The sequence below is a fragment of the Pygocentrus nattereri genome, chromosome 3 (assembly GCF_015220715.1).
Source record: "Pygocentrus nattereri isolate fPygNat1 chromosome 3, fPygNat1.pri, whole genome shotgun sequence".
In the NCBI taxonomy this organism is placed as follows: Eukaryota; Metazoa; Chordata; class Actinopteri; order Characiformes; family Serrasalmidae; genus Pygocentrus; species Pygocentrus nattereri.
In genome coordinates, this window is record NC_051213.1 from 44,134,801 (window position 1) to 44,206,889 (window position 72,089).

General features: G+C 40.8%; 1 protein-coding gene across 1 annotated transcript; it reads left to right on the forward strand.

Annotated features, from left to right (window-relative positions):
* Positions 1-25,637: 25,637 nt before the first annotated feature.
* LOC108429909 (sperm acrosome membrane-associated protein 6) lies at positions 25,638-44,803 on the forward strand. Its single transcript, XM_017701986.2, has 9 exons — positions 25,638-26,661; positions 26,976-27,062; positions 28,938-29,009; positions 30,134-30,157; positions 31,042-31,119; positions 35,045-35,145; positions 40,085-40,241; positions 42,915-43,098; positions 44,707-44,803. The coding sequence occupies exons 1-9, from the start codon at positions 26,448-26,450 to the stop codon at positions 44,801-44,803; spliced, it is 1,014 nt and encodes a 337-aa protein (XP_017557475.1). The 5' UTR covers positions 25,638-26,447.
* Positions 44,804-72,089: the final 27,286 nt, after the last annotated feature.

The window sequence follows — 72,089 nt, forward strand, 5'->3', positions numbered from 1 at the left end:
CCCTTTAAAATCTCACCATATATTAAGAGGTTCAAACATGACGGTGGATGCTTGCTGACTACATGAATACAACTACACTAAGTGACTGAGTGAATGTTAATAGACATATTTGCATTCATTTGCATGGGAGCGTTGGGCCAGCAGATGCGTCTATATGTGAAGTGGGCGTGAGATGTGTGTGTACATGAAAATCAATATGAGTTGAAGCTGGGCAGGCCTGTATGTGTGTGTGTGAGTGAATGTGAGAGGTCTCAGAGGAGTCATGGTGTTGCTGAATGGGCAATTGCACAGAGAGCAGACAGACAGTGGTGTGTGAATCGCAAGGTTTGCAGAGACGGACCTGGGAAGAGAGCCAACATACAGCCTCTATACAGCACCTCTCATGCTCATATCGCTTTATTTCCACACTCATTCGACTTCATTATGGACAGTTATAGTAGATTTACATAGGGATGTTTAAAGCACCAGGAACCTAAATTCACATTTTCTTTTCTTAAATAGGTTGATCTTACTTGTAAAATGAAATTATTTATATTAAAAATTTAATTTCTACATGTGAAAAATTATTTTTTACTAGTATAAATTTAAATCTTACTAGTCAAAATGATTTTTACTACTGATAACTCATGAGTTTCCCTATCCATTTTAATGGTGGGAAACATTTTTACTAGTAAGAAAGAAATTTTTACTAGTGAGAATTTAAATTTCACATTTCACTTGATATCAAGAGTTAAATATTTACTAGTAATATATATTGTTTAGATTAGATTTTTCAATTAGAACTATTAGAAGTTCTAATTGAATAATTATTACTATTAGAAAAAATATACTTCAATTAAAAGTAAAAATATAGTTTTTACATGTGAAATTTTAAGTTATTACTTGTGAAAATGAAATTCTCACAAGAAGAAACTTAAATTTTTTTATTTTTTGTTACAGTGCATGCTGGGGACTGCAGTACAGCACATTGTGAACCGAGCTAATCTTAACAGAAAATTAAATTACCTTTGCGGGCCGGAAAGGATTGTGTCTCGACACAAAATGTAGACCCAACTCTCTAAATGTAGACACTTAACCCAAGACCTGGGTCGTAACACTGAGAGGTGCTGGCTTGGAAGATTTGAAAGCCAGGCCCCCCTAAAATTTCTCATCATTGCAAAATGTAAGAGTGGCATGCGCAATGCTGCTGTTTTCTTGTATCCCCATGACTTGAATAAATAAAAGAGACTGATATAGCTTTCCTTAGATCATCACAAATTAAAGGCGGCAGCGTTTTATCATCTTGGCAATGTTCACATGGCTTCGTTTGTGCAAAAAGGCATGGAAAGCTGCTTTTCTCCAACTATGATATGTAAACACAGCGCTCCTTAGAGTTATACCACGTTGTTAAAAAGATGGTGCTTCAAAGGCTCTTTAGTAAAGACAATGGTTCTGTCTAGAACCATGAACAATCAGATCATCTTTGGCATGCTTAAAAGGTTCTTTACATGATGAAATGGTTCTTCAGATTGATGGAGAATGTGTTGTGTATGGTTCTCTAGCACCAAAAACGTTCTGCCAATATTCAAAAAGGTTTTATATAAAACCATAATACATTCTCCATCAATCAGAAGGATGATATCACCATGCAAAAAAGAGTGTTCTTTGAGTGTTTATGGTTCTAGAACCATTGTCTTTACTAAAGAAACCTTAAAGACATATCTTTTTAACAGTGCGGCATAACTCTAAGGAGCAGGCTAATGCTGCCTAATATCTTTAGTTGGAGAAAAGCAGCTTTCCTTGCCTTTTTGCACAAACAAAGAAAAAGACAAAAACATTAAGGCGGTGATAATATGCTGCTGCCTTAAATTTGTGATGATCTAAGGAGAGCTTTATCAGCTGAACCACTATCTTTACTAAAGAACCCTTGAAGAACAATCTACGTTCTTCTTCAAGGGCTTTTAGTAAAGACAGCAGTGTTGTTGGTTGTTATATAAACTAACATTAGTAAAATGTGAGGTAAGCAATCGTGTATTTCATTTTTAAAAATGTTTCTCTCTGGTTATGATAGTAGTTGTTTATTTAGCTATAATGAAGTTGCCTAGTTTGTAGTGGTCATCCTGACTATAGCAATGTTTCTGGGCTTGCGCTTGCTGTGGTGCCCCAACCTATTACCCCACCCCATCAAATTCTGGCTATGTCACAGGCCAAGATACAGTATGTTTGGTGTCTGAAGTTTGCTACTTTAGTTTTGCATTGGAGCTACAAAACTACATTAGCTAACAAGCAATCGAAGCTTACAGCCATTGGCATTGTGTAAACTGTATGACTTAAGCATACTTAACTCATGTTAAAGGTGGAGTCTGGAGAATGATTGTTGACATTTGAACTCATCATCAAAACAAATACACTCTTCCCTTCAGTGCTCATTCAGTAGCTCTGCCCCTTTAAATTCAGGGATGCATATTGCCAAAACTTGTTTTTTTAAGTCTTCGTGTCCACAAAACCCTTAGCAACTGTTGTACCAACAAATACCATGATATGATGTTTGAGTGAACAACCACAGAGCAAGTAATGTTAGATAGGTTATGAAATAGCAAACTGTAGCTACAATTGTTGCTACAAAGCCACCAGTTACTAGACAAAACAATTATTGGTTCGGTGAAACAGCAAAAATAAGTGAGTATTGTCCCCCTTTCAAGCAGAAACAGAGCAACCTCCTCAACCCTTTTCAAGCCATTCAACTTTCGATGAAGGGGAAGTTTTTTCCTGTTCCACCTTAAATGGTGCAGCAGTTACATTTAGGTGACAAATGGTTGAACTGTAAAATGTGATTATGGAGCTTCAGCCTTGTGAAAGTTGGGAGGTCTTGCCTGATCTCAGTCTGTGTTCTTCAGATTTTCTTCTCTTTGGCTGTTTCTCTGCCATCTTCTCCTTCTTGACGCTGTGTGGAGTTCAGCACATAGCCCCTCCCATTCTCCCTGTCCTGTGCACGAGCAGGAATGCCCTCTGTCGCTGATTGGCTGTAATAGTGTTGTGTAATTCAAACCACTTTTGTTTCTCAGAGTCAGGGCTGTGTATGAACACCTGATTTTTTCCAGTAAGCACACAAAAACAGAGAGCAAGCGACCTCTAAGTAATCTTAAATGAACTTGCTTGTGTAGTTTCCGACACTGTAAGACATATTGCTATCGAAAGAAAGCCATATTGAAGCCTGAATTTTGTTGTCTGGACATGTATTTATATATTACAGCCACATTAGCTACATTAGCCTCATCACTAAGTTTTAGACATCATAAAAGTCCCAGCTAATTTTATTACAAGAGTGGGTGTGGCTTCATTCTGTGCTCATAACATCATTAATCTACTATATCTTTACATAGAAAAGAGTTACTTTCTGCTATATTAATCTTTAGAATGCCATATATATCACCTTTAATGTAAAGAAATGATTTGGGAGGATTCATCGTAGTCCATTCATCATGGATTTTTACATAATATAAAAGACAGCTGCCATGTTCAAATGGTGTAGAAAAATAAAAAATGAATTAAAGAGGATGACAATGCTATTATAATTTAATGTGCAAAGTATTCTACTTCTTTTTAAAGCAATAAGCACTCAAGGCTGTGAATTACAATGATTTGGTCCTGCTTCGTGATGTGGGAATTCTATAGTAACACACTGTCTCTTGTGGTTTACTGCTTTAAAATATTCAAATGCATGCATTAAAACCATGAGCTCAGTTAAGCCAGAGTACAACATGTATCATTTATTATCACAGTTATTGTCACCAAATGTGCATCATATCTGCCCTTCACTTTTATCTGTATAACTAACATTTACATCTTTTAGCTTGATGTCAAATATGTCAGTGTGAGCGATTAAGAGCACCAGAACTAAGATTTAACAGTGTTTGTGTTTACATGAACTCAATAATCTGATCATAATCTGACTTTTCATCATTTTTTGACTTTAGCTCAGTAGTCAGATATCAGTGAGTGTAAACTCTTCTAGCGGATTTCTCAGCGTGCGCATGTGCAAAAACAGACGGCGGTACCAGAAATAAGCAAGCAGCGTTGCTGCAAGACATAGTAAAACAATTGTAAAGAGCCGCTGAAACCAACTACATGCTTGACTAAATGAAGGATCTAAACATTCTTTATTTTGATATATTTCAAATGTTTCAATATGATATAGAGATGATGTTTGTTTATATTTTCAAATAAGTGGCGCAAAAAGGCGTTTTCAAAAAGAAGCTGCTGCATTAAGTTTGAATTTACGCTGTGTTTACGTCGCGTCTTCTTCTGTGAGTTTATTGGCTGGTTGCAACGCAGAAATCTGATTACTGTCTGACTCATGTAGACCTGGAGTTTCGCATCATCTGATTACTCAAGTGCATGTGAACATGTTGATCAGCTTACTGTCAAAATCTGATTTCTGCCGTTATTATAAATGCCCTCACTGTATCATTTTCTGTTTTGCTGACTGAATTACAGATAGAAATGTACCCAAAAAGTTCCCACACTGAAAGCTGTTTTATTGTAGTTTTGCATTGACATTTTGGCCTAAAACTTTTTTCATGGTGGAGAGGTACATTTTAAAGCAATATAATTGCTTATATGTAAGAAAATGTATTTTTTTTTACATATTTTTCACCATTTTCAACATTAATTATAAACACTTGTGTAGGTTCACTGGTCATTTTGGATGGTAAATAAATGGCTATATTTGCACTGTAGACATTGTGATGTCTGGGTCCTATCACCACTGTAAAGAGATTACTAAGTTTTTTACAATGCAACCTCACATCAGTCCACTCTGAAGTATTCGTTTACATCTCATCAATTGAATTATGCAGCATTGAATTGGAATCTGTCAGGCGATTGTTAAGATTTCTAAATTGAGTAGTTCGACTTTGTAGCCCTTCATAGACATCTGAGCCACAGACTTACGCAGAAATTTTGGAAAATGGGTGGAATTCCTCTTTAAAGGAGAGAGGGTCTGTTTTTTTCTGTTTACGTTTGTGTGGGCATGATAAGCTCTGTAAGTCTGCATGTCAGCGTCACGATGACGATAAAAGAAAATATATTACCAACACAGCATGAATTTTTCAGTGACTTAAAGTGGGTGGCTTCACCGGAGAAGGAGGTCAAACTTTGGAGCTGTGTCTGTGTGTGTGTGTGTGTGTGTGTGTGTGTGTGTGTGAGAGAAACTTCCATAGAAGCAGACTACACAGAGAGACTGCACTTTTCTGTGCCACCACTAGAGGGCAACAACACCATAGAAATGTTGAGGCCTTGAGGCTTTCTTTACTCCTTAAATTAGGGATGCGTCGATTTTGTCTCCTGACACCGATTACAATACCTGAACTCAGGTTATCGGCTGATGCCAAGGAAGATCGAATAATTGCTTTCAATTAAAATATTTCAATTTAAAATATTTACACCTCATATTATTTACTGTTGAGTTCATTTCAAAACATGATATGACTGTTTGGCCCTAAGGGCTCATATATGGGGCCACACTGTAATTTCTCCTTTTCATAACTGTATGACCTCTGATAATAGTTTTTTTTATCCATATTTAATCTTTATTAGCATGTTTACAAATAGAAACAATAGTAGGTCTAGGGCTCAAGAGGTTAAATGCTGGTAATCAAGGATTTAGAAAAATGAGGTGCATTGAACAAGTATTGCACATTCAAACATGTTCTAATATAGTCTGATCAGCGTAACAATCTCAGGTATCATTTTGCAAAATGCCTGCTTCATTCAGTTCCTGACATGTAAACAAAGTCATTCAGAGTGGTGTGATTTTAAATTCGTTGTGCAGAAGCTTACAGTGGTGGTGAATGGAACCAGAAGTCACTATGGCTACAACTCAAATACGGCCATTTTATTTACTCTCCAGAACCACCAGTGAACCTGCACGTGTCTTCTACAGTGGTGTTTAATTCTAAAAAAAAGCTTACTTTGGCATCTCTTCTGCCTTTTAATGACCTGGGCATACCTCCTGCCAAAAATGTATTAAAAAATACAAACGTTTTAGGCCAAACCTTACACCAAAACACTGTCTCAGGCATCAGGCAGAGGATTTGTAACCATTTCATGTAATAACTTTCTGCGATGTAGCTTTAAACTGTTTAAACACAGATGTCTGACGTCTGGTTCCTATCACCACCACTGTAAACAATTCTGACTCACTAGGTTTCTGTAGAACAGATCATTTCACATCAAAGTACTCTGAATGACTGTGTTTTCATCTTTTAATTATGCAGAAATGTTGACAAATCAATGGAATTTCCCTTTAATGTCTCAAAATCATGGAATAATCTGACATTTTAACTGTAAAGAATCTAAAAGTATTTGCTGACAGAGCTGATGTAAAGCACAACAAAAGCAGAACATTTGTTTTGCATTGCTTCCTTAATCGGTTCTTTTATTTTGACACACTGCAGCATTTTCTCCTTAAACCAACAAGTCTGTAAGGTGATCATTCATAATTATATGATGTATGTAAAGCATTCAGTTTCATCAGCACCTTAAATGGCCAGGGCCATAGATATACATACCTAGATGCCCTGTTGGGTCCAGCCAGGCACATCAACGGCGCCACCATTTTGGGCCGGTCAACATCACTACTGGACTGCATTCAGTACCATTACAGAGCGGCAGTTTAAGAAAGAAAAATCAAAAATATATTATTTCAAGAATATTGCTCAGAAAGTGGAATAGGATTATATAACAGAGGGAACGCAGTGATCCAGGCTCATGTTTGTGTGATGTTTATGTGTAGATGTGGCCGTGTAGTTGGTGATGTGATTGTTTTTCCTCTGGTTTTATATTAAGTTTATTTTATTAATAGTCTATTCAAGGGGTCTTAACTTTATGAAGTAGTTATTTATTTACTTTGATGGTTAATGTTTAGCTGGGTAAGTTATAGCATTCCTTAATCTGCGTAGATATTCATAGTAGATAAACGTCAGCACCTTCTTACACGAAGCTGAAGTCAGCTTCTTATTTGCCAGCTTCTTGTTTGAATTTTCCCATTCCACCTGAAATGGTGCATCAGCCAGCTTCTTGTTTGAATTTTCCTGTTCCATCTTAAATGGTGCAGCTTCAGCCTACTGACTTTTCATCCTGGTCCTTCAACTGAACGTAAAATCATGTGAATTGTGATGGAACATGAAAATAAGGTGAATGCAGTTTCAAGTTTTGATCACAGATGTCCAGTGAGATCAACAGTGGCTGCATGTTCCAACCTTGAACTGTAGCTTTCCACTTTGCTGTTGCTTTTGTTAGTTTACAAGTTGTTGATTTATCTGTACTTCTCCCACAAGCGTCCTGCCAATGTTACTGATATTACTGTTCTTGTTGACATCGGCTCTGTGTTTCACTTTTAAGTTCTACAGACTCAATGTAGTTTGGTGATTGTAATGTACGCTGCAAGTGCAAGTGGATTTTCAAGATCCACAATGACAAAAATGCAATGTAAGAGAGATAAAAAATAAAATAAAAACAACAAAAAGAGAAACACAACAAAAAAGGAGCTACAAAGAACAAACAGTGCCAAACAAAGAACAAGATAAATATTAGGGTTAAAAATACTGAGGACAATGAACATGAAATACCTGGACACAGTTATAGGGCAGGGCTACAGACAAGACACAGGTGAGGGGCACAACCAAAAGGGAGGAGCAGGAAAACAAAACCACATAATTGGAGACATAAAAAAAGGTAAACAAGATGTGACAGACAAAGACAGGGCAAATCATATCACAGTGATGAGCAAATTCATGGCATTGCAGTTGCGACTTTTGGCAAGAGATGCTCAGAAGAAGTTGCCATCTAAAAGCTGCAGTTGAATGAGATGCTCAAAGTCACATAGCAGCTGGGTTTCAAGGTGGAACTACGGATGGTCCAAGAAGTCAAACTAGGAAAAAGCGTCGCTAAAATCACTAAAAAAATCGCTTAAATGTTTGTGGAGTTAATAATTTTGCACATTAACATTTAATAACTTCTCAACCATGACACCATTACTTTTTCAGACTACAGATGAAACAGATAATTATTTATGATGAGAATTATTATTCTGGTCATCATGTTTTTAGGAATTATTATGCCTGTTGTGCCTAAAATCATCAGTCAAAAGCAAACTCTTCATCAAACTGTCATCAGCAACACAGGAACAGTGTTATTTATTTGGAAATATTTGGAATTTAAGACTCGGACAGCCGTGAGACGGCTCAACTTGCATGGCTTTAGGCAGGCTGTTCAAAATGTCATGGAAGCAGATGGACAACCAGGGACCTCGAGACAACTAGGCCAGACAGTGACCCTCTCGGATGGACTGGCTCCTGGAGACTGAAGAAAAAAAGGTTTGTGTGTTGCGGTGTGAGGTAGTTGGTTGTATGGTTTCGCATAATAAACAGCCCGGAGATAACTGTACAACCTTCTAGCTTTCCCCGCGGCAGCACCCAAACGTCCTTCGCAACGGACCGCACCACTGAGATGCAAAGAGCGAGATGAAGAGAAAAACATCTTTATGGACATCTTGAATGAAGACCTTGACCCTCTTTGGGTCCCTGTGTACTAGCAGCTAGTAAAACAGCATGGAGTGAAATACTGACTTCCAGTGATAGAATTGCTTAGCCAGGAGGTAAAAAATTCTAAAATATGATGTCCGTATGCTGGTGTGAGTCACCACGTGAAGCTTGAAATAGTAATTTAAAAGTCAAAGGCATCTGGTTGGATTTTGGGGAGGTTTCTGGACTGCGTCAAAAGTCTTCATGTATTAATGTAACACGCACATCCTTAAAAAGAAGGTTAGTGTTTAGGTTTTAAATCCAAAATTAACATTATATTGATTAAGACATGAAGACAGTGATAGATAATACAATCATCAGATTCATCCACTCGAGGAAGGGGTCAGAAAAACAATTGGGGCTGTATTACAGAAAATTCTTAAGTCTGAGATCTGCTTTGTTGTCATGGCAACTTCAGTTAAGACTGAATTTAGGAAAGAACCAATTCAGAACAACACTTCTTAAGTCTATAATCTTATCCTATTCCAGATAAGAAAACTGTATTACAAAAACATCCCAAGTTGCCAAAATATCCTAAATATTGTCTTAACTTTAAGATAAACTCTTCTTCTGTTTTAATCAACTGTTTCTATTGTTTTATGCAGGTATAATGTTTGGAAATGAAACTGAAAGTGGGGAGCAGCGACACTGATAAAAAGCAAGAAGAAGAAGCACGGATACAATATTCTTAACTCAGCTTTATTTGATGTTTTTTACCTTAGTAACGGTTGCTAACGTTAGTTGTCTGGCTAACTATCTTGATTACGTGTTCATGTTTCAGCTGTGCATGTATGGTTGGTTGCTAGATACCAGACATGACAGTTGACTGTCGACTTCAATTGAGAAAGTTAAGATTTCCTAACTTGAGATAAGAAAAGATGCTGGAAGATAAGATTTTTAAATTAAGATAAGATTTGCTTCTGTAATACGAATTTGTGAAAGATCTTATCTTGACCTGTCAGATCTTAAGTTAAGACAGAAAGCTAAGAATTTTCTGTAATATGGCCCCTGATGAATACAAAGCGTTCTTTCACAAGTTACATGCCATTACACATTTCCACCAGAGAGGTCGCCAAATCTCTAAAACTTACATAGTGTAGCTTCAAGCAACTTTTAAGTTTATGGAACACAGAAATATGATTCAAGGAACTATTCATATGGTAGTGGAATACAAAATATTAAACAAGATTTATTTATGCTTGAGAAATTTTTACTTACCTCTTTTTGGGGATTTTTACCTTTACCCAATTTTTCCACCCTACTTTAATTCCCCTCTAGCACATGATGCTACTGACCTAGGAGGGTGAAGGCTAGCACATTCAACCACTTGAAGCGCTAATGGATCTTTGAACAGCCACTAATTATTGGACAGCTGAACCCATTGGGAGGACAACATTAACTGACAGTTCTATTTTGTCAGCTAACAGACACGCACATCATCTAATATCACATGGAGTGATGGGGGAGAGGGAACGCCATCCTGCCAACCCAGAAGGTGCCTTGGATACCTGGTGACAGATGGCTGTGGCATCACCAGGTACGGAACTCATGATCTCCTGACAATGGTTGATATTGCTTAGCTGGGTTATTGCTTAGGCTGTGCCACTTGGAAACTTAGTGCTTGCTTTTGAATAATTGGCCTTAACATTTTTAAAACCATGAAGTTGAATCCTTGGAGTGAAGCACTTACAAAGAGAAGAAGCTTGTTCACTCAAGTGCCTGCTATTAGACCTTTCCAGACTATGGACAATTTGAGCATTTCAGTCGCAAGGTCAAGAGCAGAATTCAGCTTTTCATTAAAGAACACAGCTCAAATTGTTTGTGAATGTGACAGCACCAATGATTAACTGCTAACCATGCTTTGTGTCATTTTTAATGAGACCTGATAGCTGGCATTATGTAGTGTCTAACTAACCTGAAATCAAATTATTGCCAAACATGCTTTAAATATAATTTTAATCTTTAAAAGTGTCTCAGCACTTCTAGAAACCAATTCTGAACAGTGGACCCTTCGCAGTCAGGGGTGAGGTGTCAGAACATATGATGAAAAGATTAGAACCCATCACATCCAGGGAGGGGTCTCAGAACACATGATGAAGAGATTAAAACCCACCACAGATATCCAACAAAAATGAAGACTAAAGGCAAAATCAGTCATTCCAGGTTTTTTCCTAACTAAAATAACTGAATACAAACCAGAGAATTTTGTGCAAAGTGTTGTCTATTGTCTGTTGAAATAAAACTGCTCCAATTTAAACATTTCAGCAAGATACACAGATCAGACATACCATTATGACCACCTCCTTGTTTCTACGCTCATTGTCCATCAGCTCCACTTACTGTATAGCTGCACTTTGTAGTTCTACAGTTACAGACTGTAGTCCATCTGTTTCTCTGGTACTCTGTTACCCCCCTTTTACCCTGTTCTTCAGTGGTCAGGACCCCCATGGACCCTCAGAGCAGGTACTATTTGGGTGGTGGATCATTATCAGCACTGCAGTAACACTGACATGGTGGTGGTGTGTTAGTGGGTGTTGTGCCTGTATGAGTGGATCAGACACAGCAGTGCTGCTGGAGTTTTTAAAGACCTCAGTGTCATAGCTGGACTGAGATTTGTCCACCAACCAAAAGTATCCAGTTGGAAGCATCCTGTGACCACTGATGAAGGACTAGAGGATGATTAGCTCATACTGTACAGCAAGAGATGTCATCTCTCTCTTTACATCTACAGGATGAATGGACAACACAGGTGTGTCTAATAGAAGGGACAGTGAATGGACTCAGTGTTTAAAAATGAGCATAGAAACAAGGAGGTGGTCATAATGTTATGTCTGATTGGTGTATGTACAGACATGCACATTCAGAGTCTTTATTAAACTTCAGCAACACTTTGAGGTGAGAATCAGGCCTGAATAATCTCTGCACTGCTGCAGAGCTGCTGCAGCTCCACAGAAGAGCTAGATTTTTGGAGTTAACGCATAACTGCTAATTCACCAGCCTTTTACGCTGAAGATTACGTGCAGACTGTTCATCACACAGCAACGCAGAGAATGAAACGAACCGATAATTTGGAGATGAATGGACTTTGAATACATGAAGTTACATTTATAAATCACTGGTTTCCTGGATACACTTAATCTGCAGCAACTCGCGAAACTGATGTCAGCTTCTCATTCTTCAGCTTCTCATTCTAATTCTCCCGCTCCGCCTTAAATGGCACAGTAGTACAATCTGGCACCGCAGGCACCATTTAAGTGGGAATGGGACAATTCATACAAGAAGCTGGAGGATGAGAAGTGACTTCAACCTTGTAAAAAGTCAAACATTGAGAGACATTTTACAAGAAAGTCGCGGAAAAGCTTCCTGAGATGCAAGAAAAGTGGCTACAGCTGAGCTAAAGGGTAAAGCAGAGCAAAGTAAGTCTGCGTTTGTCTTTATATTTTTGGCCTGTACTACAACATCAGAACACACTGAGACATAGTTACAGCCAAGATGGTAAAATGGACAGAAAATGTGCCTCCCAAGGTTGTTTCATTACTGCTGAAAGGACAAAATGGCTTTTCTTAACATTTCGGTTGTGACCCCTGAGTTAAGCCTGCTAGTAAGGGGTGATCAGCGCGTGGGCCGAGCACGTGGCTGTTTGCTCGAGCTGTCCATGGCTCAGACAGCTGCCCAGTGAACGGGCGTGCTGTGCTATATGGGTCATGTTTTGCTCAGATTGACTGAAGCCTGTAGCGAAATTGTTGCAAAAATTTTCGCTATAGCTACACAAAAATTTGTAGGCACTACAGCTACTAGCTACATTTCATAAAACTGTAGCGCCAACAGCTACTAGCTATTAATTTTTGTAGCTAACTACCAAAAGTAGTTGGCTGCTTCGCTACTTCCCCATCCCTGCATGTGACAAAGAGATTAGAACCCATCACAGTCAGGGGGAGGTTACAGAACATGAAGAGATTAGGACCCATCACAGTCAGCAAATGGTTTCAGAACATATGACGAAGAGTTTAGAACCCATCACAATCAGGGAGGGGTATCAGAACACATTATGCAGTGATTAACACCACTCACAGTCAGGGAGGGGTCTCAGAACATATAATGCAGTGATTACAACCTATCACACTCATCAAGAAGTTTTAGAACACATGATGCAGTAGTTAGACCTCAACACAGTCAGGGAAAGGTCTCAGAACATATAATGCAGTGATTAGAACCCATCACAGTCAGGGAAAGGTCTCAGAACATATAATGCAGTGATTAGAACCCATCACAATCAGGGAGAGGTCTCAGAATGCATAATGCAGTGATTAGAACCCACTACATCCAGGGAAAGGAGAAGTCTCAGAACATATACTGCAGTGATTAGAACCCATCACAGTTAAGGGGAGGTTTTAGAACACACTACAACCAGTGAGAGGTTTCTGAACATATGATGCAGTGATTAAAACCAATCATATTCAGGAGGTCTCAGAACATATGATGCAGTCATATGGACCACTGACAGTCAGGGGGAGGTCTCACAACATGTGATGTGGTGTTTAGGACCAATCATAGTCAAGGGGAGGTCTCAGAACACATGATGCAAGGATTAGAACCAATGGCAGTCAGGTGAGATCTCAGAACAAATGATGCTGTGATTATGGACAGTTACAGTCAGAATGAATTATTATAGATGATCATAGAATGAATTAAATCAATGTGAGACAGGTTAAGACTGCACACAGGATAGTCTAGCACCTGCACTCTCACATTACTTAGTGCTGGTCTCTTGACATAAGGATGGATGCCCTTGAAAAAGACATCGTCTAGAAGGCAGCATTTGTTACTCCTAAGTGTTTATATCTTTCAGCGCTAATGGTGCCTTCATGATGTGCAAGTTACTCATGCCATAGGCACTAATTAATACAACCCTGTACCATGAAGAACCTGGCTTTTGAACTTTATGCTGGAAACAATCTGGATGGTTCTTTTTTTCATGAAACGTTTGATGATACTATGCACATTTGTCAGTGAATAGCTAAAATCCTTGCCATTGTTCATTGATGAACATTGCCCTTAAAGTGTCAGATTATGCATTGGCACATTTAGTGGCAAAGTGGCATGCCTCGACCCATCCATCTATTATAAATTAATTTTGAGTCAATAGTTTATTGTTCTTTTGTAAGTGTAAGAAAAACGGCAAGGTTTTGTGCATGTTAATCAATGGTTTGATGCAACAGATAGAGATTAGGTAGAAAAATGCTAGCATACTCCATTCAGGCTTATTATTTCATAACTACTATGAGTTACGCTTACATTGACAACTGTTTAAATAGCTTCTTGTGCCTCCATTTATTCTTCATTAACCTGCAATTATTATAATCTACTAGCTCCTGTCTTGACGCCCCCAAATTTTACACAGAGCTTAGATTCTTTTGGGAAGAATCTAAGGATTCTTCAATGCAATGAAATCTAGAGGATGAAAATTATGATTATTATTATTGCATGGTTCAGCCGCTGTTATGATAACATGTCACCAGAGTGCTTTCCGAAGAACGGACAGTCAGAGGTCAGGTTTGATTTGAAAGGTCAGAATTGCATGCGTGTTTCGGTCAATTTTTAATTCATAATTGTACACCTCTCATCTATTTGCATGTATATTTGTGTGTCTCATCTCGGCATCTTGTCTCTTGCACCCCCTCACCTCTTTCTGCACCCCCCCGCCCTCCAGTGTCCGCCACATGCGTCTCCCCCAGTGTGTCTGGCTAGTGGCTCAGACAGCCAGCATCCGCATTGCGTTGCAGCTCTTTCTCCCCCTCTCACTCTCCCTCTCTTTCTCTCTGCCTTGTCTCCCTCTCTCTCTCTCTATTTTACTCTCTATCTCTTCTTCTCCTGCTCTCTCTTTTCTCCTTAGGGGGGGGAAAGCGCATACATCAGCACACTGCTGATCCTACACTTGGTTTAGTTTTTTTTTTCTAGTTCACACATACACACCGCTATGCTGAGTATCGTGGGGTTGTTTCGTGGTCAAATGTTTTGTGCAATCAGGATTTTGCACCCAGTCCATAAGCCAAGCAATTCAACCACTTAAATTTTATTATTCAGGTAGAAATTTTAACAAAACATTCCAGCATTTTTTAAACTTATTCTCTAATTTATCTTTAAAACACAATATTCAGTGTTTTTACCATATGTTTTTTTTTTTTTTTTGGTAATTATACTAATTCCAAATTTGGGGAATTTGGGGAAGGATCATGTTTACCACTGGGTTATATCACCTTTTCTGTACTCTATGTAATAATTGTTTGGGCCAGTTTTGCAAGATCTGTTTTACTTCTACTATGCAACAGAATGGGGCCTTTATTACCATATTTTGCTCCTCATAATGTGCCAAATCTTTTCAATGTTAAACAGGACTGGACTGCACACAGGCCAGTCTGGCACCCAACCTATAGGATTATGCTGTCATTGTGTTGCAACACTTGCAAAATGCATTGGTATTGTTGAAATGAGCATGGATGTTCTTGAAAAAGACGTTGTCTAAAAGACAGCATATGTCGCTCCAAAACGTGTATTTATCTTTCAGCATTAGCCTTCTTTAATGCAAACTGGCTGCCCTATTCGTAGGTTACAGAAGTAACAAAACTTTGGGCCCACCGGTGGGTCCTCACCATTTAAAGGGTTTATGGTGCCTTCACAGATGTGCAAGTTATTCAGGCCATGGACATAATACTATACTGTGAAGGACCTGGCTTTTGAACTTTACACTGGTAACAATTTGGATGGTTGTATTTTCTTCCTGAATCTTTTGATATTACAATGCGCGATTGAGGGTGAACAGCTGAAATACTTCTATTGCTTGTTGAGAAAGATAATATGAACTAAAATGTATGCATAGTTATGAGAGTGACAAATGGAAATCTGGACCCACCTTTTGGAGCTTAGAGTTTAAGGGGTTAATGAACTTGCCACAGATCACATGACCTGGCTCCCATTTGGTGCTTCCTACCTTCCAAAACTTGTCTTTGCATCATTCTTTGTTGTTCAAATGAATGATTCAAGCACACCATGCAAGCATTACATGCATTCTAAGGCTACAAACATCAACTGTGATTTGTGTATTAAAAAGTAAGTGGGGAACCTATCTGTTCATTTTTATTTTTACTTAAAAAATCATCAGGCTTAGTGCAAATATCATAGTAATCATAGTAATACTATCAGTAACTGTGTCATAACTGGACCACAGTTTAAATGTGTTTCAGTCAGGTTTTGTAAGAGAAGTCAATGTCAATCCACAAAGACTGTCATTAATGTCATTAAATTGAATGTCAGCTACATGAGCCATGTAGCCTCACGGAAAATCTAGACATATCTTAGCTGATTGACTGAGAACATTCTTGTGGAACCTTGTTGATAGCTACTAAACAAGGTTTTCTTGTGACAGTAATGACATATTGTAGTCCATTGTTAAGCACAGCTTCACATCATTCTTTAAGGGCCTTCAGATTTCCCTTATCTTCCACTATGAGTATCATGTCATCTGCATATCAAGTTATTCATATTTCTTACACTAGTCTTAAATCCTTGATACTTCTTCTGTGGTCCTGCATCTCTCATTATATGTTCCAAATGCAGGTTGAACAAGAATGGTGACAGTGGGCATCCCTGTCTTGCTCCTTTGCCAAAGTAGAACTAGTCTTTTTGTCCATTTTTTGTCATGCTCAGCACCAAAGAACTGTTTTATATGGCAAGGACGACAGTCTGCAGAGCCTTGGGAGAGTTGAAGAGAAAGAAATAGCGAGAAAAAGAGAGAGGCAGCTATTAGCAACACTGTATGTTAAAGGCTTAAACTAGGCCCATTAAATATTCCCTCTGCATGCCCGGAACGCTCTTAACTCTAAAACAAGCGTTTCCAATAATCTATAGCTTTTCTTTCATGTTGTTTCTCACTGCTGTCTGGATGTCTTTATTCCAGCAGGTCCTGATGCCGTGACCTAGCAGGCAGTTTTGGTTCTGGAACAAAAGAATTTCACCACCATTACTTGCTTACAAAACCACACAGGGTCATTCTTTTTTCCTCCTTCACATGATTGAGGGTCTGCAGATTCTTACCCAACAATGTGTCTGTCTTTGTCTCCATTTTCTTTCTTTCTGAGAGCGAACCCCCCCCCCTTCACTGTACCGCTGTGTGATAAATCATGCTGAAACAAGTACACCTCTGTCGGCTGGCTTACTGTAGCACGATGTGCTAATGAGGCTGCGAGACGACTCTGTATCACCATCCTTGGATTTTGTCTGTGGTTCGTATGGTAACACTCTGTATACCCCCTTCCCAAATTTGTTCACTGCAACGGTGAACCATGACTGCTCTTTTTAGATTCTGAAAGTCATTTCTCAGTCATTCTGATTTATTGTCACATATCCTTTGACATTGGTTTCCCCTAAAAAATATTAAGAAGCCCATTTGCAGTTCTCCATTCCCTAGTAGTAGCTCCAGCGCTGATAATTACACTTGCTTGATAGAATTTCAGACATACAGTACTGTGAAAAGTCCACTCATCATTCATTTCATTATTATTAAAGAGGAGAATCAAACGCCCCTCGGACTGTTAAAAGCAGAAAATGCAACCAACTTCTGAGGCTGAACTTTGGAGGCATGGAAAAACACCCCTGCATATTTCTTTGTAAAACTGAAAGCAAGCCTCCCAACAAATAGAAGCTGGAATTCTGGCAAACAGTGGACACAGTTAATATTGAAAATGTTGTGATTGCATTTAGTTGTTGGGGTGTAATTTCTGTTTCTGTTAAATACATGTTTCTGCTTTTTCCTAATTCTGAAAAATGAATAACTTGTACTTAATGGACGTTTTAGCTGGGAAAAAAAATGAAGGGCAGTCTCTGACTTTTGCGCTATATGCTTTCATGCTGTCCAGTATTAATATTCAGAATTGTTTCCTTTTTTTAAACCACAAAAATTCCAGCCTAAAATACATCTCATCAGCAAAGGTTCATCCTTTGCTCCTTAATGATCTCATAATTCTGAGGATCCATTTACATTCAGTGGAGATATGTGCATAGAGCAAAATATATCAGGGCGCAGTAGTGTTCTTTTTTGGGAAAAGGTGAAATCCAGCTTAGACCTGGAGTGGCTAATACCATTATCCATCCATCCATCCATTTTCAAGCCGCTTCTCCGTCAGGGTCGTGGGGGGATGCTGGAGCCTATCCCAGCAGTCTTCGGGCGGAAGGCAGGACACACCCTGGACAGGTCGCCAGTCCATCGCAGGGCAGACAGACAAACACAGACAGCCACTCACACCTAGGAGCAATTTAGCATGTCCAATTGGCCTGACTACATGTCTTTAGACTGTGGGAGGAAACCGGAGAACCCGGAGGAAACCCACGCAGACACGGGGAGAACATGCAAACTCCACACAGAGAGGACCCTGGCCGCCCGGCCGGGGAATCAAACCCAGGCCCTCCTCGCTGTGAGGCGACAGCGCTACCCACCACGCCACCGTGCCGCCGCTAATACCATTATATTACATTTTAATAACAATAATTACTGCATTGCTTATCCCTAGATATTTAAAGGCTTTTTTGCCAAGTTGCTAACTGGTGGTCAGCTTCCATTCATTGCTAGCAACATAAGTATTGGCTGATCTATTCCTGTAATTAACTTTAGTTTCCTGTTTGTAGGGGACCTAAAGCATTGAAGAAGTACAAGGATGAGTACTACAATGACTCAATCAAAGTAATTTGATGACCGAAGGTTGTCACGTCTGTGAACCTAGTTTTCTTTGGGTACTAACCATTACAACAATGTCACCACCATCTTCAAAAAAATACATTTTAGGCGAAAATCCTGTCTCAAATCTATCGTGCAACGGTGCCTCAGGCATCAGGCAATGTACTAATGACCATTTCATCTAATAACTCTCAGTGAGGCGGCTTTCAGAGGCTTAGAGGGGCTGGTTCTCAGTGTGGACAACCGCTCTGAATGACTCACTTGTGTCTTGTTTAATTTTGCTGCCTTCTTGAAAAATCTGTATTTCCTATTTATTTCCATAGTCCGTGCTGTGTATATTATGCTTGTCCCCAATTCCCTAGAAATGGAACTCATGGAAAATTGCCACATAGCTTAACCCCTTAAAATCCCATGCTTATTATATGCAAAGGCTTAGTGTTTGCTATGGTGTAGTGGTTAACACCTCAGCCTTCTATGTTGTAGACTGGGATTCAGTCCTCTGCCTGGGCAAGCACCCTACACTATACTGATAAGAGTTCTTGGGCTAAACTCCTAACACTACCTTGGCGTACCTGTGTAAAATGATCAAATTGTAAGTTGCTCAGGATAAGAGCATCTGCCAAATGCCGTAAATGTAAATATAATTATTCAGAAACTACAAAGACTTTAGAGCAAACTGGTTGAGCTATTCTTAGGTTGTAGAAGTGTGTAGCAAAACATTGGGTCCAACAGTGGGCCCCGGCCATTTAGGTTAAAGGAAAGGAACTAAAAGGAATGCTAACTTTGTTAACAATGAGTGGTAGGGGCTTCCAAATAGCATGACGTCATTTGCATAATTTACTAATTAGCGGCAGCTACATTCCACTCCTTTTGTCTGAACTGTTCTATTGACTACTATAGAGAAGAGTTGGAGTGCAGAATGTTTAGGTGTACATTACACTTGTATTCATACAGCGGTGTACACACGTTGCTCATTTCATCTCACAGGGGCAGCTGGCTTAGAGAGAGTGCGCGCGTGAGAGAGAGAGAGAGAGAGAGAGAGAGAGAGAGAGAGAGAGAGAGATTGATTAAGAGATGACTGCCTCGAACACGAGTGATATTTTCCTGCGCTTCATCTCTCGTCGGCTTCGGAAACCCTCCCCCTACATTTCCCTCGCCGTCTTACTCTCTCCTCTCTTCTCTTCTAGTCTTCTGCCCCCTCCCTGCTCCCTCTGTCTCGCACACGTTTTCTCTCTGCTCCAGACACACACACATACAGGGGCGTGCAAACACACAGACTGCAAAAGAAGGGGTGGTGGGGGGAGTAACAGAGATGTGATGCCTGGAAAAAAAATGTGAGCGAGAGAGGGGAAGAGAGAGAGAGAGAGAGAGAGATGGGGAGAAGACTGCGAGAGGGGTGAGATAAGGGGAGAGAGAGCGAGAGAGAGAGAGAGAGACTAGACTGGTTAGCAAAAGGCAGAAATGTGCATGCACTCCTGGGCTAGCATGTCTAGCACATGACAGCACACGCTGGCACGCTTTTGCCACCGTAGAGCATAGCAGGATGGCCGTGGGGAGGTAAGTCGAGCATATGTGGATGTATTATGACCGTCTAAGCGCTACTGGCTCGTCTAAATGTCTGTCTGGTCGTCTGTCTGCTAGCCAGTCTGTCTGTTTGTCTGCCTGTCATTCTGTCTGCATATTTGGACTTGTGGTCACCAAGCTAGATAGGGACTAATTGGGTAACATAAGGAGCAAAGCAACTCACATTTTACCCTCAAAAGCGCTCAGCGGCAAGGCTGGGTTTTTTTTTCTTCCACTTCGCCTTTGTCTTGTAAGGCGTAACTTTAAAGGGAGCGGAAGGTTTTTGTCTTTTATCACACCATTTTCAGCCTGTCCCATGCTTTGAAATAGTTGCTTTAAGCTCAAGATTCTGGAGTGCGTATTATTATTATTACACTTATATTACATTGTAATATCATGTATGTGACTTTGTATTAATACGTTTGTCACTCAGCTAAGGAACGCCTGGTTTCCTACTCGGGGTCTACATGCCAATGCTACAGCTGACTGCTGCATCCCTGTTGCCTTCCTCAGACTTGTTCTTCACCCATTTGCCTTTATGAGGTGCGCCATGAGCTGATAAGATGAAGTTTCGCCGTGGACGGAAGAGGTGCGTATACACGCATGTTATTGTATAACGTTGTTATTGTATAAAGTCCAGTTGGTTGCTTTTGACCAGTTCTGGATGCAAGTCTGGCTTCATTGGGCAAGAACCTGGACCTGGCGATGGTGAGACGAATTGCTCTGCATGCACCTTCGTTTTTATGACTTACTCTGGAACAATAGAACTGTTTGGCCTACGTCTACTGCAGAGCTATTTATAATTCATCAATGTTGTGTTGTTTGGGAATTTTTTCGCCTCCATCCTGGTAAAGTATTCAACGCGCCGTGACCATCCTGCAGCGTAAACGTGACCACTGTCTGTATAGGCTGCTGTCGCATAGCCACTTCCACACTTTTGTATTAACCGAAGATGTCCACTTTCAGATAACCCAGACATATCATCACTGGGGCGATGCCTTGAGCTGGTATCCAGTGAGAAGGTCCTGAAAAAGAAAAGGGTGAATGAGTCTCTTGGAGTCTTGACTGTAGCAGCTGTCTACCAACAGAGGGCTCCATTCTCTTTCTACTACTCAATTTCACTTAATGTTTGCAAATTAGGCAGCAAGTGTTGCAAATTGTATTGTCCTTCTTGTATTGCATTGTCCTTCAGTGTTAAAAAATATACGATGTTTTAAAATATCCGTTCACTTGGAAAGCCCACCTGCTGTTTATGTTGTATGAATGTTTGAATCACTGACCATATACTGCTCTTTCTTCTCTGTTTTATGCGCACAGGTTTCAGTCTTTCGAGAACGTGACCCCCTCCCTTAGGAGCAAGTGGTAGGTACTCCATCTTGGCTTGTCACCTGAATGACATTATGTTCCCTGTCCATGGTGCTGATTCAGGTGCATCTTGCCTATTTCTGTGCATTGCTATAAGGTCACTTTTATACCATGTCTGCCCCCGCCAAATGAGATGTCATTGGGTGTTTCACGGGAGAACGCTCATCCGCTTTGTCCCAGAAGTCAGCGAAAGCGGCCGTGATTTCCAGAGCTAAAGCAGCTTAAAGCAGAACAGGGTTTTCATAAAGCTGGTGCTGGAGCCAGGCAAGGGGCGATATGCCTCTTACAGCCTCTGCAACGGCATAACCATATTGCAGTAAAAAATCCATCGACAGCCCATGGTTTTTATTATGACTGACACAACACGGTTCGGTGCAAACTTAATCCAAAGCTGCAGTTTTTTTCCCTGTTATATGAGTGGAGATGTGGATTAATGCCTTGGCGGCTTGTGTACGAAGTCTGAGGGAAAACTCGCACCACCCTAATTTGTGCAGTGCAATGCAGCAAGAAGGTTTTTTCAGGTGTGGCCAAGGCAAGATTGTTGAATTGTTGCTGGGGAACAGAAGAGAAACTTTTTATTGAAATAAGGAGCATGTTGTATGTCGGCAAATATACAGTACGTAAGTCATCCTACAAGGTCCTGAACAAAATCATTGGCAAATGTAACAAAACCTTTTGCAAATTGTTGCTGCTTTTGGCTTATAAGGTCAAGCCATTGAAAAACCTTTCCAGATCGATTTTTTGGAAGAAGAGAAGGTGTTTTAAAAACTCTCACACTCTTCCCAGTGTGTCTCCCTGTCCCTGAGACCCTTAACCTGTGAGGTCAACCAAGGTCACAGGTGAGGTCCTCAGGAACAGGGCTGCACGCGATTGCATCAACAAATACAGATATTTTAAACCACTGGACATGATCTGACATGTGATTAACTGATTTTAGCCATGGTGGAAAAACTACACAACTTTTTTATTCACGTTTAAACCCTGTCCGAATCCAAATGTCCAAGAGATTCAACTGTTGTATACAGGTTGAGACTGTAACATTGGAATCCATGACAAATATGATTAGTGTTACCATCCGATGCCTTCTATTCTATTATATAGGCTCTCATGGTGTGCAGTACACTATGGCAATTGTCTGCAGACATGAATTAATGGTGCTTTAAAGGAGAAGCATTGAAACAGGCAATCCTGTTGCCATGGTCACCCTAGGGAGCACACCCTACCAGCTGGCTTTGTCTCCTAACCAATGAAATGGTTCAATCAGAAGACAGCTAAGGGTGGTGACCCCGTGGCACAATCATCTACAAAATGGTATCCTCATTCTAAAGTTATTGTAACTTGAAAATGCTCCAGATGTCAACTCAAAGTGGACGATTACATTGGTCAACACAAAGATAACCCCATATGTGAGGATGAGAAGAATATCTCTCTGTGATACTGTCTTGTGGTCAATTGCTTTTAAGGTTCTTGAGTACAATTAAAATCTTATTCCAGCAACTGCTGTTTTCTTCATTTGTCCCTCTCAGAATTACACAACAGAACCCAACAATTGCACTTTACACCCTACCAGACAATGTCTTATAAATGTTATCATTAAATCATATTATTATGAGATCCTATACTTATTATGATCTATTAATTATGTCATAATAAGTATATGAACGGTATGTCCTATTAGTAAGTCTTATGAAATGAAATTATTTGGAACATTACAAATCCGATTGGCATTACTAGTAATCCTCAAAACCCAGAATGCCAAAATGAATCTTTCCAGTACACACGATGAGAATTAACCTTGCCATAAATGTCTACAGATATGTGGCTCTGTCCAGCAAAGTTTCACCCTATTGTCAAGAGGTCACTAGTTCAAATCCAGCCAATGACAGCCACAGTCACGGGTCCAAGAGATCCTTACTGATTATGCTGCTCCCTGGGTGTGAAGGATGCCCTTGTTTATTCTAGCTCATGAGTAAAAGTATGGTGGCTGTCTTCACATGACTTGAAGAGGCATGTGCAAGATCTCACCCTCCCAGCTTAGTAGCATTACAATACGGGGAGCCCTATCTAATGGGTAGAACTCAGCAGCGACTAAACTGGGACAAAATTGGGTACTAATCCAGACCCAAATCTCAAATACCCTTTCTGCTTATCCTTCCACTACCAACCATTGTCAAAAGAGTTATATATGTACAGGGATAAACTGTTGTAGGGTGAATTGGTGGGTGTAAATGTCTTTATGCTTGTGACATCATAACTATGATGAATTAAAAATGGACCACTTTCCAGCATAGTTTCCATATTAGTTGCCAAAACAGTCGTGTTGCTGTGAGAACCATGTTTGGTTTTCTATGGAACCTTTCACTAAATGGTTCCTTACACCGAGAATGAGTGGTTAAGCGTAAAGGACCTTTTTAATATTTAATGAATCACCATGTAATGTAAAAGTTCTAAAGGTTTTCCACAGAACTGTATAGTGGAACTAAACTCCTTTATGAATGAAACTGCATTTTCAAAATTCTGAACAAATAATACATAAATAAAAGATTTAAAAGGAACCTCTGGCTCTTACTGAATCATCCATTTCCCAGGCTACCGATGCCCACCCCGTCACCCCCTCTTGGTCTCCCATTCGTGGAAAATTTTGCTGAATGTGCAGCTTGGGCCAGAGGCTGCTGCAGTGCTACCTGTCATGCCAGAGTAGCCCCAACTGATGGACGGACGGGTGGAAGGACGGACGAACGTGCTCTCTGTCTGCGCTCCGGCGGGCCCCGCCGCAGGCTCCTGCACACTATTGATTGGCTTGTCTTTGAGGAGACAGATGAATGCATTAGTACCCAAGTCGCTCCCTGCCACTGGAAATATATTAACTTGGCGTATTAGGCACCCTGTCTCGTTTCTATGGCGACGTGCAGAGGGAGAGAGCTGGAGGAGGGGATGGGGGGATACAGGAGGACGACGGGAGGGGGGGAGGTTGGGGGATATGGGATGCGATGAAGCTGTGGGCTCCATCAGTAGTCCTTCTCACTCACTCTTCCTCTCTCTCTCTCCCACACAGGCACGTACTGGTTGGCTTTCCATTGTCTCACAATTTTCCGGTCTATACAGTTCAATACCTTATATTTGTCTCCTATGGAGGGCACTCACATTTACCCTTTTTTTGACTCATTATTACATTGTGTCATTGCTTTTTTCATCTACACCATATCAATGCTTCTTTTGTCTATCATCTTTTTCTTTTATTTCACTCGACTGAGATATTTGTGAAATAAACCCCTGCCTTTTTGACTGTATGGCATTTTTTTTGTCTCCCCCAGCCAGTCCACAAGTGCAAATACACTGTCCACTTCATTTGCCCAACCCAACCATCCCTCCACCCTTTGCTCTGCAGAAAAGCAGCAGAAAAGTGGTGCATAGTGGGAGAGGGTTGAGAGACAATGGATTAAAGGGGAGGTTAATAGAGAAAGGGAGAACGAATAAGGATCAGCATGAACTTGGCTTTAGAATCTTGGATGCCAATGGCTGGTGTACAAAAAGTTGGTATACCTTCTGATGTGCTTTGGCGCCTATACCGATTTAGACATGCCTAATCAAGCATATGTCCGGTAATGCTTTCTGAATACGATGCTCAGCCTCTTGCACTCCATTTAGTGGCAGGGCCCCTAAAGGCTAATGCAAAGCCCACTCCCACCCCAGATACATATGACCCCCTAGATACAACCTCAGATTAGTACCTATCCATTCCAAAATATATGTAAAATGCCTGTCTATCATTTTTAATGGTCTTCTTCCATCATCTACAGTTTTTGTGATTCTTTCACTCTGAACTGGCAGAGAATTTTTTGACTTTTTCTGCTGTGTTGTTCAGTTTGATTTGAGTTGGGTGGGACTACATTTGGCATAGGTGACATCAGACCTGCCAAGGCTTCAATCAGAGTTAGCAATAAGTATACATCAGCCACTCATGTTTCTCTTCCTCAAATAAAGTGGCCAAACAAAGTCCCAGCCATAACTCCCGGCAGGTAGGTTATTTATTATTTATTAAGCTTTTCTTATTTTGTTTACAGTGCTTGTAAGGAAAGTTTATTACATCATCTTTGTAGCTAGACCCTGCTTTGTACTTGTTAGTCACCTGTTGCAGTACCCTATTGTGACTGATTAGCTTAATTTAAAAAGCACATCGCTAGTGGTCCACCATAAACCCCTGAATGGCCAGGACCCACTGACAGGCCCAAAGTGTTATTACACACTTCTAGAATAGCTCAGCCAGTTTACAGTATATGTAGTTACAGTATAATAAGACCTAGAGTATACTAAGCCTGGAATTTTAAGGGGTTAACTGTAGGAATAAAATAATACATGGACTTTGTGTTACATTAGCTATCAGCTCAAACGTTTTGATACAATGGGAGAAACAGGAAGCGGCCAGGGCCCCTCAGCTCTGACTCGAGTAATGTCATGAGGTGCATTCCAGTCACCCTATTATGCACAGGCTATTCAGACAACCATAGGGACTGAAAAATCTCCACTGGGAGGGAACTTCAAACTGCATAGGGAGTATTGAACAATAGTTACCACTTTGCGGGAAGCTACAGGACAGTTTACCCACCATCTTTGCATATCTTTTAAATGACACTGTACACACTTAAAAAAGATGATTCTTCAAAGGTTCTTCAGGAAACTTTTGTTCTTTTTGAACACTCAAAGAACCCCTTTGCATGAATACATGATTATTTGCCTCGTGAAAGGGTTTTTCAGATTGCAGATTGCAGTAGATGTTTCAATGTAGAACCTTATTGAAAAGGGTTTTAGACAGGACCAAAAGGGTTCTGTTATTGTTATAATGTCAAGTTTGTAACAATAGAAGAACCCTTTTTGGTGGTATCTAGAACCATATACACCACATTCTCCATCGATCTGTAGAACCATTTTACAAGGAAAAGAACTATTAAATCATGCAAAGGGTTCTTTCAGTGTTCATGGTTCAGAACCTTGGAAGAACTATCATTTGTAAGAGCGTAGGACGTTCTGAATGAAGGTGTTTATCAACTGCGTTTCCTGGGTTCAAGTGTGCAGGGAATGTAACAGTACTGATAGGAAACCTGCACAATGGAATGCAGCTGTGGTTGAGTTGAGTTGTGACATCATATATTCTGCAGTTGCGATGCAACGACTCCAAAACGTTCCAAGAAGTTCAGAAAAGGCACACAGTGTCCACAAAAAGAGGAACAATGTCTGGATTTCTAACTAAGCTGATACTTGTAGGCTCATTTGTTCACGCAGGTTTAAGTTGCTACCATTGCTTTATAGATACAGAAGACAGCATGCGACTGTGTTGGGGTCACATTCTCACTGAATACAACATTCGCAATGTAGACTCCTGCTTCAAAATGCTGGATAGGATGTTCAATAACAACCAGAACGTGATTGAAGCAGCGAAAGTGGGTAAGAGGCCCAGTCCTTTCAGTTTTTTGTAGCAAGGCAAAGGTAACGTTAAGAGCTTTAGTTTGAACGTGCACTTTCACTTGGCACAGACAAAACCTAGTAAACCCTAGTGAATCTAGGCTTATTACATACTAAGGCTCATTACTCAGTAACTATAAGTGCAAACTGGCTGAGCTATTCTTAGGTTAAAGAAGTGTTTAATGAAACTTTGGGCCCGTCGGTGGACCCTGGCCATTTAAGGGGCTAATGAGACATCGTCATCTCCCTGTCTCTGTCCTCATGTCTGTCCCTGCTTGTGCTTGCTTGTTTTTCAGGCAGAGGCTATGACTCAGTGCTGAGGAAGATCATGATGGCTGAAATCATGCCCATCGTAGAGGAATTTGACCAGGCGATGAATAACGGTACCATACACCTCGAAACGCCTCTTCTTCCATTTTGCTTTACTATTTCACACTCATAGCTCATTCAAATGTGCAGCGAAATTCTGTTGGAAGTGCAGATTCTGACCTTCTGAATATCTGTTCAGTGTGGAAGTTGATACCATACTGATCTGAGCACATTCTTGATCTGAATTTGTCTATTTTTTGTAATATTTTACCTCGGGACAAACAGAGATGCAGAATGTTGATAGACAATGTGAATCGCAAAATGTAAGTTATAATGTAATCAATGATCAAATAATCAAATATATTGCAAAACACCTCTAAAAACCACAAGGCAACAGTGAGTGTTAACAGTATGATTATATTACAGTAACACTAAGAATATCTCTTTTATATCATAATATTGATCATAATGATACAATTAGTATTAATTGTATTATAAAAAAGTATTGCTTTAGTCATAATGGATAGTATCAAGCAATATTTTGCATAGTAGTAAACGTAATTCCAACTTGAGTAACACATGAGATTTATTGTGTTACTCAAGTTGTAATTATATTTATTGCCATCCACAATGCTAATATTATTTTGAACACAAAAAGAGGATGTGTCTCAGACTCTCTGTTCAAGTCATTAAGATTTCAGTCTCCATTCTAGAGAAACCTAAAAACAGTGGTGGTGATAGGAACTAGGAAGAGTTTAATGCCTCCCACATGGAAAGTAATTGCTTTGAGTATAAAGCCAGATGCCTGAAACATTGTTTTACATTAGTTTTGAGATCATTTTGGCTTGAGGCATATATTTTTTCAAAGCAAAGGAAACATGCAAGGTGTTCTGAGGTTAAATGGTCCCCAAAAGAAAACATATTTCTTTGGGTTTACCTCTATTTTACCTTTTTCGAGATTACATATGAAAACTAATGGCATTGCACATAGTATGACTTCTGGATCCAATCACCAGCACTGTAAAGAAAATAAGAAAACAACTGTGTTTCCACAGTTAACCATTTCACATTAAATGACTTTTACATCTCAATAACCACATTTCCATGCGGCCTAATAATCCATTTATAATCCAACTAATAGCTCAATCGGAATAGAAAATGTCCATGTGTACACCTTAGTCAGAATAGACTAGCATATATTATTTGAAATATATACCCAGTTGAATGAGGTGAGTAATCCTGTAAACACTAATAATAACCATGTAAATTCCTGTATCTGATTACATTCCCTATCAGACAGTTTAAGTACATTAATACGCGTCATAGTGAGAGTTTATAACATGCAGAGGAGACAAAGTTTATGCTCCGCTCTTTAAAAGACGGTGGCGTGAAGGACGTTTTTCTGAGTCTGACATCATTTAAAGCAATTAAAAGCGCAAGCGCTGCTCACTGTTGCTCGTTTCACTCCGACTGGACGTGATGCTCATTGTCATGGTAACATCTACACTAAGTGATTCTCTACGCATACGCGTAATTTTGGATTGGATTACTTGTAGTGTACATGTGAACAGAGAGTTCTATCAGATGGTAGTTGTGTGCATATAAACACCTCAGTCTTAATCCATAATTGCAATGTATTCAATTGGATTGGCAAAAATCTTCGCATGTAAACACAATCAATGACTAAAAATTCTTCTAAACGGAAAGGTCTTAAGTTAAACAAATGAAGAACAGATAAAACGGATATTCCTATGAGATTCTTATCTAAATAAAGCACCTTGTCATCCTGTGATACTTGAGCATGATATTTTAAAGCAATTTTCCTGCATACAGTACATCTATTTGTGAAAGTGCGCGGCAGGTCAGAGGAAAACAGTCAATAAATGTAGGTCTTGACTGCAATTGAGATAAATAGCTGTATCCTCCTCCTTTCTACTCATCTCTTTCAGAAACGGAGTATGAAGACAGGCTACAGGCAGCTGCAGACAAGTTCATCACAATAGCCTCTGGGCTGCCCAGGGGTGAGTTCCCTATTTCTCTTTAATTTTTATCCGTAGCAGTTTCGGCACTGTGAAGCTGAAACATTATGACCATTCATAGATGCAAATAATGTTGACTGGCAGGGCTTGTGGGGTGTTCCTGTTCAGCAGGAGTAAGTAACTACTGACAGTGGTCCAAAGAGGGACAAACCACAAATAGGGCATTGGGTGCCCAAGGCTCGTAGATTCAATGTCCCCTGAGGAGGGACAAGCCACAAATCGGGTATTGGGTGAGCAAGGCTCATAGACGCAACATCCCCCAAAGAGGGAAAAACCATTGACTGGGTTTTGGGTGCCCAAGGTTCATACAATGAAGGCTATCCCCAGAGCCCCAGACCAGACAGAGTGCCCATGCTGACCCTGTCCACCATCAAAAGAGCCTACGATGAGCATGCGAGCCGGATGCCCTGTGGAAAGAAGACAAGCCAGTGGAGGGAGTGTGATGCTCTAAACAATCTTCTGCAGGGAAACTCTGGGTGCAGGAATTTACGACAGATGCCACCCACCTAGATATTGACTAGATACACTCCTACATTGCTATGGGATTCCCTGATGGCCTCTTTTAGCAGGATAATACACCCTACCACACTGCACACATTGTTCAAGAATGGCATGAAGAACATGCAAGGAGTGTGAGATGTTTTCCTGGCCTCCAAATTCCCCAGGTCCCAAACTGATTGTGTATCTATGGGATGTGATGGAACAACAAGTCCAATCTGTGGTGGCTCCACGTTGCAGCTTGCAGGACTTAAGGGTTCTCCTGCTCATATCTTGCCTGATACCAGAGAGCACCTTCAAAGGTCTTGTAAAGTCCATGCCCCAGCAGATCAGAGGACCAACAGCATGTTAGGCAGATGGTCATAAAGTTTTGGCTCATTGCTTTATATTTGAAACTTCTTCTTTTCTCCCTCATATTCCTCTTACCTGCTTTATCGTACATGCTCCAGGTTTGTTAAGCCTCAGACGGCCCTAAGGCAAACCTTCCCATAGCTTAAGCTTTTTCAAATGAGCGCTATTCTTTCAGCCTTAACTAAAATCATGTTCGTGTCGCTCTCTTTAATCCTTGCCCACTCATCTTTTTTTCTCTTCTCATCCTATTTTCACAGCGTCTGGATGTTTTCCCCCCTGCGGTAAGTGTCTCTGCTATCATTCTGCTATGACATAACATCTTCTTATGAACTCTGGCTAACATCCTATAATGCTGCCTTTTTATAAATCGGTTCACAACATTTCTGAGTCCTGACGCCTATAAAAAATGTAGGTTGAGGGTCGTGACCCACGCCATCTCATCTGTCCCTGAAAAACAAACTTCCACACATTTCTCAGCAGATGTGTATTTCATAGCATTGGAAGATTATCCAGTCGTTTACTTACTCATTTTAAACATGCATGGCTCAACTTGGTCTGAAGTTTTTTAGAGAAACTCTTGATTAAGGAATCACTCGGAAATCAGAACAGGCCAGAGGTCAGAAGCACAACCGATGTTCCAGAATGTTCCTCTGTTATGTTGCATGCATTTATACATTTCCACCAGAGAGAACCAAATCCCACAAACTTACATGGTGTAGTTTTTGTTTTTCCAGCCCTCTTTTCTTTTCTCGTCTTTTCTTTTACTGGTCACCCCTCTACAAAGGTGTGACAAAGGGTTGCTGTTTGCCACAGCCTTAGGTAGAGGAGTCCATAGGTGTGCTAGGTTGGGCCTAATCGGCCCGACGATTTCTGGGAACTGGAGTTATGGCACCTTGCTGCCGTCGCCCTCTGCTGGCAGCCAGCAGCGCAGGCTGGACCCTTGCAGTAGCTCCAATGTAGAACACTACCTACATTATTGCAGATTATTAGCTATGATTGAATGATAGTTATTAATATGAAAAGTGATTATAACAAAAACGATCCTGCAGGATATTTAGGAAGGTTAAGAACCCCTGCTCAACACTATAAAACTGGTTGTGTTTTTTAGCATGCTCACAAATGTAATCCTTCCAAATCAATCCCCATTTGTCTCTACTCTATGCAGGTTTTCAGGCTCTTGGTGCTGTCTACAATTGCATGTCCTGTCAGTATGACACCTGCGAATTCCCACTGGATTGTCCTTGTGAGTTTGAAGCTGCTCTTTACACTATGTGAACATTCAAGACAAATGAACCAGGAGAAATTAAAATTACAAGTAAAATTGCATTAGAAATTAATATTAAAATTACATTAAAATTCACATTACAGAGGAATTCCACCTTTTTTTCTCAAAAATTCTGCGTAGTTCACTTTATGTAAGCAAAGTCATTCAGAGTGGTTTGATGTGAAATGTAGGGAGTGTTGTCTGTTTTCTTTGGGGTTTGTCTTTGTTAATTATAGGGGAGTTTTTGTATTGTTGTTGTTTTCTTTTGCGTATCTGACTCGCTATGTTAGTTGTTTGGGGAGAGGAATGTTTTGTTTATTTTGGGCTAACCCTACGTTCACACCGGCAGTGTGATCGCCGCAGGTCATTTATTTTCAATGACAGCTGGTGATTTTCGGTGATGGGAGGAGACAAGAACGTTGGTGACTCAAATTGGGCAGAGTCAGAGATGCAATAAAGTTAAATGGAGTTTAACTTTATGCAAATAAGGAGCGAAGCAACACGGCAATTACCAATAAGAATTGAGCATTGAGCAGAATGGTACATGCTTTATCTCCATCACTGTGACAGCGCACTTCGTTTCTGGTTCCAAGATCATTTTTCTTACTAGAGACACACTAGAGAATAATGGCGGTGGTGCTTTCACAGCAAATAGACACACAAAGACCAAATATTATTTTCCTTCACTGACTGCACAGACTTGGGGATTAAATAAAAATAAGCACACAAGCGATTTCTCACCAGGATTTTTACTTTTAGCAGAAACGCATCTGATTTGTGCTGATTTGTCAGTGAAACCATGGCAACCAATGATCAGTTGGAGCCCACTGGCAATGAACAACCACCGTTTTAGGCAACAAGAGGCGAAAAGTTGCTGCCAGTGTGAACGCAGGGTAAGATCATCGCTGAATACTTTAGATTCCTATAACTAAGATACAGCCTTTCCAAGGCTGGTATTCCATGTCTTGTGTAATTGGTCTGGTGAGGTGGAAATGGGAAGGTTAGGGAGACCTCTATGTTGCGGCCTACCAAGACTGGCCATGATATGAAATGAGGTTCTGAACCTTGGACCTCCTTTTCTCTAAGAAACAATCCCTAGACTTCTTTACAGTGATAGAACCCAGGCACTGTGATCTCTACAAGACAAATAGAGCCATTTTGTTTGCTATCTGAAGTGAACCTACATGTTTTCCAAGTATTTGTATGCATGCAGAAATCTGCAGGAAAAAGAAAAAAAAACTTTTCTTCAGGGACTATTTTGCCTTAGAGCACCCTACATGTATCTCTCTAGATTTAAAAATATGCTTTAAGCCAAAATCGTATCTCAAAGCTACCATAAAACAATGTCTTAGGCTATTTCATGTAATGATAATAATACTACTACTAATAATAATAATTCTTTATTTTTATATAGCGCTTTATCAAGGACCCGAAGGCGCTTACAATTCAGAGTACATAAATAACACACTTAACACAGACAACAAGGGCACAGTAATACATACAAAAGGACAAGGCAGTATATGGGCAGGTCTAATGAAGGAGCATAACAGACTGAGGGCAGGTTTTGAGCATGTTGAGGCAGACCAGTTTACATAAGTACAGTAATGCTGTACAATGGCAGGGTCAGACATTGAAGGTATGAGGGAGGTTACAGGTGCGAAAAGATATGACTTCAGGTTAGATTTGAATATGGAGAGTGAATTGGATTGTTTGACCAGTAGTGGAAGAGAGTTCCAGAGTCGAGGGGCAGATCTTGAGAAAGCTCGGTCACCAAAGCCTTGGAGGTTAGATGGAGGGATGGTAAGTAGCCCAGCTGAAGACGACCTGAGAGAGCGCGAGGGTTTATAGGGAAGAAGAAGATCAAACAGGTAAGAAGGGGTGAGATTGTTAAGAGCTTTATAGGTAAGCAGAAGAATTTTGAGCTGTATGTGATATTTCACAGGAAGCCAGTGGAGATGTTGGAGAACAGGGATAATGTGGTGATAATTTTCTGTGAGGTGACGTCTGGTTAGATTCAACTACAGAACAATGCATAACACATCAAACCACTCTTGATGGCTTGGTTTTAGATCTTAACCATTTCATTATGCAGAAATGTTGAGAGAAAAAAAACATTTTTTTTCAATTGGTGCTCTATTTGGTCCATTTTTAAAGATTAAAGGCCATATAAAGTCTAAGTAATGTTTTAGCCTTATGCTCATTACTGAAATGTGTCCAATATTGATCATTTGTTCACTTTTTTAATTGGAAAAAAAAATAGCTTATAACATGTTTAGTTGTCGAATCTCTTTCCCTGCATGCTTTTCATGTAAACTGTAACAAAACAACTAAATATTGTCATAAGTTTAAAAAAAAGAACCTTAATTATGTTTTAATAATTATGTTGGCCTGAGAAAGTTTTCAAGCAAGAACCACAAAACTTTGCACGATCATAAAACCTATACAGAAAACATTAAACGCAAGCTGCATTCCAAAGCCTAGGCTGCAGCAGGGGTAGTGCAGGTCCTCAGTAGGACTGTCCTATGAAGACTCCTCCTTAGTAACCTGTTGATCGCACAATTAGAATCCGAATGCAGGCGACGTTTCTAGGCTGTACGTGAAGGGTCCTTCAGTTTGGAACGGCCTGCTATGACGTAGCAGCTGAGAAATGCAGCCTAATTCAGCTGCAGCCTAGACTTTGGCACAATGGAACTTATGGCCAATTTATAGTCTAGGTGACAAAAATACTGTGGTCGACAGCAATCGACCAATAAAACAGCAGTGAAACCGCAAAGAGCGTAAAATAACGCTATCGGGAGGTCTGTTTTCTGCTTGGACTGCTTTTTAAAGTAATCCCAGTCGTGGAAAAACGTTTGAAAATGAAAACCAATCATCACATAAATGTAGCGGTGGGTAATCCAGGTCCAAAAAGTCAGGATTTTGTTTCAACTGCCTGAACACCTTTGCTGCTGGTTTGAGCAAATTAGAGAAGTCAAGCAGTTGGAACGAAATCCTGGGCAGGGTTTTTGCTTTTTGGACCTGGATTACCCACCTCTACCTAAATGTATATGGATCCTAGTTCTGAATAGCTGCCAACCTGCTCTGTTTCTGAAAGCAGCAGGCTTTGTCAGCCAAAGTAAAGTTTGTGCACAAACTTTTTTCTTCGAGGGAGCTATAAAATATTTAGCTCAACAACAGTATACAGATATTGAAAAAATTTCATCATTTAAATTTTGGAAAATGTTTTTTAAAAAAATCACTAATTCAGACTTATTTGTAATTACTCAACAAGGCACCATTTCTTGTATACAAAAAAGCAAACATTAAGTGATAGGAATTTTTTCAAGTTATACCCGTTACCATATTGAAGAAATTAGGTTTTGTCACGACAGCGACGACGTGTACTACTCTGCCTTATTCTTTGCTGATACACCAGCCTAGCACATTGTCCTCCATGACTTGATGGCAACATCCTAACACGAGCTGACAGCCCTGGAACCGCAATTACATAACAGTATATGTGCCTGGCACAAACATCCATTTGTAGCTCCTAAATCCCCGCAACGTTCTTAAGAGCAAGTCAGACTTTGTTAAACGAATCCCTGGGCTTTGGCACATTTTCATGCATAATATAATTTTGCTCAGAAAGCCCCATGGGTAGCCTCTAAGTCCTTGGCTTCTTGATGTGAGGTGGCAGGGCCCCCCTCCCACACACTGTGGTATTCATTTCCAGCCGGCACAGCTACAATTACTGTTCGGTGCATCATCCCTTTTACCACTCTCCCCAGAGGCTCTGCTTAAATATTATAATTACGAGCACGGCAGGCAGACAGTGCTGGCCCTATTCTTCCCTTGAGAGAGGCCTTGTTGCAAGGTGAGGAGTTAAGGAGTCCAGGCTACGATGTGTGTGCGTTTCTATTAACAGTGCAGGAAATCACCGTGGAGGAAAACAACAGGACTCAGATGTGGTGTGAAGTGCCATTCATTTTGCCAAGTGACATCCAGATAGTGTGGAGGTATACCGAGGTGAGGAGGAGGAAGAGTATATGAGCCATATTCTTGTTGTTATTTAGCGATGCACAAGACAAGAAATAATAATAGCAGGAAACATATTCAACAGAAGCCCCCAACCCTAATATCCAATATATCAGTTGTGAAGCCTTGAATACTTTTAACTTTTGTGCAGGTACAGTTTAAGTCCATGTGGTTACAACAATGATTTTAACATCCATCTGTATAGCTTAAATACGTTTTCCCAGGACAAATGTTCCCTAATTAACTAAGGGTACTGAAGACGTATTCTTGGGGGTAACACCCCAGTGACAAGAGGGATACCAGCCCAGTGACAGGGCCTTTTTCCAGCACTTTAACTTGCCCATCCTTCCGATCTTAAAACCAACAAAAGCCACCACTAAAGAGTTAATGAATGCGTTCATATGCACTTAATAATCTGATAACTGAAGATCAGATTTTGTCAACGTGCTTGCATGCACTTGAGTAATCAAACTCTACATTAATTTATATGAGTCAGGCAGTAATCAGATTTCTACTTTGCAATCAGCCAATAAACTCACAGAAGAAGATGTGATGTAAACAGTGTAAAACTAAAACTTCATGCTGTGTTTTTGTTTAAAAAACATTGCACCACTTTACCTGAAAATATGAACTTACATCATCTAGAAGATGAAGAATGTTTCATTTCGTCAAGCATTGGTTTCAGAGTCGCTCCAAAAGTCGCTGTTTTGCTGTGTCTTAGAGCATCGTCGCTTGCTTATTTCCTGTGCCGCAGTCTGTTTTCACACATGTGCAGACTGAGAAATCTGAAAGAAACACTGATGAATCTGATTACTGAGCTAAAATCCAGCTTTCTTTATCCAGATTTCTAGACATTAATCCAATCTAAGTAATCGGAATATGCCATTTGAATGATCAGATAAGTGCAGAAATCTGATTATGATCAGATTATTGAGTGCATGTAGACTTGGCTTTCTCCTTCAAAGAGATACTACCATTCACACAAGCAACTGCCAAACTCAAAAAATGAAGCGCTGGATTTAAAAATTATATCAAGTGGTCCCAAACAACTGTTTTTGTGTTTGAATACTGTGTACTTAACCAATTCAAGCAGCAGCCTCAGTTCTTTTAGCCAATCAGGCAAGAGTAGAACTGGTGTTATGTCACAAACATCACATTGTCTCTACAGAGCAGAAACTATGGCTCTCTTTCTCTTCTCTTAATTCACGAACGTTAAACATAATAATGAAAATATCTGGTTTTATACAGAACTGTTGACAGTGAGGATTTGGAAGGAAGGCGTTTGACTGAATAGAGTATGAGGGAACTTGTACAGAACTCGTAAATTACTTGCTATGGAAGGTAACGTTACCTTGCTAATGAGATTGAGCACACTAACTCTCTAGCTTGTGTGGATGACTGATGCATCCTGAAAATGATTAAAGCATAAAAAGCTACACAGATCAGGCATAACATTATGACCACCTTCTTGTTTCTGCACTCATTGTCCATTTTATCAGCTCCACTTACTGTATAGCTGCACTTTGTAGTTCTACAGTTACAGACTGTAGTCCATCTGTTTCTCTGAAATTTTGTTTTACCCTTTTACCCTGTCCTTCAGTGGTCAGGACCCCCATGGACCCTCACAGAGCAGGTACTATTTGTGTGGTGGATCATTCTCAGCACTGCCGGGACACTGACGTGGTGGTGGTGTATTAGTGTGTGTTGTCCTGGTTTGAGTGGATCAGACACAGCAGTGCTGCTGGAGTTTTTAAACACTGCGTCCACTCACTGTCCACTCTATTAGACACTCCTACCTTGTCAGTCCACCTTGCAGATGTAAAGTCAGAGACGACAGCTCATCTGCTGCTGCAGTTAGTGTTGGTCATCCTGTAGTCCTTCATCAGTGGCCACAGGATGCTGTAGCCTGGATATTGTTGGTTGGTGGACTATTCTCAGTCCAGCAGTGACACTGAGGTGTTTAAAAACTCCAGCAGCACTGCTGTGTCTGATCCACTCATACCAGCACAACACACACTAATACACCACCACCACAGTGCTGCAGTGCTGAGAATGATCCACCACCCAAATAGTACCTGCTCTGTGAGGGTCCATGGGAGTCCTGACCACTGAAGAACAGGGTAAAAGGGGGTAACAAAGTATGCAGAGAAACAGATGGACTACAGTCTGTAACTGTAGAACTACAAAGTGCACCTATAGAGTATGTGGAGCTGATAAAATGGACAATAAGTGTAGAAACACGGACATAGTCATGCCTGATCGGCGTATGTCTATGTTTTAGTGTCATTGCAAGCTTCTGTGCAAATGCACACAGCATCTCAGATTGTTTACTGCCTCAGATGCGTTCAGAATGGTTCCTTCCTTTCCATAAAAAGTGCCCACATGCAGCGAGTGGAGAGATCCAGTGAGGCAGACTGCGGCGAGAAAAAGTGCAAGTGGACACACACTGTTAGCGATTAACTGTAAAAGATACACACACAGAGAGAGGAAAGTCAACATGATATATTGGCGGGTAAAACAAGTTAAATGGTATGTAAATAGATGACAGGAAAGATACTAAACCAGATCGCTTTCACCAAACAAACAGTTATGAATTACATCTTAATTTCATTCTTTAAACAAAAATACTTACTCAGTTTGACTGACTTACATGCAGATTTATACCCCCATCCTCACAAATTTCTTTCTTATGTGCATCTAAAAGGGCCGTCATTCTACAAAAATGTTCACAAAGTTGATGATACATAGTCAATATCACTAACTAAGATTACACATCAGAGCTAATATAAATGAAAGTAAACATGCAAGTTCCAGGATGTTATTGCTTCTTCGCTTGATGATGCTCTCTCCCATTTATCTGTTGGCTTGTCCATTTAAAAATTCTTACATTTGTGAGGGAAAATCCATCAAATGAGGGTTTTTTAAATGGTGAGTGTCAGCTGTTACCTTAAGCTACATTCATATTACAAGCCTCATTGCTCAAATCCGATTTTTGGCTCAGATCCGATCTCTCTGACAGGATGGTTCACATTTGTTTAGGTAAGCGATTCAAATATGTCAATGTGAACAAACCGGTGTCCTGATATGACCCACATGCGCACATCCTACATCATGTGAATGAATCATGTGCATCATTAGCACGGACTAACGGTCAGAACAAGCCTTCACTGTGAAGATAATTAACTCTGATCAGCTCTCAGCTTCATTATTAGAGCGAAACAAAGGCAAAAAAGGTGAGATATGTTTCTTTTCCACCAGTTACAGGCTTTAACTTCTGTTCGGCGCTGCTGCCAGAGTAACAGTGAATTCCGATCTGAACGTTCACATTAAAGCCACACGGCCATGAATCAGATACGTATCTGATCTGGGACCACATATGCAAGTGGCTCAGGTCGGATTGGAAAAGATCAAATCTATATGTCCATACAGCCCTGAAAACATTAGATCTGAGTCACATTAGGACAAAAATCGGATTTGTGCCACTTCAACCTTGTAATGTGAACATAGCCTTAGTAATGGGCCACATATGACATGCCAGACTTGGGCCAAAGGTACTGAGACAGAACTCAACAAGCCAGGATCTTCCACAATATAAGTGTGCCATGGCCCTCATTTTTGTGCCACAGCATTAATTCCAGAATTGGTCCTCAAACATCCACACGAGTCAAAGCCCACACAGCTGTCGGGCATCTGGCCCTAGTCTGGCCCACATGCCTAACATTTGCCTGGAAGCCAAGCAACACTCATAAGCCAGAGTCAGCCCAGAACTGTCTAGGATCTGTGTAACAAAACACTGAGAGATGAAAATACAAAAAAGCTATAAAATCTTGAATTCGGTCAAACTGGTGAGGCTGGGGATGATGCTGCACTAAAGGCTGCATAATATGACAGATACCTTTAACAACTCAACATGGTTGGAGACAAGTGTTGCTAACTGGCAAGTTGTAACCTTTCCTTACTTGCTAGCTGGGTCATTATACAGAAACGTCCATTTTTGTGTCCCTAGCGTTTACAGATATATTACACTAAAAAACTTGTTAGGGTTGCAACTTATTTATATTTTTAAAAAAGCAATATGTTATTTTAACAATGACACCTTCTTGAGCCTCAATCTAGCAATACTGTTTTTAAAATCAATTATGTAGAATTCCAAGCACCACAGAAGAGCTTGTCCCCACAGTCATGTGTAAAGGGTGAGGCCATAAAGAGTTAAAAAAAAAACATGTTTTTCCATAATTTTAACTACAATAATCAATAATCTAAGGCAAAAAATATTGTAAAATATATAATGAAAGTTGTGGTCCCCAGGAGTTGCGTCACTGGTGTTCTCTTATTTTGAATTAAAATCTCTTATTTTGAAATAAGAATCACACTACTGACACTTGACTTCGTTTGACCTATTTACTGAGGATCTATGAAAAAAATTACATGGTGAGTCCACTGTGTCTTTTCAGGTAAATGACATTTTGTCATTTAGCTCATTTCATATAAAGCTTTTAGCTGAAGTCACTGGTGTGACCTACTTTTTTCTTAGGTAATTGTGAAAAAAAATAGAAAATGGATTAAATGACATATTTTAGTGGATATTCACAAGATGTGGTTTGACAACATGATTGACGACGTGGTTTGATGATCTGTAGCAATTTTGTAAAATGCATTTTTTAATTAAAATGTCACCGGTGTTACTGTCTCTTGTGTTACCTTTTTTATGTGTAACACCAATGAGGATATGTAACACCAGTGACACCTATGGATAGATGTGGATATGACTTGGACATTTCTGTAGAATGACCCAGATACCTTAGCTGTGTACTTCCAGGGCAAAACTAAAGAAGAACTATATATTAAATAAATTGTGGAACTTTTTTGTGGCTTTTAGCATTTCAAATAGGCCTCAGAACCTCCCTGATGTACTAACCTGTCATTTAAGGTCAAAACGGTGTTGATGGATAGATTCAAGGAGGTGACAGTTGGTGTGGACAAGCTCTACTCAATACCCTCTGCCCGGCCAGAGCACTCAGGCACATACCAATGCGAGATTTTCTCTCAGGAACGCTCCCTGGTCCGCATCTACTATCATCTCTCAGGTATCTCAGAGCTCCCTCAATGCGAAATTGACTTGCTTCTATTTAATGGTTATCACAGAAAATTTCCATTAACAAGCAGATGCAGCATAAACTCTGTGTGAATAAAGAACATAAATGAAGATGAAACTGTGTAGGTAGAGCTTTATGCAACAAATTAATTTATGAAGTGCTCTTGCAGACATTCTTAGCGAGTCTATTAATATAAACATCTACTGAGATAATTAGTAGTGCATTTAAAGAGATATCACATTGAGCACCAGTTATATAACAGCTAACTATTGCCAGAAATAACGAGACAAGAAAGGGTCATCTGACTAACATGCAAAATGACCACAGACAGCCAACATTTAAACCAGGGCGGCAATGACCTGCAGGAAACAAAGTGGAATGTGTTGGAAAAGTAGTTTGCTAGCAACTAAATTCTTTAATTTCCACACTGGCAAAGGAGTCAGACAAGGCTGCCCAGTATCCCCACATTTGTTCAGTCTATATGCAGAAAGAAGAACGCAAATGATGGAACACTCAGAGTGGAAAATCAGGAAAACTTGAAGGCCTTTATTAGGAAGGTTGAAGAACAGAGTGAAAAGGTGGGACTTCAGCTGAATATGAAGAGGACTAAGATTAAGACTAAGACTGCTAACTTTACCACTGATGGAGAAAATGTGGAAATGGTGGACAGCTCTTGCCTGTTCAGATTAGTTATTAACAGCAAAGGGTCTAGCAGTCAAGTAAACATGACACAGACTGGCACTGAAGGAGCTTGAAAAGATCTTTAAATCAACAATTTAGCTCTACAGACAAAGTTTAGAGCTGCCCAGGCAGTGGTCAACAAGTGAGACAAAACTAGAAAAAAACGTTTATGCCTTTAAATTGATGGTGGAGAAGGATTTCGAGGGAACCTCGGATGGCAAGGAAAACAAAAGAATGTATCCTTGAACAAATCAGGCCTGCCCTCTCACTCAAACCCAGATAACTAAACTGAAACTCATTTTTTGACATATTGCGAGAAGAACCGATTCACTAGAAAAGACCATTATCTTTTGAGGAGTTGAGAGTAAAAGAGGAAGAAGGCGAACAACAATGAGATGAATGGATCCTATCAGAAGAATCATGAACCAGCCATTTAAAAGCCTGAAGACCCAAACAGAAAATACGGTATTCTGGAGAAATACTATCCATATAGTCACCAGAGGTTAGAAATGACAGTACTTAATCATAAAGTTCTCTAAAAAAAACTCCTCATAATGTTAAAAGTGATGCTGTCAAATTCACAAACCACTTTCAATCCACCCAAACTCTCATTAAGTGCTATTATTACACATTAGTTTGTGTAATTAATCATGATTAATTGCACTTGTCTTATTTGCATGAAACATGATAACTCACAAAAAGTGACATTTTGCTCTGACCATCATGCATATGCATGCATGATAACTGCATTGGTGGCACATTTATATGCGTTTAAGTGTTCATCACTAAATTTGCGGAATGGATTTCCAGAAATTTCGGTTGAAATAATTGCTCTACCTGGTTGTATTTTTCATATTTTCCACATTTTGCAAACTTTTCAAATTTTTCAGAACATTGTTTCATCATTCAGGTAATGTTGACATGGCAAGACCTGGCCCTCTATTTACTAATCTATAAATGGGTCATTCTACAGACGTTCTACGTCCACTTTTTCATCTATCCACAGGAGTCACTGGTGTTACATATAAGAAAGGTAACACCAGTGACAGTAACACCGGTGTCGTTTTTAAAGAATATGTAATTTCATCCACTTGTATTCTATTTTTTCACCATTACCTCAGAATAAAGCAGGTCACACCAGTGACTTCAGCTAAAAGCTTCATATGAAATCATGAGCTAAATGAGAAAATGTCTGATAAAATGAAAAGACCCAGTGGACTTGATATAGATCCTCAGGAAGTAGGTAAAAGGAAGTCGATCGATGTCATCAGTGTGACGTTTATTTCATAATATGAGATTTTTTGTTACACCAGTGACACCAGTGAGGCAACCCCTGGGGACCACGATTTTCATTATATATTTTACAATATTTATTTGACATTTGTTTTTTTGTCATTTAAATCATATATTTTATAGTCATGTATAGATTATTGTAGTTAAAATTGCAGGAAAAATGATGTTTTTTACCTCAAAATATGGCTCCCTACACATGACTGTAGGGACGAGCTCTTCTGTGTTCCTTGGAATTCTATATGAGTGATTTAAAAAACAATATTACTAAACTGATGGTTCAAGAAAGTGTAATTGTTAGAAAAACTTTGTTTTATTTTAAAATATAAATAAATTGTAACCTTGACACATTTTTAATATATCTAAAAAATTCAATTATAGACTCAATTATACTCATAAGTACTGTAGTTATGTAAATATGTAAATATGTAAATGTTTAATGTAATTTTATGAGTGATGAAAATTAGCCAAATTGGCTAAACTGGCACATTTACGGAAATGTTCATTTAAGTGCATTGTTTCTGCAAACCGAATAAACACATAAGCTCTGGCCAGAAGGGGGCGCTCACTCACCAAACTGCACTGACGGGAATCGATTCTCAGTACCACTGTGAGTGACTGCAACTGGCTATACATGTAATCCACATGACTCCCCAACCCCGACCCTCTCCACCTCTCTCTCTCCTTGTCCAGTTACTCCACGTGCAGGAGTGGGTCATGTAAAGTTGCAGGATGTGTTTAACCAGGCTCTCCTGCCTGCTGGTCACTTCCCACTAACACTGCCCCAACCCCCGTTTGCCCTGCTGCGGCTGCCCAGATCGGACCTCCTCACAGTCTGTCTGTCTTCTCTGCTCTTGCTTCTCTTCCTCACTCTGGGGTAAGAGCCCTACACCCTCACACATTTTAACAGACATGCCTCTTCATTCATAGTCTTTACTAGTACACCATATGGACAAATATGTATAGTATGTGGACACCTAACCATCATATGAGCTTGCTGGACATCCCATTCTGGAATGTGTCTGTGTGAATTTGTTCCCATTCAGTCAAAAGAGCATTTGTGAGGCACTGACATCAGACAAGAAGGCCTGGCTCACAATTGATGTTCCAGTTCCTCCCAAAGGTGTTCAGTGGGATTGAAGCAAAGTCCTGATGGCCATCTTGACCAGTTTGCTATCTCTGCTATCTATTGGGATTGGAAGAGACCAAAAGCCATGTTAATGTTTCAAAAATACATTTGAAATCACTGATAAAAACTTAAATATGCACCATATATATATATATATATATATATATATATATATATATATATATATGTATATATATATATATATATATGTGTGTGTGTGTATATATATATTGCTATAGTCGGAAGAAAACCTTGTATCTCCAAAATGCTAGCTAGATAGAACCAGAGTTTTTTGTAAGGCATTTTGGCCCATTTCTTTTGGTCCATTCTTCATAAATTTTACACATAATATAAAGGGCCGCAGGCATTTTCAAATTATGTCAAAAACTGAAAAACGACAAAAATGAAGATACGAGGTTTTCTTCAAACAACAATATGTAAATAAATAAAAATAATAAATATATATAGTCATCCCTCACCTCATGTATGGCTAAACAAATAAATACATAAATAAATTCATAAATGAAGCAATTTCCAAGTCTTCAGATGTATATTCACATTACGAGATCATATTGGGCCCTTTGAGACTATCCATTTATTATGCTATGACATTTAGGTATAGGTGAGGTAGCAGCATTCAAACACAGCACGCCTCACATTATTTACCTCATAGAATCAGAATTGTTCATTGTGGTGGGGGTTGTAACCAGACGTCTAAAGAGTTTAATGCTTTGAAAAGCTTCCTGACAGAAAGTTTATACACGAAGTGGTTATGAAAATGCTTCCTGATGCCTGAGTTTTTATGATAACTTTGAGTTAAGGGTTTTTAAAAAAAATACACCCACAGAAAACCCACTTTTTCATTTGTACCACTTTGTAAAAACATTACATACAAAACTCAGAAGACACACGGAGACTCACTGACATTCCAGTGGCCTACAAAGAGCAGTGACCTCAACCTCACTGAACACATTTGGGATGAGCTGGAACGTCGATTCTCATCCAGTATTAGTGCCTGACCTCTCAAATGCTGTTTTGACTCAATGAGCAGATTCCCATGGACACATTTCAAAATCTTCCTGGAATAGCGGAGGATCTCATAGCCGTATAGTGGGGAGTGTGTGCGGTGGCAGGGGACTCCACATTATTGCCAATTGTTTTGGAATGGGATGTCCAACAAGCTCATGCAGGTGTGATGGACAGGTGTCCTCACACTTTTGGCCATGTAGTGTATGTAAGATTGAGAATACATCATACATTTGTCATCATTCATTCAACTTGATAATGAATGTAGTTGTTCCGTTTAATGGATCAGTAGTTCCGTTTAAATCTTTGTCTGTCTCTGCTTCTTCTTAGATTACTGTATTATAAGACCACCAACAAGAAAAACATGAAAGAAACTGATCAAGAACATGAACCTCTCAGGAAGAGATATATACTTCACACTACTTGAACATAACTCCAATAAAATGCTTTGGCAATGAGCAGACCTCTGCAATATTTTGGCTCGCCTCTAGAGGTCACCACAACCACTTGCATAATCTACAGTAGGTTTTGAAGGGCTTGCTACATAATATTGACATAACCCTGCCGTAAATACATCATGGCAGAGGCGGTTATTAGTTGTCATGACAGATTTGGTTCAATAACAATGTCATGTTGTTATCACTAGTAATCATCAGTGGCAGATGTCAGTGATGCTGTATGTTATGGCAGCTTATATTTAGGCATCATAATATCCGACTTCATGACAAACCATTAGGGGTGTACTTTGTGTACTTCTGGTGCTGGTCCCAAGCCCGGATAAATGGTGAGAGTTGCGTCAGGAAGGGCATACGGCGTAAAACATGTGCCAAAACTATCATGCAGATCACAAATATTATTGCCATACCGGATCGGTCGAGGCCCGGGTTAACAACGACTGCCTCCGGTGCTGTTGACCAGCAGGGTGCCGGTGGAAATTGGACTACTGTAGGTCGAAGATCATCAAAGAGGAGAGGAGGAAGGCGGTTTAGAAGGCAGCGAGAGAGAAGGAAAGGCAGGAGTGTGGAGGTTAGAGTAGGGACTCTGAACATAAGGACAATGACTGGTAAAGGCAGAGAGCTTGCAGACATGATGGAGAGAAGGAAAGTAGATATTCTGTGTGTTCAGGAGGCCAGATGGAAAGGAAGCAAGGCCAGGAACATTGGAGGTGGATTCAAACTGTTCATGGTGTAGAGAGGAAGAGAAATGGAGTAGGGATAATCCCAAAAGAACAGCTTGGGAAAAGTGTTCTGGATGTAAAGAGAGTGTCAGACAGGATCATGAGCCTGAAGTTGGAGGTTGATGGTGTAATTTTGAATGCGGTCAGTTCATATGCACCACAGGTTGGTTGTCAGTTAGAGGAGAAAGAGGAATTTTGGAGTAAGATGGATGAAGTGGTAGATGGTGTCCCTAGAGAGGAGAGATTGGTGATTGGTGCAGACTTCAATGGACATGTTGGTGAAGGAAACAGAGGGGATGAAGAGGTGTTGGGTATGTATGGTGTGAAAGACAGAAATGCGGAAGGTCAGATGGTTGTAGATTTTGCAAAGAAAATGGAAATGGCTGTGGTGAACATGTATTTTCAGAAGAGGGAAGAACACAGGATGACATACAAGAGTGGAGGGAGGTGCACACAGGTGGATTATAACCTTAGCAGGAGATGCCACCTAAAGGAGATTGGAGATTGTAAAGTGGTGCCAGGGGAAAGTGTACCAAGGCAGCATAGGGTGGTTGTCTGTAGAATGAGATTAGAAACAAAGAAGAGGAAGAGAGTGAAGACAGAGCAAAAGATTAGATGGTGGAAGGAGGAGGATGGTTGCAGGCAGTTCAGGGAAAAATTGCAACAGGCCCTTTCGGGCAGTGAGGAGCTACCTGAGGACTGGGAAACTACAGCTAAGGTGGTGAGAGAAACTGGCAAAAATGTGTTGGGTGTTTCGTCTGGTCAGAGGAAAGAAGACAAGGAAAGTTGGTGGTGGAATGAGGAAGTCCAGGAGAGTATTCAGAAGAAGAAGGCAGCTAAGAAAAAGTGGGATAACCAGAGAGATGAAGGAAGTAGGCAGGAGTACTGTGAGGCTAGTCGCATAGCGAAAAGAATGGTGGCAAAGGCAAAGGCTCAGGCCTATGATGAGCTGTATGAGAGGCTGGACAGTAAAGAAGGAGTAAAGGACTTGTATCGTTTGGCTAAACAGAGAGATAGAGCTGGAAAGGATGTACAGCAGGTGAGGCTGATAAAGGATAGAGAGGGAAATGTACTAGTGAGTGAACAGAGTGTGTTGAATGGATGGAAGGAGTACTTTGAAGAACTAATGAATGAGGAAAACGAGAGAGAGAGGAGGACAACGGGGGGAGAGATAGTGGATCAGGAAGTGCAGAGAATTAGTAAAGTGGAAGTGAGGGCAGCTTTAAAAAGGATGAAGAATGGAAAGGCAGTTGGTCCAGATGACATACCTATGGAGGTATGGAGATGTTTAGGAGAGAAGGTAGTGGACTTTTTAACCAAGTTGTTTAACAAAATCCTGGAGAGTGAGAGGTTTCATGCCCAGAAAAAGTATCACAGATGCAATTTTTGCATTGAGAATGTTGGCAGAGAAGTACAGAGAAGGTCAGAAGGAGCTACATTGTGTCTTTGTGGATCTAGAGAAGGCATATGATAGGGTGCCAAGAGAGGAACTGTGGTACTGTATGAGGAAGTCAGGTGTAGCTGAAAAGTATGTTAGGGTGGTGCAGGACATGTATGAGGATAGTGAGACAGTGGTGAGGTGTGCAGTTGGAGTGACAAATGGTTTCAAGGTGAAGGTAGGGTTACATCAGGGATCAGCTTTGAGTCCCTTCTTGTTTGCAATGGTGATGGACAGGTTGACAGATGAGGTCAGGCAGGAGGCTCCATGGACCATGATGTTTGCAGATGACATTGTAATCTGTGGTGAGAGTAGAGAGCAGGTGGAAGAGAATCTGGAGAGGTGGAGGTTTGCACGGGAGAGGAGAGGAATGAAGGTCAGTGGAGATAAGACGGAATACATGTGTGTGAATGAGAGGGAGGCAGGTGGAAAGGTGAAGATGCAAGGAGTAGAGGTCATAAAGGTGGATGACTTCAAATATCTTGGGTCAACCATCCAGAGCAATGGACAGTGTAGAAAAGAGGTGAAGAAGAGGGTGCAGGCAAGATGGAGTGGGTGGAGACAGGTGTCAGGGCTGATGTGTGACAGAAGGATAGCAGCAAGAGTGAAAGGGAAGATTTACAAGACAGTAGTGCGTCCTGCTATGATGTATGGTTTGGAGACTGTGGCTCTGTCTAAAAGACAGGAGGCTGAGCTGGAGGTGGCGGAGATGAAGATGCTGAGATTTTCGTTGGGAGTGACAAGGCTGGACAAGATTAGAAATGAGCAGATCAGAGGGACAGTGAAGGATGGAGTAGTTTGGAGATAAAGACAGAGAGGCCAGGTTGAGATGGTTTGGACATGTGTTGAGGAGGAATAGTGGATATATTGGGCAAAGAATGTTGGAGATGGAGCTGCCGGGTAGAAGGAGAAGAGGTAGACCTCAGAAAAGGTTTATGGATGTAGTGAAGGTGGACATGGATATGGTTGGTGTGAAAGTAGAGGAGGCAATGGACAAGGCAAGATGGAGGCAGATGATCCACTGTGGCGACCCCTAAAGGGAGCAGCCGAGAGAAGAAGAAGAATATCCGACATCATGACATATGTTTGACTATTAGAGCTAGGCCTTCAATTTAAGCCATTAATCTCATAACTTGGTCAAAACATAAGGAAAAAGCCTTCCTCAATCATAATGCTAATATCTGCTAGCCGCCTTAGGAGATTCTTATAGCTTGTTAACACTAAGCTAACAGCAATGTGCAACTTTCTCTGACAGTTCTAGATTAAACACAGAAATTTGAAGCTTCTAAAGACATTATATGTTTTACATGAAGCTGGCTACAGACATAATAACACACAAACACACACACACACAGACACACACACACACACACATATATATATATATATATATATATATAATAGCTGTTGTCTGATCAACCTGTCCAGGGTGTATCCTGCCTTCTGCCCAATGACCGCTGGGATAGGCTCCAGCAACCCCCCGCAACCCTGAAGGAGAAGCGCTTTATAAAATGTGTGTGTGTGTGTGTGTGTGTGTGTTGTTTGATCAAAACCTCGTATCTCCAAAATGGTAACTTTACAGGAGAAGGTAAAAACTTACTCTACTCATTACATGACTTACTGTAATGTAAGTCAATGGAACCAGACGTGTTTGATTTCTGTTGGTCCATTCATCATGAAATTTACACACAATATATAGGACTAAAGGTACTTTGAAGTCATGTCAAAAGCTAAAAAAGACAGTGTATATATATATACAGATAGATAGATAGATAGATAGATAGATAGATAGATAGATAGATAGATAGATAGAGATAGAGATATACCTTGTTGTAGTTTCATGGTTGTTCTTTCAGTAGTGAGCTATAGCTGTTGCCACTCATATTTGTAGTCAGTGGCGCATCTAGAGCAACATTTTTTTTCATCACTGAATATGACTGGTTCCTCTGTCACTCTGTAATGTATTTGGCGTTTTCTTCAGCTCTTTAAGTCCTAACAAAGAGAAGAGCTCGCTTAGCTATATTTACCTAGATGCCACCCGTTTTCTGCTAAGCACTTGAAGACTTTAACCCTTTTATTTTCATTCAAAACTCAACAATGAATCAGAAGTACTGTAATACATGCAGAGTTTAATACAAGCATGATTCCACTGAACAGAAATGCACGAAAAATTACAGACATGAATTTTTTAGTACTCAGAAATTATTAGGCCTTCTCTAAAGGCCTAGAAAGCCCAGAGGGATCCCCTCTGGACATCTGCTATGACAATTGAAGGTAATTCTAACATGACATTGCTGTGTTACTGGACATAATCTGTCATGACAGCTCACAACAGCATATGACCTCTTCCATGGCAGTTTTATGGTACGGTTATGTCAGTGTCAATAGTGTAGCTATAGAAAGCCTTTAACAATGAAGATGGCAGATAACGTTTGCCAGATTGTCTCTTAAAAATCATAAGGGGTAATTCCAAATGTTTTATCCATTTTAGGCCAAAAGCTGAACTCAAAACTGTCATGAAACAATGTCTCAAGCATCAGATGTCCTTGTAACCTCTAATGATAGACCGTTCTGTGAGGGAGATTTTAGAAGCATTAAACACTTCAGACATCTGGTTCCCATCACCACCACTGTGAAGAATTCTGGCTCTGTAAGTTTCTCTAGAACGGAGCATTTCACACGAAACCACTCTGAATGCCTTTGCTTATATCTAAGCCATTTAATTATACAGACATTCTGGTAGAACCTTGAACTGTTTCTGAAGCACCTCAGTAAATAAACAGAAACAAGCCAATCAAAAAAAAAAAAAATCTGTATAATTAAATAATGAAGATGAAAAGAAACTCATTCAGGGTGGTTTGGTATGTCTGTTCTAGAGAAACAAAGAGGCAAAATTGTTCACAGTGGTGGTGATGGGAACCAGATGCCCAAAGTGCCTCTAAAAGCTCCCTCATGGAAGCTTATTACGGGACATGGTTATAAATACTTGTCTGATTTAAAATGTATTTTTGAAATGTATGCTTGGTGGAGAGGTACATGCAGAGCATTGTGCAGCCTGACAACCCCTGCCCCCCCCAAAAAAAACATAACAGTGAAATTTTACCAAATTCTACCAGAGTCAAAGAGCCAAACTATAGTCCCACCGTAGAAGAATCTTACACATTTACAAAGATTATTTATGATCTGTTCAAACCCAATGCATTCATTGAAGAATAGTAAGCTAAATATATGCAAAATCATCATTTATTTTTGCTTTCTTTTAAAAGCAATCTTGAAAGATTTCATGTCATTACCGAAACACAAAACATTTTCGTCCTTATTTCAGCCATACCCCTGAATTTTAGAGCAGGAAGTGAGACTGCATCCCTGTCCCTCATGACCACATGGTGAGCAGTTAGATCCCATTGTTTTGGTGTAAATGTGTCCCAAAGTCTGGAAATCAGTCTGTAACATTAAGAATTGTCTCTACTGAAACACACATTTTCTGCAATTAAGTAAACTTTCTTTGTGTTTTAATAACAATATTATGGTTTTATGTGTGTACAGCTGTTTAAGCTGTTGTCATATACTGGCTAGAGCTTTGGCATTACAGTTCAAATTTGCTAAAATTGTCACTATCGAAACATTCAATGCGGAAACCCGTAGGATTTTTGTGCAAAGTTAAACTCAGTTAAAAGTCTGAAATTGGTTTTCAACTCTGACTTTGAACCAGTTCTTTAGAATATTCCATTTTTTTTTTAAGAATGCATTTTCACCGTTTCCTCCATTTACTCAGATTCAGTCAGACTCAGTTTAGGGGAGGCCCATTTTCTATTCATCCTGTTATTACGGGATGTACTGTACTGTACTGTAAAACGCAAGAAGGCTGTTAACATAACCACATTAATAGCGAGTAACGTATTCATTGTAGAGAAATTTAAAGACCAAGGAACTTAGGAACCAAGGGACACACATATAGCCATTTTATTTACTATCCAAACCCATCAGTGAACCTGCATGTGTCTCCTGAGCTTTTATATGTAATGTTGATCAGAATAGCAGTAGATTAAATAAAATATTGCAAGGCTCCAGCCTGTGCTGCAAGCAGAAGGTGAACGGCGGCAAGGTGTCCTGTCTGCACTGCCGGCCACCAGCAGAGGGCGACAGTGGCGAAGTGCCATAACTTCAAGGAACTCCAATTCCCAGAAGCCCTCGTGCTGATTAGGCCCAACCTGACACACCTGTGGACTCTTCTACTTAAGGCTGTGGCAAACAACAGCCCTTTGTCACACCTTTGTAGAGGGGTGACTGGTATGGTACGCAGCCCAGGTGGGTATTTAAACAAAAGGAAAAGAAAAGGGGGCTAAAAAAAACAAAAGAGAGTAATTGCCCCAGAACTACTTAAAAAACAAAGAAGAGACAAGAAGGTTTGAGCTACAGACAGCTCCAAGCCATAAAAAAGGTGTTTTTTTTGTTTTTTTTTACACCTCTTGTGACCTGTGGTCCCCAGTGGTGCAGCGGTAACTCAATGGGCCACTGATCAGTACAGCAGAGGTTTGAGCCTCACTCTGGGTCACCTCAATCCCAATGTGCCGTTCATATCCCATTACCTCAATAAATCTAGTTAACACTCTTTCTCACAGGCCTTCATCTTTGTACTTGGGTCCACGTCCCTGCCATCCCACAACAAATATTTTCTTTGGGGACTGTTTTCCTCACTATGTCCTACATCTCTCTGCCATGTATATATTTAAAAACAAAATGTAGTTATGTTATAACTGAAGTTTGGGGGGAGGAACATGTTTGAAACCTCTCCTTCTTCCAATCCAATGCCCTATAAATTCACATCCTCACCTTTCGTTTCTGTAATGAAGGGTTTGCAATCCATCTCCACCCAATCTCCTCCCTCTTCTTCAGTCCTACATCAGTTTTGCTGCAGCTATGAGGGGGGTCTAGCCGTCTAGCCTTCAAAATCTGCCCAGAGCTCCAGCCCAAGTTCTCGGAGTTCTTCCCTCATACTCCCACCACCATGTTGAAGGCATTGTCTAAACACGTGTAATATTTGTTGTTGATTTTCTAAGTCAAAAGTGGTACACACCCTCAACAGAGCACATTTTAATCCACAGTTACTGTTTACTTAATGAATATAACATACAACATTAAATTTGGCTTCTTTTTGCAATATTTTCAAGACAGCAAATAATGGGAACTATGCATTGAACGTTGTGTTCTCCATACAAGATGTTACTTATTTTAACCCTTGTAAGGTGTTTTTAAATCAATAGACTTAATTTATATAAAAATATCACAGGTGGCCTGTGTAGTGTTCTTTTTTTAGCAGCTGTAGCCAGTCAGCAGCCTGTACATGTCGTCCACCCTCACACACACAAACACACACTAACAGCAGGCCATGTAGGACGAGAACAGAGTGAAGGACGCAGATCCTCCACACTTTTACTCCCTGTGGGTTCAGCCCAACACCACATGTATAATATAAATGTGTGTGGGGTGAACAGTGAAGACACTGAAAATGGGTTATTTTATGTTCTTCATAGAAAATGAAAGGCTAAAAAATGTGAGGTTGAAATAATAATAATAAAAAAAAAATAAAATAAATAATAATAAGGTGTGTGTGTGTGTGTGTGTGTGTGTGTGTATATCTATGTGTATACTTTTTTTTTTTTTTTTTTTTTTTCTTTTGGTATATATTGAAAATGAGTCTCACAGACCCCAATACCACCCAACGGTTAAGTGTTAAAACATAATTTTATCAGGGGTGCGTATGACTGTAGCATGTCCATTCGGCACCGATTTTGTGGAATGACTCAAGTGTGGGGTACGATTTCTTTCTGTATTGCTAAAATTAAACTTTGTCAGACAGACTGCTTTACTTGATTTTGTCTAGGCAATTATTTTGTGCAATGCTCCAACAGTGGAAAAAGAAGTCCAATCCACAATATTAGACTAACTTGGGACTAAATATGGGACTAAAAACAAAACCGAAAAAGAAGTCTGGGCTGCACTCAAATACTAGAAGGAAACCTTTTCTATCTGCTTTCCTTCATTTTGCCTCATTTGTAGTCCTTATTGTTTAATTGTGGTTAATTGTATAACTCATGTTTATACTGTCTGTCAGGATAGTCATTCTGTCTCTGAGCTCCTGGGTTATCTTAATGTTCTGTTCTACGCCTCTCTATCATTGGTATGCAACCTTGAGACCTAGAGCGAGAAGATCGCTTGGGCCAGTTGCTCCTGCACTCTGTGGGAGAAGGAACCATCTCTCTGTAAACATATCTGTAAGAAGATATCTTCAAATAAATCCTAGAAATGGTTTTGCATTAAATCAAGATTCAAGTCCAGAGCTGTGCCACACTCGTTACCTGCTGCGCTGTGTGAGACGAAGGGCCCAATTTTTCAACATCCAAAGAAAACCATGGAGTGGAGGTGAATGGTTCTGTCCTCATTGAAGGAAACAAATTAAGTGGACATTTATAAAAGCTAATAAAGGCTTTATTCATTTCAATTACATGAAGTTATTTGAGTAGTAAATGCTGCCATCTGAATGGTCTCCTAGGCCTTATCAACTCTTCAGAAGTTTGAAAAGTTTTCCAGCATGGGTATCCCAAAGACTGATTAATTGACTGCTGTTTAACAGGTGAACGTGGTAACGTCTAAAAGTACAACTGCATCATTCTGCTGTTTTTTTGTAAAATTGAGTTTCTCTCAGTGGTGCCGAGAGAAACATTGTGCTAAGGGGAGCTGCTAGGGGAGTTGGGAGTTAGAAGATATCAAGTGGGTGTTTGGGAAGTCTCAGCCCATGTCCAATGGTGCTGCTAAAGAAGCCTTGCATGTTCTGCCTGCTGCCAAAATCCACCTTTACGTGAGTCAGTGTTGAGATGAGCAACTGAGAAATAAAAAGACAGAACAGGCAAAAGTCTCAGTTTAGGTTGAACAGGTTTCTTCAGAAAGAGCCATAAAGAATGAACTTATGGATGAGATTAACAGGCCCGAAGTCAGTAATTGCTTAGTTCAATAGGGAGCTGAGAGAAGCTAACCTCGTGATTGCCATATCCAAAATGCCTGATAATTCAGCTGCAAGAGAACGACCCTCAAAAGGTGGAGCAAAAACATGTCAGGAATCCTCATGTCCAACTGAGGAGCTCAAAAAATCTAATGCAGCAATTCCTGAGCATCAGAGACTAGCAGCTGAAATGACTTATGGTGCTGATGTTGAAACTGATGCAGACGATTCACATGCTCCAATTAAGATGAAATGTGAACAAGTCATAGTTCAAAGTGAAGGAAAGGGAGGGTTCGTCATCCGAGGTTGAACATGGAAAAAAATGGAACATAAGAACAAACCCACAAACACACAAGCCCAAAACCGAAAGAACGTGTTATGAAACAATCATGAACCGCCCACTCTTGATTTGATTGACAAGTGGTCTAGGTCACTGCCAAATATTTTCAAAAGCCAAGAAAAGCATGGGAAGAATTAAAACATCTAAGGCACATTTATTGGCTACATCTTTATTATGGTGTGGTGATTGTCTGTCTGTCCTCTTGAAAGGCAATGAATGAACTGAGCTGTTGGATCAAGTCAATGATTTTGTGGACATCACTGAGGAAAGTTGTGAAGGAGCTGAAATCAAACCTTCCTGATAGCCCAGAAAACAGAAGATACAGAATGTCAATGAAATGGTGAGACTATGAAAGATTTAAACAAATATGGCTTTAGCACGCTGTTGTAAATGAGTCTGACCCTCTGGATGAACAGCTTCCCCTCTCAGAAGAGGATTCATCAGTGGTCTCAGAAATTGCTGTGGCTCTGAAAACCAAATGCACAGGATGAAATCAGGGAACCAGAAGATTTGGTGACATTGTGCAATGGGCATGTGACACCGAGTTGGCTCAAGATATAAGAATTAGAGCTCTGAAGCTCAGTGGGCATCCAACAGTCAATCAGTCCTGGAATGGCAAAGGACAAGGAGACCGCCAATAATTCTTCCAACAAAAAGGGAAGAGATCTGGAAACTGTCACCTCTATGGAAAACCAGGACACAGGGAAAGAGAATGCAAGAAGAAAGTCAAAAATCAAGCTTCTAATGACCCAGGCCTTTAAAAAGGTCAAACAAATGTCTGAGTGTTTGTTTTATAAAACATCTTTATAGATCATAAAACAATGTTTTACAATTTTACAATTTACTAATGAAAGCCAAAAATCTTACATGCTCTTTGTATTATTAAAAAAAAATTTTTAGTTTATCACTGAAGAGATGCCGTTTAGTTTATAGCCCAGATTTGTGGACTTTCAGTAGGAAAAAACAAACTGAGTTTAGCTTCTATTAAAAAGTTTAAACATTATATTACCTATCTAACATCCAACAGTGAATCAGTCCCACAATGATTCCCTCTTTTCACTGACAGTTCTTGAAGACAGGGTGAGACAAATGCCCAACATACAGAGTTGAAAGGTCTGATTGAAGCATTGTTCATAATTTTGGATAATTATGGAAAAATTGACAGTTAGTTCAACATTAAGCCTGTCCAAAGAGGTCTCAGACTTAAGTCCAAGCACACACAATAATACTTAACTATGGCTTGAGAAAATGCACTAGCAGATTTTCTCAAGTTTTCACAAAACTTGTGGCAGCAATGACGATGGAAGCATGGCCAAAGGTGCTGACACAAGTGCAAGCTATTTCTGACATCAAGTAGTTGCAACAAGATGCTCAAAGAGATCAAATTTGGAGTAAGATGAAAAATGGTGCAAAGTTGTGGAAAGACATCATTTGGGAATATGAAATGTCTACTTGCTCCTGAATGTCTGCTTCCCTATGTATCAAATACTCACTAGGACACGTGGACATTCTGGAACCACAAGTTCTGAGCACAAGTACATCAAGTCCCTCAAAGTTGCATCACTTGTGAGAGGAACAATGGTGGCACAAGAATGAAAACTCCTGCTGTGGGTTCACCTGACCAACATGGAATTGCAATTCTTCTGCTGATATTAGCAGGGATTAATGCAGTAAAGGGCTCAGAGTTTGTCTGTGGTCAATCATTCATGACCCAAGGCCCACAATGTAACAGCACTTGGGTATCACTCGCATGGTTAACCATGTCTATCCACCTTGAATACCATGTAGTAACAAAGTTGGTAAACCCCCTATCTTTGGGACAAGCATCTCTCTTGAGAGTAATCATTTCATGTTGCAGAATGTCCAATGAAGTCCTCAAGCACTGGTCAGGGTGTCTGTGACAAAACATGCAGCCTAATTTAATTCTGACACAAGCCAAGATGAGTATATGCGTGTTCATCGCACAATTTCCTAATGTCATAGCTACAACATTGTTGACAGCAAAAACCTCTACATGAGATTTGTCCACCTCACAGCCAAGCATAAAACTGGGTGGTTTTAAAAACAGTTTAAAACAGTTGTGGTTTTGGTAAACTGCAGCTGGGTTTCCAGTGATGTTTCAGTGCATCTCTGAGTAATGAGACTAGTCGCAACACCAGTTTACTGCATCAGGGCAATGTCATAGCAGACACTGACTCTATTCCAATCACTTTCATGCTAGGCCCACATCCATGGTGTGTGTAACCATTAGGGGGTTAGTCCCATTAGGGGAAACTCATGACTGTGGAAATGGCCAAAATGTCCATGCAAAACCCGACTACACATTACACCATTGTTGGTTTACTGGATTTATGGTCAGACCAGTGGTCAGTGTATGTGCTTTAGGACACGTAATTCCAACTATGAGGCTTGCTCTAATTCCTCCTACACACAGATGAAGTCTAGGTCAACTGACACATTTGGGACCCATCAATCTTTATTGGAAGTGCGCTCTAGTAACACTTATTCCAAACTACAGGGTCCATCTTTCACTTTCGTCCCACTCACTTTGACTGAAGGTCATATTTCCCTGAGGGTGATGCCCGAAAGCCGCCATCATGTATGATGTCAGATGTTCTTCCATTCCGTTTGGTCATGGGGCCCCTCCCAGTAAGATTCCTGATGGTGCCAGATCCTTGATGATTTGGTCAAGATATATCATCTTTGGTACCTGTGGTTGTATCTTCCATATGCTTGATCGCAATCTCAAAAATGCTCTATAAGGCAGGTGGAAATTGTTGGTATCGCCTACGACAGACGTGTCAGAGCCATCGAAGACTGCAGATTTTAGCCAGGATGGTGGCCTCTTTGCAGCATCATCGACTGGTCCATCAGCCAACACACCAAGGCATATAGAATACAAACTACAGGGGATACAAGCGGCTGTAGATTGCAGATTTATCGCAGGAGGTTAGCCAATAACACTTCCATGGGCAATTAGCAAGATCTCAAGAGTTGACGGCTGATGGGATGCTTGCTTTGCAAAACAAAATGGATTTAGACTATGCTTTGCCAGCCCAAGGTGGAACATGTGCTATAGTGGCTACTGAATGTTGATCTTCTATCCCAGACTATGATGAGGATCTGAAACGGGTGGCTTTGAAATTGCAAAACATTTGATTGGTTGGCTGAAAAGCAAATAAATAGTGGCATGCTGGGTGTCTTGGTTCTGCACTTCCTGGTTCTGGTGATTTCACATTCGCCAAACTGCTGTGACCACCACCAATTACTGTGCTGTATGTCAAAGGCTAATCTGATCAAGTCGTGATCTGATGTGGCCAGTTTGATGCTTTGCGCCATCATCCATTCAAGCTCATATGCCATTGTATTTACTTAATCACATTTCTCTTGTAATCCAAATTTCATTTCCAGTTTCAACTTTGTTTGCCTCTCATGTAATCAATATGGTAGATATTATTAATCATTAACATTTTAATCAATGTAACTGCTTCCTGCAAATGCCTTCTAAGTTTTTAGTACTTAGTATGTTTAAGCTCCGCGTGGAATGTCAGTATGGTAGTTTTCCATAAGTAATTAGCATTACTTATTATTTCAGTATTATATTTTGTTTTTATCATTTTTCTTTCATACATGATAACAGGCGGGGTTGTTGGATTGGGGTTACTCCTATATGCTTATTCTGTCAACCAGAATAGTCATTCTGTCTCTGAGCTCCTGGGTTTTCTTAGTTTTATACTTCTTGTTATGTAGATTCAAATCTTTTGTTTTTATTTGTGGGCATAAAAGAATCATGTAAATTATAAAGAAACTGAGGAAAAGTGACCAAGGAAAGCTTCACCCTGGGAGTCTGTGCTGTGTAAAGGCCTGCTAGACATGATTCGGATGATTTTAAAGCTCCCCTCATGATGCTATATTTAGACAGACATGACTTAATATGTAACCCCACCCTTTTGGTTTGAAACTGGTGCAGTAGTTTGTTTCATTGTATCTTAGCACTCCTGGCAACGGGACATGCAGTGAGTGTAGGAACAGACCTCCACGCTTCACACAGGCCCATATGGAAAACCTTTCTCAGATAAGAGAGATGCATGTGAGAGAGCTTTTAGAGCCAACTTTGGAAGCCAGAAGAGACTCAATATATGAACAGTATATATCACCTGGATAAAGGAATGTCAGTGAAGATGGCTCTACTGCTTAGAAATGACAGTGTCTGATAAAACCCTATCATTTTCTTCTAGACAGTTAAATATCAACAGAGACCTGACAAGCTGCCATTAGTGCTGCTTTCTTCCTCAGTGACTTCTACTACTCTGTGAAATGGAGTGAATCCAGAAGACATTGATATCTTGACTGGGAGTTGTCACATAAATCTTTGCTCAATTTTACTCAACCCTCTTAAATCGGTGCACTAACCCACTTTTAGCTACTATCAGAATCTGTACCAATGGTGAACAATGGATACTTGATCTAGACCTTCAGTTTACATTGTCATTCAAAAATTAAGAAAGAAAAACCACATCTATGATGATGCTAAGCTCTACTAGCACCTTTTTATGAGAATTTAGTAGTGTCCTAGCACTAACCGTGGTGTGTAAGCTATTCACAGGAGAGTTTTTGGCTGTTGTAGATGACAGTTCAGCTGAGTTTAGTTATGAACCCTCGATTGCACATTGTGGCCATATGGCAACAATTACTACTTTTTAGTAAAATTGTGAAACAACATAACATCTGTTTTCCTGTTTAATTATGGGAAAAGGGTCTTCTGACTTTCAAAGAACAAATACTTCATGATGTCACTTGAATAGGAATTCCTATTATGAAGTTCTTACTACCATATGTTCCAAAACCCATATGAAATTGTATTTGTTTCCAATATTTCTAAATATTGGGTATTGCAAGTTGCCTTCCGCCCAAAGACTGCTGGGATAGGCTCCAGCTCCCCCCCGCGACCCTGACGGAGAAGCGGCTTAGAAAATGGAAATGGATGGGTATTGCAAGTTGGATTTGCTTATTAAAACCAAGAATAAGTGTTTTTAGAGAGAAAATAGATTTTATGGTGCTATTGTACGATTGCGTGTTGCACATTTACCAAATAACCCACTTAATTTTTAGAAACAATTTTTGTTCAAATATTTCCAATATTTAAGCAATTTTAACTTTACATAACATTGAAAAGTTAAAATCATTCATGCAGTAGATGGTGTAGTGTGTTTGTGGTTAATCTCACACATTCGGCATCCAGTTCAGCTCCTGAGAGCTTGCTTTACTGTTCAGAATGAATAAGATTTCCCAGTGCTGTTCTTCCATGTGCTTGATATGTAAAGAATGTGATCTAACAAAGCCAAAAATTCAGAGATTAAATAAAAATCTCACAAATTAATTTTTTGAATGAGTAAATGCATGAATAGGAGTCCCACAACAAGCATGTTTTAATCAAAACAATAAAACATGCTTTTGATTAAACGAAACAAAAAGCTCTTACAAAGTCAAACTGCACTCTAAATGAGCTCCTGGTTAGAATAAAAAAATCACAGCAAAAACAGCATGAGATTTCCTTCCATTGCATCTTTTACACGGTGATCGAAAACATGGTAGAACACAGAATCCCTAGTTCTACGTGTATTTAAATGAGTTTTAATAGCCAAATACCTCCATGCAACTTTAAAAAATTTGAGAAGGCACAGATATGCACCAAAGTGAATGTGGAAGCATCTCAGTTTATGGAGCCAGTATAGGCCTTTGAACAGATTTGTAACTGTTGAGGAGGAATCTTGGTGTGGAAACCAGTAGCTTATTGGAAACAAATTCTGAATACATGGAAAGCAGAAACATTTTTCACATGAGGTGTGTTGGCATAGTTGTTGAACTCAATGAACTAAATCAAGACACCCAAACCTGATATTGGAGAGCTACCAACCTGAGATTTGCCCCAATCATTATCTAAAATAATGGCCTTCAGAGGCTTTTGAATATTAGAGCCAGGTGTGTTGGATCTGATTTCTTTTTAGGGTGGTAGATCCCCAGGACCAAGATTGGGCACCCCTTTTCTACAGCAGTTCCTTGTATTATATTCTGTTTTCTGTGGAGGACCAAACCTTTGGACCCCAAACAAGGGGTTGGTTTCCTGTCCCATATTTTTGTTTGTATGTATGTATGTATGTATGTATGTATGTGTGTATGTATGTGTGTATGTATGTATGTATGTATGTGTGTATATATATATAATGTGGGCGGCACGGTGGCGTGGTGGGTAGCGCTGTCGCCTCACAGCAAGGAGGGCCTGGGTTCGATTCCCCGGCCGGGCGGCCAGGGTCCTCTCTGTGTGGAGTTTGCATGTTCTCCCCGTGTCTGCGTGGGTTTCCTCCGGGTTCTCCGGTTTCCTCCCACAGTCCAAAGACATGCAGTCAGGCCAATTGGACATGCTAAATTGCCCCTGGGTGTGAATGTGTGAGTGACTGTCCTTGTCTGTCTGTCTGCCCTGCGATGGACTGGCGACCTGTCCAGGGTGTATCCTGCCTTCCGCCCGAAGACTGCTGGGATAGGCTCCAGCATTCCCCCGCGACCCTGACGGAGAAGCGGCTTAGAAAATGGATGGATGGATGGATGGATGGATGGATGGATATATAATGTGTTGTATATGTCCCATATACAACTTTGCATGTCTGTATTTGGTAGTTGTTAAATTGTCTGCTGTTGAATGTGAAATACTTTGAATAATATACTGTATGTCTAGAATGTCAGTAACACATACGTATGCTGGGCCCCATTAACCATGGAAACTGTGACAGCAGCATAGAATGATGGAAGTGATATGTAGACCCACATAATATATTGTATAAGTTAACAGTCCTAAAGTGGTAAATGCATACCACCAAAAAAAAAAGGATAGTCAAGGCGGTCATGTAAGAAAGTGGGTAGCATTAGATTTCACATGGCCATCTGTGAAGAGAGGTCTGAATAGTTTTTGCAGCAGGGGGTCTTCACCCCACCCTCTTTTCCCCTCGTTGCTCACTAGCAGCTCAATGCTGAGTCACACAAAGAGAACCAACTCGAAGGGGGCCAAAATGACTGTTTAATACTGTTCCAAAGAAACTTACCAAGTCTGAGATGTTTGCAGTGCTCGTAATAAGAACCAGATGTTTGAAGAGTTTAGTGGTGCTGAAAAAAAGCCCCTTTCAGAAAGTTATTACACGAAATGGTTAATGCGCTGCCTTAGCATCATTTTGCAATAATTTTCAGATTAAGTTTTGACCTCTTAAATATACAAATGATTCATGACTCGTCTAAAGAGAATTTTTTTTTTTTTTTTTCCTTCAGATTTTTTTACTATTTTTCCATCAGTTTGCAGGTTCATTGGTTGTTTTGGATAATAAATTAAATTGCTGTATTTGAGATTGAGACATTGTGACTCCTGGTTCCCATCGCCAGCACTTAAAAATAATCCAAGTGAACAAGTTTTTCTAGAATGGAGAGTTTTTTGATATTAGAGCACAACCACTGTTTTGATAGGAGTAGTGTGCAGAAACTTACCTTAACCAGTCATGGCACAGAGCTGCACACGAGTTGATAAATAGTCCCCAAAGGAAAATATAATATAGAAAAATATAAGAACAAAGGGTCAGATTTTGTGTTGTAGCCGACATGAATGAATTGAATTATGTAATGGAATTCAGTTCTATTCTCACACTCATGTTAAAGACATGGGTCTGCATTGGGACCCCATGCCCTTCACACTTCTGTGTTTTTCTGCTCTAAAACATCCAGGTCAACTCAGGAAGGGCTTCCTAATTAACTTTTAGTCGGATCAGGTGTGCTGGGAGCAGGGGAAAAAAGTAAAATGTGGAGGGTAGGAGGTCCTCCAGGACCAGGCCTGGGATCCACTGTTCTTTGGCATTGCTCCAAAGAATCCTTTGGCCGCATCTGTTTTAAAGTTATGCAGGATGTGTTGATGGTGACTGTTTCAATGACGCTGCCATGAGGGGGTCAATGAAAGGGGCTTGGATTAGTTCGGGCTGTAGGCGTATGAGGCCCCTGTGCTAAGCCTGCTTAGTCAACATAGCTCAGCTTCCTTTCTTAAATCAGTTGCAGATGTACAGTGGAAGAAACCTCCGAACCCTCTGACGCAGGGAGGGTGAGCAAGACAGGGTGGGAAGGGTGCGGATGATTTGCAAACATTCACCAGGCGGGTAAGTCACTCTCTTTGGCAAGAACCAACCTCAAGGAATGGGTGGAAGGTTTCATGGATTTTGGATTTTACGTTTTTCCACCCCTTATCAGGGTGAATAACAGTCTACTAGATTAAGCTGTTACTCATGAATGGCCAAACAGGGATAGCCCTATCAAAACACAGCCAGTTCTACAGATGTCTTGGCGTGGTGGGAAAGCCTCCTGTTCAGCATCAAATTTGATGATGCAAATTGAGACCACATAAAGTGTATGAACTCGAATGAGTAACAGCGGTGCAGGCTGGCCCACATCCGACTTTGCTCTAGTCGTGAGAAGAACAAAGCTTAGACCTATAAAGACGTATTTTAACTTACAAACGTGATCATGCAAGTATTCTGACCAATGAAAATCTTGCACATTACATTCTGAGGCATATTTATTCAGTAATTACATGAAAAACAATTATTGGGATTATTTTTATATATATTGTTCTCAGAACAAAACCTTGTATGTCCAAAATGCTAACTTTACAGGAGAAGGAAAAAACATACTTCACTTTTAATGTAAGCCAATGGAACCAGACTTCTCTCCAAGTAATTTGTTTCTTTTGGTCCATTCATCATGAAATTTACACACGATGTAAAGGACAACAGGCATTTTTAGATTATGTAAAAAAAAAAAACTGTGTGTGTGTGTGTGCATATATATTTTTGGCCCTTGTCAGTCACTATATATATATATATATATATATATATATATATATATATATATATATATATATATATATATATATATATATATATATATATATAATATGCAGGAATAAGTGACTTTGACAAGGGCCAAATCAATCATTAAGGCCATACAGCTGAGGCGGTGCAGTAAGGCTTGTGGTCAGAAGGGGTGAGTATCTACTGACAGGGGTCCAAGCAAGGACAAAGCATGAAGCGGTGACAAGGTGTTGGATGCATGAAGACTGTGAAAGCTATTCCATCTGGTCTGAATTGACAAAAGGGCTACTGTGGTCACAGGAATGTTTAACCCTGTAAAATCCCAAGCTTATTACATACTTATTATCCAGTGACTACAGGGACTTCAATGCAAACTGGCTGAATTATTATTGGGTTATAAAAGTGTGTATCAAGACTGTGTGCCCTCTGGAGGACATTCAAGGGGTAAATGATGCTTACGTGAGGGTTGTGTCACAACATGCAGTACATTGCATGCTGCTGCGTATGGAGATGCGTAGATGCAGACAGGTCAGAGTGATTATGCTTACCCTTGTCCACCATCGAAAGCGCCAACAATCAGCACACGAGTGTTTGGAAGTGAACTTTGGAGCAATGGAAGGTCACCTTGTCCAGTGAGTCCAGTTTTGTCGCCTGTACAGCCGTTTGCCTGGGGAAATGATGGAACCAGGATGCACTGTGTGAATTCCCCAATGTCACTGGCATCTTTCAGCAGAATAATGCTCTCTCACACAGTGCTCTGGTCATGAATGGAGGACCATGATGAAGAGTTCAGGGTGTTGCCCTGGCCTCTATATTCCCCAGATCTCCATCTGTTTGAGCATCTGTGGGATGTGCTGGAACAGGAAGTTGGATTCTCAGCCGCTCCACCTTACAACTCAAAGGATCTGCTGGTAACGTCCGATACCATAAGACGCCTTCAGAGGACTTGTTGAGTCCATACTTTGGTGGGTTGGAGCTGTTTAGATGGCACAACAACATATTTGGCTGTTTAAACAAATGTGGGGTGGTCTCAGTTCTGTCATATAAAGAACTTGACTGGCTTGACCTCAACCCGACAGAAGACCTTTTGGGAGGAATTGGAGAGGAGACTGCGAGCCTGGCCTTTTCGTCCAACATCAGCGTCTGACCTCACAAATGCGCTTCTGGAAGAAATTCCCATAAACGCACTCAACTCAACATAAACTAAACCTTGTGGAGAGCCTTCCCAGGAGAGCTGTTATAGCTGCAAAGGGTGGGCCGACATCATATTAAACCCTATGGATTAAGAATGGGATCTCACTCAATTTCATGTCTGTGTGTGAAGCCAGACCAGCGAACATTTTTGCCAATATATTATATTCACATAGAGTAAACATTCTACATTTAAGACGAAAGCAGCTTCTGGGCTGTACTTATCAGTACATATGACAGAATACGTCCGGTCTCCAAGTTGTGTAATGCCACTTGAACTAGGAGTTTTATGAGCTAAACCTCAGCAATGCCAACAGTGTCACACTGACATTTATTACTGGCACTAATGTTCACATGCCTTCTGGGTTAAGGTTGAAGCCACTTTACTCACATTAACAAGCACAAGTGTTTATGACGTCAGCAGCCTCTGTGCACTTTAGGCATTTTTTAGGCCTTTTTAATCTGACTTATTGCCTGAGAATTGGATTCCAATTAAACATTGCTTCTTGAGATACTGTAAGTGTTAGATAATACTAGTACTGGAACTTCTTTGGGAGAGGCAATGCAGTAAATGAGCATGGTCTCAAATTAAAACTGAAAGTGACCATTCCAACTTTTGCTCAAGTGAAAGGAAGTTCAACCTAGGGGCACATCTCTCTCTGGAGCCAAAAGAAAGTATTTGATGACAAATGCAATGAATTTGTGCTCCAGTGGTGTAATACAGCCATCGCACAGATCAACGTAACACACCCTCGCAATGGTTTCCAGTGAGAATTACGTGAAGGTCAAGAAGTACAATTTAGAACCATGAAAAAAATCTGTGAACAATTTGTCTCTTGGCTTTTCAGATTTCCTCAACATCATAAGGAGATGTACTTGTACAAAGAGTACTAGTTCAGGGTGGCAATGCCAACTCCCAAATCCTTCTTTAAAACAGCACTGTGCAAAGGTCACAGACCACCCTTCTTTTGATTGATTTTAATTCAATTTGTTTTTATTTATTACATAGAAGCCATTCATTTTCCACAGTTTGTCCATCACGAACACCATGTTTGAACACAAGGATGTCCATAAGTGCACATGGCACCAGGACACCCTAGGCCGCAGTTCAATGATTGACTTTGTAGTCGTGTCATCGGACTTGCGGCCATGTGTTTTGGACACTCGTGTAAAGAGAGGAGCTGAGCTGTCAACTGATCACCACCTGGTGGTGAGTTGGATCAGGTGGTGGGGGAAGATGCCGGTCAGACCAGGCAAGCCCAAACGCATAGTGAGGGTTTGCTGGGAACGTCTAGCAGAAGAACCTGTCAGAGTGATCTTCAACTCACACCTCCGTCAGAACTTTGACCAGATATCGGGGGAGGTGGGGGACATTGACTCAGAATGGGCCATGTTCCGTTCCTCCATTGCTGAAGCGGCTGACTGTAGCTGTGGCCGTAAGGTAGTTGGTGCCTGTCGGGGCGGTAATCCTCGAACCCGGTGGTGGACACCCCAGGTGAGAGATGCCGTCAAGCTGAAGAAGGAGTCCTACTGGGCATGGTTGGCCTGTGGGACACCAGAGGCAGCTGGCAGGTATCGACAGGCCAAGCGATCTGGGGCTTCAGTTGTCGCCAAGGCAAAAACCCGTGTATGGGAGGAGTTTGGTGAGGCCTTGGAAACTGACTAAGTCGGCTCCGAAAAGATTCTGGCAAACCGTCAGGCGACTCAGAAGGGGAAAGCAGTGTGCCACTAGCACTGTATATAGTGGAGATGGTGTGCTGCTGACTTCGACTGAAGACGTCATTGGGCGGTGGAAGGAATACTTTGAGGACCTTCTCAATCCCACCGACACGTTCTCCAGTGAGGAGGCTGAGTCTGGGGACATGGGAATAGGCTTGTCCATTACTGAGGCCGAAGTCGCTAAGGTAGTTAAGTTAAGCTCCTTGGTGGCAAGGCTCCAGGGGTGGATGAGATCCGCCCTGAGTTCCTCAAGGCTCTGGATGTTGTGGGGCTGTCTTGGCTGACACGCCTTTTCAACATTGCGTGGACATCGGGGGCGGTGCCACTGGATTGGCAGACTGGGGTGGTGGTGCCTCTTTTTAAAAAAGGGGACCGGAGGGTGTGTTCCAACTACAGGGGAATCACACTCCTCAGCATCCCTGGCAAGGTCTATGCAGGGGTACTGGAGAAGAGAGTCCGGCTTATAGTCGAACCTCGGATCCAGGAGGAACAGTGCGGGTTCCGCCCTGGTCGTGGAACACTGGACCAACTCTTCACCCTCTCCAGGATTCTGGAGGGTTCATGGGAGTTTGCCCAACCAGTCCACATGTGCTTTGTGGATCTGGAGAAGGCATTCGACTGTGTTCCCCGGGGTATTCTGTGGGAGGTGCTTCGGGCGTACGGGGTACATGGCTCTTTGCTACGAGCCATTCAGGCCCTGTACAAACAAAGCTGGAGTTTGGTTCGCATAGCCGGCAGTAAGTCAGACTCGTTCCCAGTGAGAGTTGGACTCCGTCAGGGCTGCTCTTTGTCACCGATTCTATTCATAATTTTTATGGATAGAATTTCTAGGCGCAGTCAAGGGATGGAGGGTGTCCGGTTTGGTGACCTCAGGGTAACATCGCTGCTGTTTGCAGATGATGTGGTCCTATTGGGGACATCAGGCCGCGAACTTCAGCTTTCGCTGGATCGGTTTGCAGCCGAGTGTGAAGCGGCTGGGATGAGAATCAGTACCTCTAAATCCGAGACCATGGTTCTCAGGCGGAAAAGGGTGGAGAGCCCTCTCTGGGTCGGGGATAGGCTCTTGCCTCAAGTGGAGGAGTTCAAGTATCTCGGGGTCTTGTTCACGAGTGATGGTACAAGGGAGCGGGAGATTGACAGGCGGATTGGTGCTGGGTCAGCAGTGATGCGGGCTCTTTACCGGTCTGTTGTGGTAAAGAAAGAGCTGAGCCATAAGGCAAGGCTCTCGATTTACCGGTCGATCTACGTTCCCACCCTCACCTATGGTCATGAGTTTTGGGTAATGACCGAAAGAATAAGATCGCGAATACAAGCGGCCGAAATGAGTTTCCTCCGCAGGGTGTCTGGACTCTCCCTTAGAGATAGGGTGAGAAGTTCAGTCATCCGGGAGGGCCTCGGAGTAGAGCCGCTGCTTCTTCACGTCGAGAGGAGCCAGCTGAGGTGGTTCGGGCATCTGGTTAGGATGCCTCCTGGACGCCTCCCTCGGGAGGTGTCACAGGCAAGTCCACCTGGGAGGAGACCCCGGGGAAGACCCAGGACACGCTGGCGCGACTATCGCCCAGCTGGCCTGGGAGCGCCTCGGAATCCCCCTAGGAGAGCTGGCGGAAGTGGCTGGGGAAAGGGAGGTCTGGGCTTCATTGCTTAGGATGCTGCCCCCGCGACCCGAACCCCGGACAAGGGGAAGATAATGGATGGATGGATGGATGGAAGCCATTCATTTTTTCAGGAGACAGTTCAATATTTCATTTTGAAGGCGCACTGTAGATATTTTGGCTACATTCACATTACCAGGTTGAAGTGGCACAAATCTAACTCTTTGTTTGCCCTAATGTGACTCAGATCTGATGTTTTCAGAGCTATGTGGACACGCACATCTGATCTTTTCAAATACGACTAGAGCCACTTTACATTAAAAGCCTTGCTGCTCAAATGCGATCTCTCTGACATGATGGTTCACACTCGTTTAGGTTAGTGATTCAAATCTGTGTGAATGAACCCGCGTCCTGAAACGACCTGCATGTACACATCCTCCTCAGGTCACGTGCATCCTCATCAAACAGACTAATGAGCAGAACGTTCATTAACTCTGATCAGCTGTTTATTATTACAGCGAGCCAAAGGAGAAAAAGGGTGAGATGAGCTGCTTTTCCACCGTTGACAGGCTTTAACTTCTGTTCGGCGCTGTTGCCATGGTAACGCTGAATGATGGTGCGCACGCACGCAGTGGGCGGAAGAAAGCACACCAATTCTGATCAGAGCGTTTACATTAAGGTCGCATGTCCATGAGTCGCATACACATCCGATCTAGGACCACATATGAAAGCGGTTCAGACCAGCCCACAAAGGCCTGAAAACATCAGATCTGAGTCACATTAGGGCAAAAAATCAGATTTGTGTCACTTAAACTTGGTAATGTGAATGTAGCCTTTCATATGTGGTCTTAGATCTGATATGTCCTGGCCTTGCGACCTTAATGTGATGCTCAGATCAGAATTCATGTGCTTTTTTTTCCACTGCACAGACTGCTGGTCACCATAGCAAGACAGAGAATAATCTCACCTAGTTAGTAACTCACGAAAAGTCAGGGGGGGAGATTGAAGATGAACATTGAGAATTTGGAGATGAATGGACTTTTGCATTTATAATCACTCCAGCTGGTTTCTTGATATCTTTTAATCTGCAAGAAGAAACTGTCAAACACTGAAGTCGTACAGCTTGTTTGAATTTTCTAGTTCCACCCTAAATGGTGCAGCAGTTACATTCATTTGAGGTGGATTGGGAAAATAAGCATAAGAAGCTTGTAAATTAAAAAGCTGACTTCAGTTTTGGAAAAAATATAATGTTGAGAGACATTTTACAAGAAATCTTAATGCAGAGCAAAGTCTGTGCTTTTGATATTATATTGTTTAGTCTAAACCAGGACAACATGATAAAACTTATTTTTCCTCGTTGAGAAAAGCAAACGTATAAAGAAAATCTGCAAATCAAAGAAGCATGTGAAGCATTTCTCCTCCAACATTTTTAGTAGTTTTATCACTGTCAAAAGAAAACCTTGTTATATACACTTTTAATGTTTTTCAGTTTTTGACATAACTTGTAAATACCTGTTGTTCTTTACATTGTATGTAAATTTCATGCTGGATGGACTAAAAGAAATTACCCCAAATTACTTGGAAAAAATTCTGGTTCCATTGCCTTACATTAAAAGTAAAGTATTTTTATTTGTTCTCCTGTAAAGTTACCATTTTGGTGATACAAGATTTTCTTCCGACATCAGCGATTTATATTTAGTTGTATTGTTCATTTATCTGCCTTGGTGACCTGTCCAGGGTGTATCCTGCCTTCCGCCTGATGACATCTGGGATTGGCTCCAGCAACCCCCCACGCCCCCGACCCCAGACCACCCCGCCCCTTGACCCTGAGGGAGAAGCGACTTAGAAGGTGTGGGGGTGTGTGTGTGGGGATGTGTGTGTTCTTGTTCATATATCTATGGTATCTGTAACAAATTTCAAAATGTTTCATAATAGTCCAAGGCATGTGTTTTCTGCTCTTTGTTGTCCCTAGTGAAGTTGCAAACATTGCACTCCACCCAGTTTTAAAGCATAGAACAGTTTCATCAACCATCACACAGTGACCCATCCTGCATCAAGTAGGCCTTCCCACTGAGCAAACACTTCTTGGCATGGTCGACATGATACTATGGGTTAGATAACCTGTTATCAATCAACTCTTCCCAGTCAACGGTTGCCGTCACTGAGACTATGCATTTCCACTCAAATTCCAATGTACCTTAAATACCTTCACATTTTCATGGGCAGTTCAGTTGTTCAGTCAGTTATATTCTCAAAATATTGGCTTAGCATCTTGAAATACTGACTTGTTTTCTCAGAATATTGACTTGGTTATTGTCTAAAAAATGACACTTTCTTCCAATATTGACTAATTCTCTTGAAATATTGATTTTAGCATCTCAAATTAATGACCTTTTTTAAAATACTGGCTTGTTTCATTGAAACTTAATTTCAGAAAGGCAGGAGTGTGGAGGTTAGAGTAGGGACTCTGAACATAGGGACAATGACTGGTAAAGGCAGAGAGCTTGCAGACATGATGGAGAGAAGGAAGGTAGATATTCTGTGTGTCCAGGAGACCAGATGGAAAGGAAGCAAGGCCAGGAACATTTGGAGGTGGATTCAAACTGTTCATGGTGTAGAGAGGAAGAGAAATGGAGTAGGGATAATCCTAAAGGAACAGCTTGGGGAAAGTGTTCTGGATGTAAAGAGAGTGTCAGACAGGATCATGAGCCTGAAGTTGGAGGTTGATGGTGTGATTTTGAATGTGGTCAGTTCATATGCACCACAGGTTGGCTGTCAGTTAGAGTAAGATGGATGAAGTGGTAGACGGTGTCCCTAGAGAGGAGAGATTAGTGATTGGTGCAGACTTCAATGGACATGTTCGTGAAGGGAACAGAGGGGATGAAGAGGTGCTGGGTATATATGGTGTGAAAGACAGAAATGCAGAAGGTCAGATGGTTGTAGATTTTGCAAAGAGAATGGAAATGGCTGTGGTGAACATGTATTTTCAGAAGAGGGAAGAACACAGGGTGACGAGTGGAGGGAGGTGCACACAGGTGGATTATAACCTTAGCAGGAGATGCCACCTAAAGGAGATTGGAGATTGTAAAGTGGTGCCAGGGGAAAGTGTACCAAGGCAGCATAGGGTGGTTGTCTATAGAATGAGATTAGAAACAAAGAAGAGGAAGAGAGTGAAGACAGAACCAAAGATTAGATGGTGGAAGCTGAAGGAGGAGGATGGTTGCAGGCAGTTCAGGGAAAAATTGCAACAGGCCCTTGGGGGCAGTGAGGAGCTACGTGAGGACTGGGAAACTACAGCTAAGGTGGTGAGAGAAACTGGCAAAAATGTGTTGGGTGTTTCGTCTGGTCAGAGGAAAGAAGACAAGGAAAGTTGGTGGTGGAATGAGGAAGTCCAGGAGAGTATTCAGAAGAAGAAGGCAGCTAAGAAAAAGTGGGATAACCAGAGAGATGAAGGAAGTAGGCAGGACTACTGTGAGGTTAGTCACATAGCGAAAAGAATGGCGGCAAAGGCAAAGGCTCAGGCCTATGATGAGCTGTATGAGAGGCTGGACAGTAAAGAAGGAGTAAAGGACTTGTATCGTTTGGCTAAACAGAGAGATAGAGCTGGAAAGGATGTACAGCAGGTGAGGCTGATAAAGGATAGAGAGGGAAATGTACTAGTGAGCGAACAGAGAGTGTTGAGTAGATGGAAGGAGTACTTTGAAGAACTAATGAATGAGGAAAACGAGAGAGAGAGGAGGACAACGGGGGGAGAGATAGTGGATCAGGAAGTGCAGAGAATTAGTAAGGTGGAAGTGAGGGCAGCTTTAAAAAGGATGAAGAATGGAAAGGCAGTTGGTCCAGATGACATACCTGTGGAGTTTAGGAGAGAAGGCAGTGGACTTTTTAACCAGGCTGTTTAACAAAATCCTGGAGAGTGAGAGGATGCCTGATGAGTGGAGAAGCAGTGTACTGGTCTCCATTTTTAAGAACAAGGGTGATGTGCAGAGCTGCAGTAACTACAGAGGTATAAAGTTGATGAGCCACACCATGAAGGTATGGGAAAGACTTGTTGAAGCAAGGCTAAGGCGTTGAGAGTGTTGGTAGAGAAGTACAGAGAAGGTCAGAAGGAGCTACATTGTGTCTTTGTGGATCTAGAGAAGGCATATGATAGGGTGCCAAGAGAGGAACTGTGGTACTGTATGAGGAAGTCAGGTGTAGCTGAAAAGTATGTTAGGGTGGTGCAGGACATGTATGAAGATAATGAGACAGTGGTGAGGTGTGCAGTTGGAGTGACAAATGGTTTCAGGGTGAAGGTGGGGCTACATCAGGGATCAGCTTTGAGCCCCTTCTTGTTTGCAATGGTGATGGATGGGTTGA

Excerpts from the sequence above, each read along its gene's own strand:
- LOC108429909 (XM_017701986.2), top strand. The coding sequence starts at position 26,448 with ATGTCTGGATTTCTAACTAAGCTGATACTTGTAGGCTCATTTGTTCAC. Across the intron at positions 26,662-26,975 it reads GATTGAAGCAGCGAAAGTGG|GCAGAGGCTATGACTCAGTG; the intron begins GTAAGAGGCCCA and ends CTTGTTTTTCAG. Across the intron at positions 30,158-31,041 it reads TGGATGTTTTCCCCCCTGCG|GTTTTCAGGCTCTTGGTGCT; the intron begins GTAAGTGTCTCT and ends TACTCTATGCAG.